At 36.5% G+C, this 58,293-nt stretch overlaps 4 protein-coding genes, 3 long non-coding RNA genes and 2 pseudogenes across 11 annotated transcripts; 8 read left to right on the top strand and 1 right to left on the bottom strand.

Annotated features, from left to right (window-relative positions):
* Window positions 1-1,390: 1,390 nt before the first annotated feature.
* LOC104707344 (uncharacterized) lies at window positions 1,391-2,834 on the top strand. Its single transcript, XM_010423671.3, has one exon. It carries the CDS (start codon window positions 1,672-1,674, stop codon window positions 2,347-2,349), a length of 678 nt encoding a protein of 225 aa, XP_010421973.1. The 5' UTR covers window positions 1,391-1,671; the 3' UTR covers window positions 2,350-2,834.
* A 3,156-nt stretch (window positions 2,835-5,990) lies between these two features.
* Window positions 5,991-7,186, bottom strand: LOC147940225 (uncharacterized). The gene is made up of 2 exons (XR_015563163.1): window positions 7,034-7,186; window positions 5,991-6,391 (listed from the first exon to the last, which is right to left on the bottom strand). It is a non-coding gene; the product is annotated as an uncharacterized LOC147940225 (long non-coding RNA).
* A 174-nt stretch (window positions 7,187-7,360) lies between these two features.
* LOC147940224 (uncharacterized) lies at window positions 7,361-9,583 on the top strand. Of its 2 annotated transcripts, none has more exons than XR_015563197.1 (3): window positions 7,361-7,500; window positions 8,842-8,956; window positions 9,196-9,583. It is a non-coding gene; the product is annotated as an uncharacterized LOC147940224 (long non-coding RNA). The 2 variants fall into 2 exon arrangements; XR_015563198.1 differs by having other exon boundaries at window positions 7,364-7,500; window positions 8,815-8,956.
* Window positions 9,584-17,042: 7,459 nt separating this feature from the next.
* LOC147940223 (uncharacterized) lies at window positions 17,043-18,062 on the top strand (annotated as a pseudogene).
* A 4,132-nt stretch (window positions 18,063-22,194) lies between these two features.
* LOC109124458 (ubiquitin carboxyl-terminal hydrolase 10) lies at window positions 22,195-27,225 on the top strand. 2 transcript variants are annotated; one of them, XR_015563812.1, is made up of 14 exons: window positions 22,195-22,659; window positions 22,862-23,059; window positions 23,196-23,340; window positions 23,465-23,524; window positions 23,628-23,726; window positions 23,931-24,305; window positions 24,398-24,538; window positions 24,673-24,843; window positions 24,934-25,191; window positions 25,290-25,444; window positions 25,570-26,121; window positions 26,215-26,485; window positions 26,676-26,914; window positions 27,002-27,225. XR_015563812.1 is itself a non-coding variant. In XM_010423670.2 (13 exons), the coding sequence occupies exons 1-13, from the start codon at window positions 22,508-22,510 to the stop codon at window positions 26,832-26,834; spliced, it is 2,736 nt and encodes a 911-aa protein (XP_010421972.2). In that variant the 5' UTR covers window positions 22,195-22,507; the 3' UTR covers window positions 26,835-27,225. The 2 variants fall into 2 exon arrangements, 1 of the variants encoding a protein (XP_010421972.2); XM_010423670.2 differs by having other exon boundaries at window positions 26,676-27,225.
* Window positions 27,226-28,113: 888 nt separating this feature from the next.
* Window positions 28,114-32,921, top strand: LOC104707341 (ubiquitin carboxyl-terminal hydrolase 10). Of its 3 annotated transcripts, none has more exons than XM_010423669.2 (13): window positions 28,114-28,470; window positions 28,625-28,827; window positions 28,926-29,070; window positions 29,216-29,275; window positions 29,390-29,488; window positions 29,688-30,062; window positions 30,155-30,295; window positions 30,442-30,612; window positions 30,748-31,005; window positions 31,099-31,253; window positions 31,346-31,879; window positions 31,973-32,243; window positions 32,361-32,921. In XM_010423669.2, the coding sequence occupies exons 3-13, from the start codon at window positions 28,957-28,959 to the stop codon at window positions 32,520-32,522; spliced, it is 2,340 nt and encodes a 779-aa protein (XP_010421971.2). In that variant the 5' UTR covers window positions 28,114-28,470; window positions 28,625-28,827; window positions 28,926-28,956; the 3' UTR covers window positions 32,523-32,921. The 3 variants fall into 3 exon arrangements, with proteins under 3 accessions (XP_010421971.2, XP_010421969.2, XP_010421970.2); XM_010423667.3 differs by having other exon boundaries at window positions 28,141-28,470; window positions 28,630-28,827; XM_010423668.2 differs by having other exon boundaries at window positions 28,141-28,470; window positions 28,576-28,827.
* Window positions 32,922-33,669: 748 nt separating this feature from the next.
* LOC109125953 (uncharacterized) lies at window positions 33,670-41,332 on the top strand. Its single transcript, XM_087461205.1, has 4 exons — window positions 33,670-34,125; window positions 34,193-34,342; window positions 34,628-35,387; window positions 40,692-41,332. The coding sequence occupies exons 1-4, from the start codon at window positions 33,670-33,672 to the stop codon at window positions 41,330-41,332; spliced, it is 2,007 nt and encodes a 668-aa protein (XP_087317331.1).
* Window positions 41,333-47,899: 6,567 nt separating this feature from the next.
* LOC147940222 (uncharacterized) lies at window positions 47,900-53,578 on the top strand (annotated as a pseudogene).
* A 786-nt stretch (window positions 53,579-54,364) lies between these two features.
* On the top strand, window positions 54,365-55,333 carry LOC147940221 (uncharacterized). Its single transcript, XR_015563193.1, has 3 exons — window positions 54,365-54,704; window positions 54,832-54,990; window positions 55,069-55,333. It is a non-coding gene; the product is annotated as an uncharacterized LOC147940221 (long non-coding RNA).
* Window positions 55,334-58,293: the final 2,960 nt, after the last annotated feature.

Raw genomic sequence — 58,293 nt, 5'->3', positions numbered from 1 at the left:
ATCGGGCTGAGCCAGCCCGATTGACACCCTATGTGCCACATATCATTGTCTTTCACTTCATAAACCCTTACCGAGATAATAATAAAAAAAACACGAAGACTCTAATTGTTTGTTCTTCTCCTTCACACTAAAAGACTGCTTTTGAATTCAGTTAGAGAGAATAAACAAAATAATCGTCACAAAGTTTTGCCTTCGATGAAACAAACATTAAGAGAAGAAAACAAACGACTCGTGCGGCAAGAGACATGGAAGAAGCATAGGTCAATTGTTAAAGAGGCAAAGCAATCTCACCAAATTCAACTTTGATTAATTCGAACAAGAATTTCAACAAAATCTACATATTGTGCAATCAAATTCTCCGGTTATATATCATGAACTTTTTGGAAGAAGAGGCGAGGTTAAAAATTAGGACAGGAAAGAAATTTGAAAAGATAGAATAGAAAGAGAGACGCATAGTGATGTGAAGAAGAAGGAAGAAGAGAAGAGAGACATAGAGATATCAATTCCTCATGTAAGCTCCTCCCTAACCATACAATTGTCGTCTTATATACAAAAGATTAAAAAAATTCACAAAAGAGCAACTTGGACATGACAAAGTTCATTAATTTCTTCTAGAATCGCATGTCCAATCGAGGTAAATATGTCATTTTTATTCAAGTTTTTTGGGTTGCTTCAAGAAAAAATATTAGTGTTTGTGTAAATTAACTCACCTCTTCTTTGGTGACTTAGTTCTTAAATGAAGATGATATTGAGCAAATTGCTGCTTTGGATTAGAACGTTTTCTTTTTCAAGGTTTAGTACAATACATGTTACTTACTACTACTTCCAGAACTCTATATGTGAAAATTATCATTTTTTATTTCCTTTTCGATCTTAGTAAATTTTAAAAGCTTCATCTTTGGTTTATGTCAGATTTATGAGACAAAAGTTAAAGTGCCTAAACTTAACGTACTCTAAGAGATCCATCAAGAACATTTAAAATGTATACATCAAAGAGTAATATGTCTTACTGTTCTAGAAGATTTGTGAGTGAGAAACAAATCAATAACTAATGGTTTGTAATCCCTAAACTTATTTGGTAATCAAATTTAAAATCTATTCACAAACTAAATTTATGAAATAAAAAACTCAATTATCATATGTTGATGTAAATAGTATTAATAAAAAATACTATTGAAATTATCAAAAACTTATGAATTGATTCCAAATAACATATATTAAATTATGAATCAAAGAAAACAAAACAGAAAAATATGACAAAAAAAAATAACGTTAAAAAAGCTAATCTCGCACTAGCGCGGGTACAACCTAGTTTCTTTTAATATCTATCTTTTAATCCCGGCCCATAGTTTGATAATAAAGCCCATTACCGATCGATGAACGCTATAGTGGAAAACAGTTCATCATCATCCCTCTTTTATCTTCCGTTGAATCTTCGTCTTCTTCGTTCAGAAATCGGAGCGAGAAGAACCATAGATTTACCTCAATTTAGGTTTATCTTCTACTGGGAATCTCCAAGCTCTTTCACGTAAATACTAGAAATCGTCGTTGAGAATAGACGAATTGGGGTTTTTTTTTCCTATAAAGCTTCGAACTTTAGGGCGATTTCTGGGTTGAAAGAATCAGAGAAATTTAGGGGTTTTTTTTTTAATTTTCCTGGGGATATTTGATATGAAGCCACACGAGGATTGGGTATCTGAATCATGGACTGTGGATTGTGTTTGTGGTGTGGATTTTGATGATGGTAAAGAGATGGTTGATTGTGATGAATGTGGTGTTTGGGTTCACACATGGTGTTCTCGTTATGTTAAAGGAGACGATTTGTTTGTTTGTCACAAGTGCAAGATCATGAACAACGATGACACGGAATTGTCCAAGTTACCACCGGTTACTAAATCAATTAGAATGGGGAATAATGTATCATCTACTCAGACTCAGAGTGAGACTGTTCCAATATTGAAGCCTTGTTCAGAGATACCAATTGAAGAAAGGGTTCATGTACAAGGAGTCCCTGGTGGTGATTTGGCTCTGTTTGAATGTGTTTCGTCTGTTTTTAGTCGTCAGCTTTGGAGTTGTTCTGGTTATGTGCCTAAGAAGTTTAGTTTTCAGTATAGGGAGTTTCCTTGTTGGGATGAGAAGGAGGATGGTAAGGGAAAGGATGCTAGGAATTGGGGTTGTAGAGACATTGAGATTAAACATTCTCATCAGAGTGATGTTGACAAAGAGAAGAGCTTGCTTCTTCGTTTGAGTACAAATAAGCGGAGAAAAGATTTGCCCGGAGCCTTTGAAGACCAAGCAAATAAGAAGGCTAAAGAGGAAGATGGTGATAAGAAAACAGTTGTTTTGTGAGCAGAACTTATCACTGTTCTTCCTTTACAAAAGCTATCCGAAGGCTTTTTGATTTGGATGTGTCTCACAGCCAACATTTCTTTTTTTTTTTTTTTTATAGAAGCTTAAGTTTATTTTTTGAATTACTAGTATTTCGACCCGCTATCAGAAGCTCACGCGGAAAAAGATCCACAGGGGAAAGTGTTTTTAGAGAACCCATTGATAGAGTGTACTTGCTATGAAGATTGGTTGGTGGTGATGCAGCCGGTAATGTTGCTGTTGAATGCTTCAGGGAAGAAAGAATTATGAGGTTCATACACGTAATGTGGGATAAGGAGCAGATATAAGCAACTAGTGATCCATCTGCTTTAATTTTGGATAATTATCATGTTGTCAATGTTTAGGTTTCTTCTAACTTTTTCACTGGTATTCTTAACCATACTAACAGTTGTAGGATACTCAACATCCAAATATATGCTATAAAAAAAAAGTGAATGTTCTATCTATTATCGATCTTTTGGAGTCCTACTGGTAATCATTAGAAGAACAAAAAGAAAGGAATAAAAAGAACAATACAAAATGGAATAAACAGTTTTTGAGGAATGAAAGGAAAATCTGTCAGAGAATGAACTAAATAGTAAATAGTAACCAAACAATAAAATATATTTTTAAATATAGTAAATATTAAATAAATCAAATTCAATATTAATACTAATACTACTTCTAATGTATATACAATGAATTTTTCATTTTTTTTTAAAATTGTAAATTAAATTTTAGATATGTCATATTAAATATTAATATTTAACATTAACTTACAATACAATTTTAAAGGTAATTTAATATTTTTTTAGTTTTTATTTACGATATAAACATGAGTCTTTTAAATTTATTTTACTATTCATATATGGTTTTCAAATAGCCTTAAGATTAGTTTAACATGAAATTCATATCAAAATTATTTTTTCTGTCAATACATTATGAAAATATGAAAATTATTATATTAGAAAATTGAATATTATTAATAAACTTATTTTTTATTTATTTTAAAATATAAAAACGAATTTTAATATTTGTTCTTTTTTCTGTTATATTTGTTCCTCATCAATTTTGGGGAGGAACACTTTTGTTCTATTGTTCTTTATTTTTTTTAGAATGTAGAGGAATGTAAAGGAAAAATTATTACTATCAAATGGTAAAAAAATTGTGGAATAGAGAAGAATATCACATTCCTCCTTGTTCTTTTCCTAAAATGTGGTCACCGATTGAAGCTTTGGTATAACTTTGTTTTGTAGGTAAAAATAACCAATAAAGAGCAAGTAAAGCCTTGTCAATCTTAGTCCTCGAAGGCTGCATGCACATACTTGACAACGTTGCACAAGGGATGCAAGATATGGGAAGTTGGGAGGATCCAAAAGCCACGCCTCGTCTCACCTGGCCTCTTTTCCATAGATGAAGTTGTACACCCTGAAAAATCCTCACCTTGATAAATTTCAAATAGATAAGAAACCTCTCACACGTTGAAAGGCATTGCACCTTAGCCAGCTTTATCATCTGAAATGGTTTTGACATGCACGTGGCAGTCTACACATGTTTATGTTCTATTGTTTTTCTATAACTTCGTGAGCTTTGGTTTGGAGTCTTTTGGTAGGCACATGTTTTCTTGGGCATTCTTTCTATTAACAGGCCCACTGTTCGAGCTATACTTACAATAGTTGGTATTGCTCATGAGATCGTAAGTTAATTGGGATTGGTTTAATGTCCTGGTAGATTTTATTTAAGATCACACCGATGTCAAAGCAATAGCTTTTTGGTGGAATGCACTTGATAACATGATGATGAGAAATGTTCAAACCCACCTCGTAATGATAAAGGTAACTAGGGGTACATGGACGAAGATATATAACATCTAAAAGCTAGGGTCAAGGCAAAGGTACTCTACCTTACATTGTAACTAGCTGGGCATTAGATAGAGCACGAGGGTAATGCATGTAAGACAGAAGCATTTCCATTTTTATGGGCTCCCCAAGTCTCCAACTTGCTCAAAATGAGGACTGGTACAGGTAACAAGTCACTCATTAGGCCACAAACTCCAATAAACATTTTATTAGTTTATATACTCATTATAATAGATCTTATGCTCAAACCTTAAAAAATTCAAATTTCAAATCCGAGACAGAAACTAATATATATCATATATGCACCATTATCTATAGAATTGTAAAAATTTACGGTATAAAACTTATAAACAAATAATAATAATAATAATAAAAACTAGTGTTTTGGCACTGTCAGCAATACATTCTATATTATAAAAACTAGGTTAGTATCCGCGCTATGCTGTGAGTTTGTTTTTATATGTTTTTTTTGTTATAATTTTTTTTTGTTTTGTACATTTAAAATCATAATTCATAGGATAATCATGGTAAAACATGTTTTTATAATTTTTTTTATAGATAAAACCCGCAATATGCCGCATAATCTAACTTTCAAATCCAAGAGTCTTCTGCACCAATGTTCTACCTTATTTTAAATCAAAATTTGTAAAACTTCTCGACTCCCTTAGCCTAATCATCAAAAGACTTCAATTTTATCTTAAACACAGTCTTTTCCACAGCTGACTCACTCGAACTACTACCACTATATTTTTGATTTGATACCGCCACGATCCCACCAGCACCAGGTTTCATAACAACAACGGTTCAGAGTTTTCTGATGGCGACAAGGATCAGATCTCGCCTACTGAGTCTAAACACACACTTTGTTGGTGGACTATGGGGCTAAGTTGGATCGTCGTTGACTCGTTAGATTTGCTGGGAGCTTCGTCTGATCTAAATCTTCCTTTGAGTTTTAGAACTAAAGAAATGAAATTTCTACATAGAAAAAGAGTGGAATATTAAGGTTCAATTTGACAGCCAAATCTGAAACATAGCATCAAGTATGAGAGACCCATAGCCTTTACTTGCTTCAAGCATGGTTTGATACTATTGTTCTTTTCTTTGGATGACATCCAATTAGGGTTTCGATGTTCTCTTTCTTTCCTATGGTGTTGAGTGTGTGTTGCTCGTCACCTTCCTCAGTTGCCATACGCAGGTTAATTTGGGTTCTTTTACTGTTTTTCTTGGACACCATTGTAATTGGGCTGAACCCGTAACAAAAAGTAGAAGGAATAATGTGGAATGGAGAAGGATTATTATTAGACAAAAATATTGAGTTGTATTAATCATTATAATTTGATTAACTAACTGTTTCAACTGATGTGTCAACTACTCCTTCAACTAAAGAGCTGAGGTGTCAACACTAGAAAGAAACACATCCAGTTTTTATTGTATTGATGCCCCAAGACGTGCATTATGAGACGTACACTATCAGTATACGATATATCGATGATGTAAGTTTTATTGAACAGAAGAAAAGAAGTAACCAGTTCTAGCGGCATCCATAATTCCACAAAAATGAAAGAACAAGCACTATATCATTTGGCATTGGAGTTTTCTCTCTTTAAAGAGAATGAATTAAGTTAATGCATCAATCTGCTGTGGCCAAATAAATGATAGAAGAAGAAGGAAAAAAACATACACACCATGCAAATCTGACCTTCAGCATAGATATAAGCACAAAACAAATCGTACAAGGCCTTTAATTTTGGAGGGCCAAGGAAATAAAATTAAGGATATATAGAAGGTTTGTAAGACTCATATTTATATAAAAATTAAAAACAAAATTAGGAAAAGGTAAAATAAAGCATAAAATTTTAAGGGTCAACAATTACATAATGAAATAAGTTAGGTCAAAACTTAAATTCTTAATCAACATTTGCAGTCAGATCAATAATTTAGCACTCATATTTGTCAGGCCTGGCCCTGAAGCCATGGGCAACGAAAACGGCAGTTGCATTGGGGACGACATGAAGCCTCTGTACCATTCCCTTTCCACTTCTCCCTACATTTAGACTCACATTCTTTGATGACACATTTCCCAGGTTTTTGATCAGGTAAAGGCCTTGAGCACCATATATTTTTCTTTTGTACTTTTGGTTTTACATCTCCAACCACTCCTGTTACTGTTATAATATAAAACATCAAATCTTAGTTTCTGTAATTAGAAATGGAGGAATAGTAAAAATAGTAAAAAAGAAATATAGCTTGACATAATTATCAAATCCATTGATTATTTTTTGAATAATACATATGTATTAAAAAAAATTATAATGAGGTACTTTTAAAATGTCACATAAATTTACCCAAAAACTACAAAATGCTGATATTTATTAAACAAAATATTTTTATAGGCTTGACATTATCTATGTGTCACGAGACCACAATTATTGATGATGAAAAGCAATGGAAATATGCTGAAACAATTTATATTAAAATATTTTTTTATGAAATAATAAGACAACATATATATTTATAAATGAAGGATTCAATTCAAACATATATTTGGGTTTCAGTTGTCTAGGTCTACCATAAAAATTTGTAGATGAATTATCTATGTCTAGCATAAAATATTTGTAGATGAATTTTCTATGTCTAGTATGAATTTTAAATAAAGAGCTAAACCGATACAATATAATTAGATGATGCAATTAAATTCCAAAAAACGTTTTATATACCATAGTTAAATTAGTTTTTTTAACATGTAAGGTATTCATATTTTTGTTCTCATAAAAAGAATATATGTTACATTTAAAATGATTACAAACCTATCACAAAAAGGAGGAAGAGAGCCAGAACGGTGAATGAGAATAAAAATTTTGTCTTCATTTTAGATTGATAATTTTTTTTTTTTTGACAGATGGTTTAAATTTTTGAAAAAAAAAAGAAAAACTCTGAAAATTTATTTTGTTTTAAAACTTAAAAAGAAAGAAGAAAGTATAATATATAAGAAATTGAGTGTATCACACATTACAAAAACTATATTAAGCTATCGATCTCCGTAAATTCCGATTTAGCTTTCCACTCATTTGATTTGTTAAAAGCCTTAGACTTGGTCGTCTTTTACAAAAACTTTTTTCTAATTAAGTAAAAATGATGAATTCCTAATATTCATATATAATTTAGAGTGTATACACTTAAAATGAAAAAAAAAAAATAGAAGGAAGCCATTGAAACAGATTTCTAAATAACGAAGTACTAGAGGATGATCCGAGCCATGCACAAGATTAATAAGGTTATTAACCAATATGATTCTTTTCAAATTCGTGTTTAGGAATATCAGATAGTTCTATCCATTACATATATATGTTTTGGGATTCAATAAACTGCAGTTAATGGAAATCAATTTTATTAATTGTGATTTAATTTAATAGTAAAGTTGACCGTAATTGGAATGTTGATTTACATGGTTTGTGATTTGAGAGTATGAAAAGAGAAAGGAAAATAAAAACATGGAAATTGGAAACTGAAATAGAACATACTAAAAACTCGTCGTGGGATTTTTTCTGTTTTTTATATTACTTTTAGATTATTTTTGTATGGTGTTGTTTGTAATTAAAAATCATTATTAATATATTTTTTGACAAATGTTCATTGGTTATTTTTTATGTTGTTCTGGCTTTTGTTATTATTTTTAGCTGGTTTTTTATTATTATTACTGTCATGTAATTGTAAAATATAATCAGTTTTATTTTTTTGTATTAGGATATATTGGAGGACCATTAGTACTGTTAGTTATTTTGTTTTGTTTTAATTAATTTTGGAGTTGATTTAATTTAATGACATCTACTCTGTTGATTTTTTTATGCTTTTTATTATTGGTAGAATAACGTAAAATACCTACTTGGATATAACTGTTTGTTTTTTTTTTATTGAAAAATTTCTCAAAATACCACTAAACATATTTTCTTAGTTTTTTTTCCAAAAATACCAGAAATTTTTTCTTTTCCAAAAATACCACAAGCATTAAAAATTATTTTTAAGGGCGTATATTTATTTAGGTTTGGGTTGACAAGTTTAGTTTTAGGGTATAGTTTTTAGGGGTGAGATTTACTATTTAGAATTTATGAATTAATTTTTAGTATAAAAAGATTATTTCAATTTTTTTGGTAATTTTAGAAAAACTATATTTTAGTGGTATTTTGGAAAAAAACTAAATTGTGGTATTTTTTGGAAAAAAAAATACCTATTTCAGTGGTATTTATGAGAATTGGCATTGTTTTTTTTATATAAGTAGATGTGAGTTTCATTGAGAGCATAAGACACCATGGTTTTCGGTTGACATAATCTTCTGCCACTGCATCAACTTGTAAGCACATAACGAAGAAGTTTCCTTATTTTGGATAACCTATCTGGATCAGTGATTGTAGAGCAGATTTCTTCTTCTGTTAATTGCAAAACCGCTGCTGCTTTTGCTTTATGCGTCCATATCTCAACATTTACTGGAAGTTTCGATCATTCTAATGCGAGAGAAACATTATGCTGTTTATCACTTCAGTTTGCTTTCAATTTCATTTTTTAATAATACAAAGGTGCCAAATAAATATAGGTAAATAGCTTAAGATTATGCATGTAGGAAAGAGGATGCCACGCATAGAGAGCTGTTGAATCTGCCAAAGCAACATAAAACACCACTGGTGGTAGTTGTTGTCTCTGTATCCCTTGCAAGAAAGTGTTTCACTACATGAAATGTACAATCAGAAACCTTACTCAATTCATCTTTTTTAAATGTCCTTCTATACTTTTCACTTTTCTTATCTCTCATAATGTGTCTCAATTGTTGATCCTGCACTTTTTACAACCACCTATGCAATTTCTCATGTTAGCTACTATATCTTTTTTTCAGTTTTGATGGTTGCGTAGTATAGGTCGTAGTCATACCGTACATGTAACTTACATCGTAATCTGTTTTTCATTCATCCTTTGGTAGCATCGTTGGAAAAAGATGGGAAGAAACTACATAGTATGCCTTAGCACATAACTTAGACAGGGGACTTCAGATTTCATGGTACAAACAAGAATGGAATACAAGGGAGCCATCAACTCAACAATTTGTTGCGCTATGAGTAAAGGATATTTGGCCTCTTAATTAATACTCACATTATAGCTTCAATGGTTAATCCCCACAGTTTCTAAGACGAGTATTAATTATTAACCATAGGACAAGATGTAACATAGATAAGCAAAATAAACATAGAAAGACACTAGACTATCATTATTGAGTATTTGTGCTCCTTTCTTGATAATCTAACTAGATTTGAACTCGCAGTACGCCGCGAAACAATTTTTTAAAAAATAATAATATTTTTTTTTGTTTTTATATTTAATTTGTTTTGTTTAATTAAATAATAATTTTGTTTGGATTGTCAATTATTAGAACAATAATAGGGGAAATAAATACATAAATATGTAATTTATAAGCTATTGTCAGATTAAGTCACAATTTTACCAATAATTTAACTGTTTTACAAAATTTTAGTTAAATTACCCTGATATAAAATGTCTAATATTCTTATATTAGTGGTATTGACCAAATAATTAAAGAAACATTTAACCCGTGTTTCAAAACTGAATTAATAATATTTTATATTTATACTAATGTTAATTCAAACCGTCATGTTAATAACATGTCCCGCTATATAACAACAAACCGTCATATTAGTGGTTTAACCCGTGTTTCAAAACCGTCATATTAGTGGTTTTGGTTGTGTATTGTGTTTCGTTTGTGAAGTTGATATTTATACATGGAAAATGTTTGATGAGCAAGGAGTTTACTATTCATAGTAATAAAAGAGAGATTTTAGTGTTTTCCTATTTGAGTTGATAACATTATTGTAGAATAATATTCAGTTTCTTAACACGATATATATTATATTAAATGTTTTTCTTGATGCTAAAGTTAAATATACCCGATTATTGAGTTTCTAAAGTTGGGTTCTCGTTTTTATGAACTTTATTAACGTTATAATAATTATTGCGATTATAATCATTTGTTACTCAAACTCGGCTGTGTCATTTAAATTTAATAGATAATACAGTCTCTAAAGATCTATTAAAATAGGTTTAGAGATTTTTATGGGATTAAAACATTAATGCGTAGAGCTGTTTTTGGAAAAATCGAAATGTATAGATGTTGTCAAGCTATTTATGACAATAAATGTATCAAATTAGTTCGATTTAAATAGTTCCATTAAATGAGTTTCCAGGAATTGTTATTTTAGGAAAATAGTTAGGGGTTAATGTTGTAAATAAAACAAATTAAATAACCAAAACTTCAAGGGCATAACAGAAAATTTACTTCAAAAATAATAATATAGATAACTTAAATCGTAGAACACCAAATATACTTCAAATCATAGAAACACCATGGGACAATTAATTAGTTTTATTTATTATAATGTTAGATTTTTTCGGTATTTAATTTAGTAGTAAAATTATTAATTTTTAATGTTTAGTGTTTTTTTTATATTTAAAAATATTATAATTTATATCAGTATAAACACTTAAAATTATAAAATATAACTGTTTGCATAATGTAAAATTAATGAGAATAATATTTGGTCTTTTTTTTTTTTGACAACAAAATATACGAGATTGGTTCAAACAAGCCAATCCGAAGGAACATTGTTTACATAATGGCTTCAATTGGTGACAACATTATGTGATATTCCTCTCTATTCCACAATTTTTTTACCATTTGATAGTAATAATTTTTCCTTTGCATTCCTCTACATTCTAAAAAAAATAAGGAACAATAGAACAAAAGTGTTCTTCTCCAAAATTGATGAGGAACAAATAGAACAGAAAAAAGAACAAATATTAAAATTCGTTTTTATATTTTAAAATAAATAAAAAATAAGTTTATTAATAATATTCAATTTTCTAATATAATAATTTTCATATTTTCATAATGTATTGACAGAAAAAATAATTTTGATATGAATTTCATGTTGAACTAATCTTAAGGCTATTTGAAAACCATATATGAATAGTAAAATAAATTTAAAAGACTCATGTTTATATCGTAAATAAAAACTACAAAAAAGATAAATTACCTTTAAAATTGTATTGTAGGTTAATGTTAAATATTAATATTTAATATGACATATCTAAAATTTAATTTACAATTTAAAAAAAAAATGAAAAATTCATTGTATATACATTAGAAGTAGTAGTAGTATTAATATTGAATTTGATTTATTTAATATTTACTATATTTAAAAATATATTTTTATTGTTTGATTACCATTTACTATTTAGTTCATTCACTGCAGATTTTCCTTTCATTCCCCAAAAACTGTTTATTCCATTCTGTATTGTTCTTTTTATTCCTTTTCTTTTTGTTCTTCTAATGGTTACCAGTAGGACCCAATATTTGGTCTTTATTAAAGAGAATACTATTATTGTTTGTATAATGTATAGTTTACTTAATTTAAAGTAAAAATAAGTGTATTTATTAATTTAAATTCAGTATTAGCTCAACTAAATCTACATTTTAGTTTTACAATCAAAATACGTAAAGCAAAAATTTCTACCGAAAGTCTATACAAACAAAATCTTTATAGTTGTAAAAAAGGTTTTAACGTTTCTTTTCAATGATTAAAAATAAAAAAAAAATAAAAATAAAAGAAGACAAAGTCTATCTTCTTCTCCGCCGTTTCATCCCCAACCCCAAGCATCCTCCATTAAACATGATTCACCTAGAGTCGAAAAAATAATTAAATATGATTTCATTACTATGCTTCTTTCTAATAAAATAATTGTTTGGTAATGAACCAAAGTGAAGAAAAAATACCTTTTAAAAGTGAGCGGTGTAAAATCAAAAAAATTTTGTTTACAGATGCATGGATAACACCCTGTGGTACAAAAACAAACCATATCAGAGAAGAAAATAGGAAAACAAAATAAGTAACAATATCAGTTTCAAGAATAAACAGAGAAGAAGTAACAAATAATCACATTGCCGTTTATTCTTGAAACATGAGTAACAATGAGTGAAGGATTTTCCCGTCACATGCACGGTTTCGCAAGGACGAATAGAGTTATGTAACTTTTGTTGTGCTTGTGTTTATCGTTTTTGATGTGGTGAATAAGTATTTATGGTGTAGATGTGAGTTAGTGTAGATCTTGGTGAGCAAGTTGAAAATATATTCAATATCTCACAATTTTGGAATGGTTGAGTAGGATTTAGAAATATTTGATGGAATATGCTAATCATGAAGAATATGTGTAGGTTATATTCCGATATTAGTAGTAAATCTACGATTTCAATTTGTCATATTTGTATAAGTCAAAGATGTAGTTATGATATTCTAATTAATGTTTTGCTGAGGATTTGGAGCCAAAAAGATTGTGATTATTGGCCATATTGGTCGATTTTAGTAGTTTTAGTAATTGGATTTTTGTGCAATTTTCTAGGGATTAAGATTGCAAATATTTTTTTAAATAACTATAACTAAAAAGGCATAATCCAAAATGTACTTAAAAATATATATATAGATTATTGGTCATATTGGTCGATTTTAGTAGTTTTAGTAATTGGATTCTTGTGCAATTTTCTAGGGATTAAGATTGCAAATATTTTTTTAAATAACTATAACTAAAAGAGCATAATCCAAAATGTACTTAAAAATGTATATATAGATAAGGGATTAAAATAAGTTTGGAGATTTTAATCTTGTTTAAAAATTAAATGTGTAGAGTTTGTGTTTGGAAACATCGAAATGTATAGATTTTGTCAAGTATTTATGGAAACAAAATTAGATCGATTAATATAGTTCTATTAATTGAGTTTCCAGAAAATGTTATTTTAAGAAAATAGTTAGGGGTTAATGTTGTAAATAAAATTGATTAAATAAGTAAATCTTAAAGGGCATAAACCAAAATGTACTTCAAAAATGTTAATATAGATTATTTCGATTTGATGTTGATGCAATAGTTATGTAGCGGGAATTTGGAACATAAATGAGTACGCAAAGAGAAAGACATTTATTTGTCAGACTTTCAAAGAATAATAAAGAGAAAAGTCTCAATTCAAAAAAACAAACCTATTTATGGATTAAGGTTGATCAGTGTGTGTGATATGATACTTGAAGTATCATACTTCAATGTTGATTTCGAGTTTAAAAGATGATTCACGATTTCTTTAGCCAAAGAAAAAAAAACATCTATGCCTAGATATTTTTGGTCGTGGACTCGAATAGATCAACTCTCCGTCTCCCTAGAAACATATATAAGACATAAGATAATTACAAAGAAACAGAAAAATAGTGAAAGAAACAGAAACAATCTTATATTACACAGATTTATATATGGAGAAATGAGGCATTTAGCTAGAGCATCTGAAAGCTATAAATCATATAAAATAGGAAAACGTCATATTTTCCCAATAAAACTATCACATCGTATGAGATGCAGCTAAAACTTTGATCTCATCTCAAATATCCTTTTTTTTTGCCAAACAAAATATCCCAAAAATAATATCTCTCAATCTATATCTCCTCAGATGGAAAGTTCTTATTTACTTCTCCATATTTTTTTATTTAATCGATTTACAAGTTAAACCGCTAGAAAACCAGTCAAACCAGATATAAAACATAATTAAAAACCCGATTGACCTTACAAACCCGACCCGGTCTAAGAATTTTTATAACCTGATCAGAAATTGTCAAATCTAAGAACCCTAAAATCATCATTTTCTAAAATCATGAACATCCTCTCTTGCATTGCGGCAATATGTTTCAGGTGGGTACATAAGCTAATTTCCTACCAAACTCTCACTTATCCACCACTGGCGCCAAGAGAAGTCGTCGTGACTTCCACATCCCAGTAATCATTTGTGTTCTTAATTGATTTTGGAGTTGAATAAAATTTGTAATTCATCTCTAATCGGATTTGATGTGTTCTTGGTTCAGTGAACCATGATTCCAATCACCGGAACTTGAATAAACCCAACTAAGAGTTTTAGAGCTGTAATCGTCTATAAAAAGGACCACGTGAATCTCCATTATATACAGAAATTATGATTTATCTTTTATGTCAATTTGGTTGAATTGTTTATTTGATTTTTCTTGGATGCAGTGGATTTTCTGGGTTGGACGGACCATTCATCCGAGCAGCCTTCATTAGCATTCAAAAGCAGAAGATGAATTTTTTTTTTTGGGCTTTTAGAAGTTCACAGTTGCTTTATCTTTATTTGTATCGAACTTTAACACTTTTGAGATCTGGTCATATTTGTTTAAATGTATTTGTCTATTTCTTCTTTTCTCTGGGTTATTTGATGTGGATGATCTGGCTAAACGTTAATGGAAGTATGATATAGTGTTCGTCGAGATGGGGAAAAGAGATTTAAAAAAAAAAAGAATTGGTGATTTAATTATATAAACGGGTCGAAATCAGGTTGAAATCGGTTTACAACTTTTGTTAGTTGGTAAGACAACCAATAAACCAATTAAACCTATATTTAAGTGGAAATTGATGAGAATTATGGATTAAGGGAGATTTAGGAATAAAATTTTGGATTTGGAGAGATATAGGATGAGAGACATTTGTGCAGAGTTTAAGACGAGGTCAAAATTCTGTCTCTATCTAGTACGATGCGATAGTTTTGATGGGGAAATATGACGTTTTCCCTGTAAAATAAGCAACCAAGTTTGTGAGTTGTGACAGTAGTACTAAAATGTGTAAACACTAATAATTTTTTTTTTGTTAAAACTAAAAAGTATCTTTAACCTTTGAAATTTCATTTTACGAGTGATATCTTAGATATATATAATTAGCATAGACATAATTGATCCCAAATGTTAAAGATATAATCATATAATTTTAAGAATACAAATACAAACTAAACATGAGTTAAAATTTTAAATATGAATAACATAAACAAAAAATATAAATAATTGTAATAAAATCATCTATGTTTTCTATACTAAAATGTTGAATACAACATCACATGAGTCTCATAAAAATAAAATATACTAAAATATCAAATGTCAAATTTACCCGGGCTACGCCCGGATTCGCCCCTATATTAATTCAAGAGAAACTCTAGAGACAAGAATGAGACTTGATCACTTCTAAATTTTAGTGATAAATGATATAAATGCTAAATTAGAAGTTTAAAGGATCATAAGGTTTTGAACAGAGAAAAGAAAAAGTTTTGAACAGAAAAAAAAAAAAAAAGAGGAATCATTAAGATTAGAAAAGAGTTAGATAAGTAAAGAAAGATGTTTGATTTGTTGCATTTAGGTCCTTTTTCATCATTTATATTGTAGAGTCCTAAGTTTTATGTAATGCATTAGGAGTACTATGATTCAAAATGGTTTGATTGGACTAGAAAGATATGAAAAAGGCAAAATGGAAGTATTGGCCAAACAAACAACCAACGAGCATCCATCAGTTGGCCACAATATGCTAGATCATGATTTTTTACCTAACTAGCAAGTCATCCCGCAAGCGCTGCTGGCCTGTTGCGGACCAGTGGCCAACGTCACGCAAAATAACCATTTTGTTGTAAATCACTATGGATGGATCTCCATAACCGGCCCATACAATGTCCAAGTCCACAAGGCCCATCGGCCTTCTTCTATTATTCTAAGTCGGTTTAGGAAACTATTGTATTAGGGCTTTGTCCTTTACTATATATATATATATATATGTATTTATTCGATTGAAATCAATAAGAAGAAGGAGAGAATATAACCTTCGAGTTTCTCTACTTTCACAACACGTTATCAGCACGAGTTTGCTCTAAGTTCAAACTGAGAAAAATCCCCTAACCCTAAAACTCTAAACCGCCGCCGCACATAAGTTCTTATTCGTTCAAGCTCGGCGATCGGTTCCTGTTCGTGATCAATCCGCGTTCGTGGTCAGATTCTGTTCGTGATCAAGTTTTGTTCGTGACTAGTCCGAGGTTCGTGATCAAGCTCAAGGTATATCCGAGGTCTTTAGCTCCCGGATCAATTCCAGTCAACCCCAAACGGTGTCAGGTAAATAAATCGAACTCATCGGACACATATATCAAACCTGATCTCTAAATTATATTAGAACCCTAAAATCTACAATTACACAATCAACAAATCAAAACCCTAAAACACTAAAACTTTAAAATTCGATTGCTACGAGGTTTTAGGATTGTTTAGATTGTTTGCAATTAAACCGATTGTGCCTTATCTAAGCCGATTGTTATTGATTGCTTGTTTAAAAACGACTGCATGAAATCTTAAAATCAAACCTTAAAATCGGAATTGTTCTATGTCTTGCATGAAACCTTAAAATTAAATCCTAAAATCGGAACCCTAAGAGAAATCTATCTCCCTAAAACTCTTGTCATTATCCTATTCAAAGAAAAAAGAAATCCTAACTAGAGAAAATATTTTTCCTAAAACTTTTGTCTTAATCCTAATTAGAAAACGAAATATTATCTAGAGAAAAGGAAAACTTGAAAACCTAAAATTATTTGCATATTTCCTCGTCCATGCTAGATTATATTTTTTTGTCTAGGATTGTTTCATGCATATATTAACTATATATTAAAAGACAAAAACTATATATTAAAAGACAAGAAATTATTTACTAAAATTGGCATGGTTCGGTCTTAAATACCGCATGGCCTAGACGAAATTAACTCTATGGTTCGGTCTTAAATACCGCATGGCCTAGACAAAATTAATTCCATGGTTCGGTCTTAAATACTGCATGGCATAATCCAAAACGATTGCATTGTTCAGTCTTAAATACTGCATGAAAATAATCGGGTGCATGTTTTGTATCTTATAGATGTCCAAGATCAACAATCTCCAATATACTGCACTTAATGTCTCTGGAGAAAATTATTTATAATGGGCATTGGACACTAAAATTACCCTGAAATCAAAGGACCTATGTGAGTGCATTGAGGATGATAATGATTGTACTGAAAAGAGTAGGTACAAGGCGATTTTGCTAATACGCCATCATCTTGCTGAGAGTCTCAAGAACCAGTACCTTACCATTGAGAATCCTCTTGACCTTTGGACAGAGTTGAAAAACAGATATGGACACCAAAAGACGGTGCTCCTACCAAATGCTCAATTTGATTTGAAAAATCTAAGAATCCAAGATTTTAAATCTGTGGATGAGTATAATTCAGAGCTATTTAAGATAGTCTCGATCTTGAAACTATGTGGTAAGGAGGTTACTGAGAAAGACTTGCTAGAGAAAACATTCTCAACCTTTCACACTAATAACATACTGCTTCAGCAACAATATCGTAAAAAGGGCTTTAAGACATATGCAAATCTAATCTCTTGTTTGCTACTTTCTGAGCAAAACAATGAGTTATTGCTAATGAACAGTGAAATGAGACCTCCTGGTTCTGCCCCATTACCAGAAGCCCATAAGGTTGATATGACCAAGAAAGAGCCTAAAGAAACTAAAGAGTCTAACTACGTTCAGAGAGACAAGTATCACAGCCGTGGCCGTGGTAGAGGACGTGGTGATTGTGGCAATTGCCAAGGAAACCACTATGATGGTTATGGCCGTGGGAACCGATCCGACTTCGATCGTGGTCGGGGTAGAGGCCGCCGAATTTTCAAACCGCAACACAAAAGAAAATCGGTTTGCCACCGATGTGGTATGGGGAACCATTGGGCTAAGACGTGCAAGACATCTAAGAACCTTATTGATATCTATCAAGAGAGTTTGAAAAAGAATCCAGAAGCTAACCTGGTTCATCTCGATGGTGAATGAGATTTTGACCATGAGAATGATGACCAATTGGATTATGAGACTTCGGATCGTCCAGGAGAGCTTAATTAAATTTAAAATTGTCTTGATTTAATTTCTATGTTTTATGCTTTGAATTTTATTGGATTATTATTTTTAATTATAATTTTGGTTTAAATTCAATTATTTTATTTTCTTCAATATATATATTTGTTTGTTTTATTCTTTATGTCTAAAACATAATTCTTGTCCATATCAAGAAATGGCTGAGGACAAGAACATACTTGTGGTGGATAGTGGATCAAGCCACACAATTTTGAAGGATAAGAGATATTTTGTTAATCTCAATTTGAAAAATGCCAATATTAGCACAATAACGGGTATAGCAAGTTTAATTGAAGGCTACGGCCAGGCCCATATACTTTTACCAAATGGCACACATCTTGAAATAAGTGATGCCTTATATTCACCCAGCTCAAAGAGGAGCCTATTGAGTTTCAAAGACATTCGTTTGAATGGTTTACATGTTGAAACTATGGGTGAAGGAAACCAAGAGTTCCTATATATTACTGAAATCACCCAAGGCCATAAGAAAGTCCTAGAGACTATACCCGCTTTATCCACTGGTCTTTACCATGCTAAAATTAATATGATAGAGGCTAATATGGCAATGAACAAGATGTTCAATGAACAATTCACTTTATGGCATGACCGACTTGGCCATCTAGGTTCTAACATGATGCGTAAGCTAATTATGAATTCAAATGGGCACACTCTTAAAGAGAGACGAGTTATCCCTAAAAATCTCACGTGTGTAGCATGTGCACAAGGGAAACTCATTATAAGGCCATCACCAGTCAAAGTAACTAAAGAGTTTTTCCACTTAAGACTATACGTCTAGATAATGATGGTGAATTTACATCCCAAGCGCTTAATGATTATTAATGTATGTCCATGGGGGTAAGTGTGGAACATCCCGTGGCACATGTACATACACAGAATGGATTAGCTGAATCCTTTATTAAACGTATTCAATTGATTGCTCGACCATTACTCATGAGGTCGAAGCTTCCTGTGTTGGCTTGGAGACACGCAGTATTACATGCATCAGAAATTATATGCAACAGGCCATCTAGTGAGCATAAATATTTGCCATCCCAATTACTAACGGGCCATGAGCCAGACATATCCCATCTAAAGACATTCGGGTGTGCCGTTTATGTACCTATTGCTCCACCACAGAGAACAAAGATGGGACCTCAAAGGAGGATGGGAATCTATGTTGGATATGATTCTCCCACCATTATTAAGTATCTAGAGCCAACTACAGGTGATTTATTTAAGGCCAGATACGCGGATTGTCAGTTTGCTGAATCCGATTTTCCTATGTTGGGTGGAGAGACAAACAAGCTGGTCAAAGAAATATCATGGAATCAAACATCTTTGAATTGGCAAGATCCTCGGACTCTAGCATGTGAGGCAGAGGTCCAAAAGATTATAGATTTACAAAAGCTAGCTAATCAATTGCCAGATTCCTTTGTTGACCTAAAGAGAGTTAGAAAATCGTACATACCAGCTTGTAATGCACCAGTACGTATTGATGTTCAAAAGGAACACAATCAAGTTGCTACAGAGTCTAAGGCACGTTTGAAACGTGGTATACCAATAGGTTCCAAAGATAAGAACCCTCGAAAATCTAAGAAAGGTGCAAATAAAACCAAGGTTAAAGAAACCATAGACATGGTCACGGCAAATAATAAGGTACCGAATGAGGTTTGGGACGCTGAACCTCAAGGTCCTGAAGGTATTGATAATAATGAGATCTCAATAAATTATATCATGTCTGGAATTCAATGGAACCAAAAAGATGTCGACATTGATGAAAGATTTGCATACAAGGTAGCACTTGAAATAAATGAGGATCATGAACCCACATCTATATTAGAGTGCACTCAAAAAAAAGATTGGTTAAAATGGAAAGAAGCCATTGACGTGGAGTTAAATTCATTAAAGAAAAGGCGTGTGTTTGGTCCGATCTTAAGGACACCATTCGATATAAAGCCAGTTGGACACAAACGGGTCTTTGTAAGGAAGAGAAATGAGAATAATGAAATCGTGAGATATAAGGCACGACTTGTAGCACAAGGATTCTCTCAAATACCAGGAATAGATTATGAGGAGACATACTCCCCTGTGATGGATGCAACGACTTTTAGATTTTTAATAAGTCTGGCAATAAGAGAATAACTTGACTTGCGGCTAATGGATGTAGTGACCGCATATTTATATGGTCCATTGGATAATGAAATTTATATGAGATTACGAGAGGGTATTGAGCTCAAAGATAAGAGTGGTTCTCGAAAACAATATTGCATAAGGCTAAACAAATCCCTTTATGGACTGAAACAAAGTGGGCGTATGTGGTACAATAGACTAAGTGAGTACCTAGCCAAAGAGGGCTATAAGAATGATCCCATCAGTCCATGTATTTTTATAAAGAAGTTTGCAAACAAAGGGTTTGTAATCATAGCAGTATATGTGGATGATTTGAATATCCTAGGAACCTCTGGGAAAATCGCCCAAACAGTTGAATATCTCAAGAAAGAGTTTGAAATGAAAGACCTAGGTAAAACTAAATTCTGTTTGGGATTGCAGTTTGAGTACATAAATGATAGAATCCTTGTGCATCAAATGACATATACTGAAAATGTACTCAAGAGATTTAATATGGACCACGCTCACCCATTGCCTAGCCTAATGGTTGTGAGAAGCCTAAATTTGGACAGTGATCCATTTGGTCCAAAGAAGGACGATGAAGAGATTCTCGGTCCGGAAGTGCCATACCTCAGTGCTACAGGAGCGTTAATGTTCTTGGCTAGCCACACTAGACCAGACATTTGTTTTACCGTGAACCTCCTAGCAAGATTTAGTTCTTGTCCGACCCAAAGGCACTGGAACGGTATCAAACATATATTGCGTTACCTACAAGGAACGTTGGATGTGGGTTTATTTTATACTAACTATAACAAAGAAGGTTTAGTTGGTATTGCTGATGCAGGTTATTTATCGGATTCACATAATGCAAGGTCTCAAACCGGCCATGTGTTTACGCACGGTGGTACAGCAATTTCATAGCGTTCAATGAAGCACACCATTGCGGCCACTTCATCTAATCATGCAGAGATTTTGGCTATGCATGAAGCCAGCCGTGAGTGTGTTTGGTTGAGGTCGATGACACAACACATCCGATCAGATTGTGGCATGGTCGATGACAAGGAAGCGACTATCATATATGAGGACAATACCGCTTGCATCGCATAGCTCAAGGTAGGATATATCAAGGGAGATCAGACGAAGCACATTTTACCTAAGTTCTTCTTCACACATGAACTACAAAAGGCCGGAGAAGTTCAAGTGGTGCAAGTTCCATCCTGCGACAATTCAGCCGACCTCTTCACCAAATCATTACTGACATCGACGTTCAAGAAGCTCATGCACCAGATTGGGATGTGGAGACTTAAGGACTTTTAGTGATGCTTGGAACAGGGGGAGTAATACGTGCTGTACTCTTTTTCCTTCACCATGGTTTTGTTCCAATGGGTTTCCCTGGTAAGGTTTTAATGAGGCAGCGTCCCCAAGCGTATTACGGTGATCTCTTAGCATTTGCACGGTTATGTCATCCAAGAGAGAGTGTTGTAAATCACTAAGGATGGATCTCCATAACCGGTCCATACAATGTCCAAGTCCACAAGGCCCATCGGCCTTCTTCTCTTATTCTAAGTCGGTTTAGGAAACTATTGTATTAGGGCTTTGTCCTTTACTATATATATGTACTTATTCTATTGAAATCAATAAGAAGAAGGAGAGAATACAACGTTCGAGTTTCTCTACTTTCACAACACATTTTTTTTTTCCTCATCCATTTTTAGTGATGTCACAAATTCTAAAGTGAATGAATTATAAGATAACCAATTCTAAAGAGAATGAAATATAACTATTAAAAAAAAATGTTCTAAACAATAACCCAACATAACCAGTATCACAAAATCAATTTAACACAATAATCAAACGGTTTTAACTTTTACTATTGCAACTGAACTAAAAACCGAAATAACTTTAATAATAACCGGACAGAATTTAACCGAATCGGTTTATTGTTTCTTATTTTGCAATTACCTAAGAAAAAAAATTGCAAAACCGAACCGAATCACGGTTTATTGTTTCCATTGTCCAAGTTTACAAGAAAAGAAAAGAATTTGCTACTTGTTTGGAAAATTTGGCAGTTGTTGTTAATTGGAAAACAAAACAACCATAAAATCGTGAATCCAATAAGAAGACCTCTCGTCTCTCTCTCTCTCTCTCTCTCTGACTCCTCCAATCTAGGGTTCCTTCAATTTCTTCTTCTTGTATCCTCCTCCGATTCTCTCTGTACTTGCCGTTGTTTGTTTCCTCTCACACAAATCCCCGTTGAATCCTGCGATTTCGTTTGAAATTTTGGTAGATCTTGGCATTGATCGGTTCATCATCTATTGAAAAAGATGACGATCCCTAATTCCGATTTCATGATTGAGAACGGAGTCTCTGATTTGCCGTTCACTCCCGAGGAAGAGAAACGTATCGTATCGGAGCTGACTACCGAATCGGAGAATAATTTGAAGGAAGGGAACTTATATTTCGTCATCTCTAAAAGGTTTTGTTATCGTCATCTCAAAGTAGTATCATGCATGAGAACGTTTATTATTGCTTCACAGATTTGACTGTTGTAATGCTTCTCTGTTCAAATCTAATGTTTAGATTTAGAACATTCTTGTGAATCTTGATCTATTGTTTTGATATTTTGATTGAATTCTATAGATTTCTAAGATTAGGTTAATGTGTTTGTGTTAGTGTAGGTGGCATACAAGCTGGCAGAAATATGTTGACCAATCGAGTCGAGAGTCCTTGGAAGCTTCGAGGCCTGGACCGATTGATAACAGTGATATTATCGAAAGTGAGGGCGACATTAATGATCCACAGCTTCGTAGATTGTTGGTTGAAGGAGAAGACTACGTTTTAGTTCCTCAAGAAGTTTGGAAGAGACTTGTTGATTGGTGAGCTTTTCTTATGTTATTATTTCCATCATTTGATTGAATTGTGTTTAAAGGGGAAGACTCTCTTTGGGACACTATAACTGTTGTGGATGAAATATGCTTTCAAGGGCGTAACTTGGTCTTATATCTCTTTCAGGTATAGCGGACGTCCTCCGATAGCAAGGAAGATGATCTGTCAAGGATTTTACAGTAAGAGTTATAGTGTAGAGGTTTACCCGCTCTGCCTTATGTTGACAGACGGACGAGATGAAAGTAGAACAGCAATACGGTTGGGAAAACAGGTATTAGGTGCCCCAATTTACTCTACTTTGGCTCTTAGTTTTGCTTATGAGCCAGAGATTCTTTGTGTATTCACTACTAAGCCCCACTTTTTCACTTTCTTTCATGGGTTGTTGGTGTTTCCAGGCCTCTGTTAGGGAACTTTATGAGAAGGTTTGTGCTGTGACAGGTGTTGCGCAAGAAAAGGTGTGTGTGTCTGAAGTGTTTCATTTCTATGTCTTTTATATTTTTTTACGCATTGTTCCAGACAGAGATGTGTTCTTTAATTCACGTTAATATGTATAAACAGGCACAAATCTGGGATTACTTCGATAAGAGGAAAAATGGGCTCTTGTATCCTTCATCTAACAGGAGCCTGGAAGAGTCAAGGCTTCAGATGGACCAAGATGTAAGTATTTAGAGAACTGTCTGTAATACTTATATTGACAAATCACCTTTATCAACTTGCACTACAATTTTTCTTAACTTGATTTTCGTCATTGTCTTAAATCTTTGGTGAGAGGAACTTGTTATAAAAAACCGAACGCTATTTATCTCACTTATTTTCAGTGTTCGTTTTTTTGTTCGACAATGACTGGTGCATCCCATGCAGATTCTTCTTGAAGTTGATGGGTCGTCTTCATCTCAAGCTGCTATGAGCTCGGCAGGAAATGAGTTAGCTCTGGTACCTCTGGAACCTTCAAGGTCGCGTGTTACAATTGCTGGGGGGCCTACCCTGCCGAATGGTCATTCCACCTCGTCCAAGTTTAGTCTCTTTCCGAGAATAACTTCAGAAGACGATGGCGGCGATTCTTTGAGTATTCTTGGAAAAGGAGAGAAGGGAGGATTAGCAGGATTGAGTAATCTGGGAAATACCTGCTTCATGAATAGCGCTCTTCAGTGTTTGGCTCACACTCCTCCAATTGTTGAATACTTCTTGCAAGATTACAGTGACGACATAAATAGAGATAATCCGTTGGGAATGTGTGTAAGTTCTTGATGCTTAAATATCTTCTCGATTTCCTCATGTGAAGGTACTCACGTACTTTTTGAATATAATTCTAACACTTAATTATCCAGGGTGAGCTTGCTATCGCATTTGGTGATTTGATGAAGAAATTATGGTCATCAGGAAGGAACGCAGTTGCACCACGCACTTTTAAGACAAAATTGGCTAGATTTGCTCCACAGTTTAGTGGTTACAATCAGCACGATTCTCAAGTTAGTAATTTTTCTTTAATATGTGTGATGGTGCATAATTAAGCAAATTTTTTGTTCCTGGCATTGCTTCCCTCTTTGCCAGAATATGTCATTTTGTTTTGCTTTGTATATGATGTATTAAATTGCTGTCTCAGGAACTGCTTGCTTTCTTATTGGATGGGCTGCATGAAGATTTAAATAAAGTAAAACGAAAACCTTACGTCGAACTTAAAGATTCTGACAGTCGTCCGGATGATGAAGTTGCTGAAGAGCTTTGGAATTATCATAAGGCCAGAAATGATTCTGTAATAGTTAACGTTTGTCAAGTAAGTATCTTTTCCTACTCACTTCTTCCATGAAATGTTCTGTATTTTATTTTCCCGACCATTTCTTATGATGTATTTAATTTCTTTTAGGGCCAATACAAGTCAACTCTGGTTTGTCCAGTTTGCGGGAAAATCTCCATCACTTTTGATCCCTTCATGTACTTGTCTTTACCTTTGCCATCAACACTTACGCGAGTAATGACAGTCACGGTGTTTTATTGCGACGGAAGTTGTCTTCCGATGCCATACACTGTAACGGTGCCAAAACAAGGGTCTTGTAGAGATCTCGTTACTGCATTAGGTACTGCTTGCTGCTTAGCGGATGATGAGAGCCTTTTACTTGCAGAGGTATGATTTTGGGCGTGTTCCTTTCTTGTATTAATATTTTTCTTTCATCCTGTTTTGGGGATGAATTCCCTGACGATTGTGTGGAATTGTCCTCTCAGGTCTATGATCACAAGATCTTTAGATATTTTGAGAACCCCCTGGAGTCACTGAGTGTGATAAAAGATGATGAGCATATTGTGGCGTATCGGTTGAATCAAATGCCGAAAGGATCAAGAAATGCAAAACTCGAAATTCTTCATGGAGGGCAGGACAGGTAAGCATGCTTCGTTTGATTTGTTACTTTATCGGTTGAATCAAATGCCGAAAGGATCAACAAAGAACTTTTCTTTTTCGTCTTGGGTTAAGCTTTTTATGGATCATATTCATTGGGTTCCACAGGGCTGTTCTGGAGAGTGTTAAAGGCAGAGACGCAAAGCTTTTTGGAACTCCTTTTGTGACTTATGTCAACAAAGAACCACTAAGTGGAACTGACATTGATGCAGTTATCTCTGTATTTCTGTCACCTCTGCAAAAGGTCCAAGCCCCATCTAATATTCATAAAGGAAATGACAATGGTCACCTTGCTGATGCTACTGCTGATGAAACATCCGGAAGTTTATCATCCCCAGATACTGAGATATCCCCAGATACCGAGATAGACGAAGCATCTGATCGAGAGTTATCCTTCAGGATATTCTTGACAGATGAACGTGGTTTGAACTTTAAACCACTTCAGTCTGAATCTTCTGTGAGCCCTGGTATCATTACAAGAGTTTTAGTCGAGTGGAATGAGGGTGAGCATGAAAAGTATGATTCCAACTACTTGAGTGACCTTCCGGAGGTTCATAAAACAAGTTTCTCGGCAAAGAAGAAAAAGCAAGAAGCCATATCTCTGTTTTCGTGTTTGGAGGCCTTTTTAGCAGAAGAACCTTTGGGACCGGATGACATGTGGTATAGCTCCTAGCCTAAACTCTGAAGTCACATAAATTGATAGAATAATTTGAAGATTTAGCTTTGATCATTTTTATCACTATTCTGAACCAGGTTTTGTCCGAGCTGCAAAGAACACAGACAAGCGAACAAAAAGCTAGACCTGTGGAAATTGCCTGATATTCTTGTGTTCCATTTAAAACGATTCACGTATAGCAGATATCTTAAGAACAAGCTTGATACGCTTGTGAATTTCCCAATTCATGATCTAGATTTGAGAGAGTATGTGAAAAACAAGAATGGCGAGTCATATGTATACGAGTTGTATGCCGTTAGTAATCATTACGGTGGACTTGGTGGTGGTCACTACACAGCCTACGCTAAGGTTGGTTTCTTGATTGGTCTCGCTATCTATATCTTTTGTTTTTACTTGTGCATATGCAGTTATGCAGCATAATTTTATTTTTATCATATAATAGACTATAATTTATATCCACACGACAGTTGGTCAACTGTGCTTGCTAGTAGTTCTTCTGATGAGTTCTTTATCTGATCATGTGTCATTGTTCCTGCAGTTGATCGACGACAACAAATGGTATCATTTCGACGACAGTCATGTTTCATCTGCAAATGAATCTGAAATAAAAACCTCAGCTGCATATGTTCTTTTCTACCGAAGAGTGAGAAGTGACACTGAGAAACAAACAGCTGGGATGTCAAGTGATATGGATTAGTCATGCGTATATTCTTATAATGGACAAAGCACGACGTTGATAGCATTTTTTTCAAAGTTGCATTTGACTCCCTCACTCAGGTGATGAAACCTCTATTCTTTCTTGATTTGAAATTGGCGGTTCGGTTGGAGTGTTCTGCTTCAGGTTTTATGATGTCATTATGGCAGATCTCTGTGGAAAGGTGGGATTTAGGTTCTTCGGAAGATTGTTTGATTAGTGAGTTTTTTTTAGTTGAAGCGGTAATTTTTGGGTAGTAAAAGTAATGAACAGCTTTCGAAGTGTAGAGATTTATGAAGTACCCTTTGTTGTGATGTTCAACACGGAAAATATTTTTTGTGAATTCTTATGACCTAATTCACTATCTGAAATATGAAGCCTCTTGAGACTAAAAGGCTTCCAATTAAATAAGGGATCTCTCCATAGCAATTGCAACCGGTAAGGGATAGGCTTTGAAGATTTTTAAGTTTGATTTTAAAATATAATAAAAACCAGTGAAATCACCTCATTAGATACTTACATCTATTCTCGCACGTGACACCCTCCCAAAAACAGCAATCAATGACTCTTGTTCGATGAACTTAACGATGTATACTATTAGCATTTGGGTTAACTCAACTTTAAATTCGGCATCCCCTTTGGTCGCACAGAAGCTAACTAAAATGGGCGCTTCTCAAGCCTAAGTCTCTTACCAAGCTCTTTAAGCATCAATATAACCTGTTTTTTTTTTTGTACACCAAATTAAAAAGAGCAAAGAACTACTCTTGTAAAGGGCTCACCACTTCCTTTAAACCACGGATGAGTGTAGCGGCTACACGGTAGCTTATCAGTCTCCTTGACTGCCTCTGGTTTGCTTATCATAGTATAAAAATAAAAGGGGAAAGACCAACCCATGAGTCCTGCCATCGAGGAGATACGTCACCGTTCTCACACATGCCATAATCCAACTCTCTACCCATACATAATCCGTTTAAGAGCCATGAAAATTCCCTTTACAACTGGGATTAGTTGTACACAGTGCATGAATCATCTCATGAAACAGTAACCAAACTTAACCAGTCAATTACTACAAAATCATTTTTAAAATCCAAAAAAATAAGTAAAACATTCGGGTTTAGTATTTATTTGCAACCCAACCCAACTAAAAGCCGTATTTTTTTTTTAACAATGATAACCGGACAGAGTTTTGAATCAAATCAAAACTGAACCGAATCACCTAATCACGGTTTAGTGTTTCCAAATTATACAAACCGAATTAATCACGGTTTAGTGTTTCCAAGTTACACGAACCTAAGCACCTAATCACGGTTTATCAAATCCAGGATCGAACCAAACAAAAGACCTTTCTCTGACTCTCTTTCTTATTCTTCTCCTCCAATTTAGGCTTTCCTTCAATTCCTTCCTTCTTCTATTAATCCTCTCCGATTCTCTAAGACTTCGTTTGAAATTGGTGGATCTTGGCATTGATCGCTTCATCTATTGAAAATATGACGATCCCTAATTCCGATTTCGTAATTGAGAACGGAGTCTGTGATATGCCGTTCACTCCTGACGAAGAGAAGCGTATCGTTTCGGAGCTGACTACCGAATCGGATAACAATTTGAAGGAAGAGAACTTATATTTCGTCATCTCTAAAAGGTTGTTCTCCTTACTTAGCTGATGATGATCTAAGTAGTATAACGTTGTGCTTCTTCGTTCAAATCTATATGTAGATTTTTTTTTGTTTTCTGTATCTGTGTTCAGGATCGTCTTGTGAGTGATGCTGAGTCGTGGTGGTTAATGGTTGTGTTAGTGTAGGTGGCATACAAGCTGGCAGAAATATGTTGACCAATCGAGTGGAGAGTCCTTAGAAGCTTCGAGGCCTGGACCGATTGATAACAGCGATATTATCGAAAGTGAGGGCGACATTAAGGATCCACAGCTTCGTAGATTTTTGGTGGAAGGAGAAGACTACGTTTTAGTTCCTCAAGAAGTTTGGAAGAGACTTGTTGATTGGTGAGCTTTTCTTATGTTATTATTTTGCTGCATAACTATTCCATTGATGAAATATGCTTTCACAGGCATAACCTTGGTTTTATTTATATCTCTTTCAGGTATAGTGGGGGTCCTCCAATAGCAAGGAAGATGATCTGTCAAGGATTTTTCAGTAAGAGTTATAGTGTAGAGGTTTACCCACTCTGCCTTATGTTGACAGACGGACGAGATGAAAGTAGAAATGCAATACGGTTGGGAAAACAGGTATAGATGCTCTCCATCACACTACTCAGGCTCTCAGTTTTGCCTCGACCTACTTGTTGTGTTTATGCATATCATAAGAGTCTTTGTGTATTCACTATTAGGCCCTACTTTGGTCACTTTCTTAAAAGGATTGTTTGTGTTACAGGCCTCTGTAAGGGAACTTTATGAGAAGGTTTGTGCTATGACAGGTGTTGCGCAAGAAAAGGTGTGTGTCTGAATTGTTTCTTTTCTGTGTCTTGTTTCTTTATTTTTTCTGATGACATACGCATTGTTTCATATGGAGATGTGTTCTCTAATTTACATTGATATGTATAAACAGGCTCAAATCTGGGATTACTTCGATAAGAGGAAAAACGGACTCTTGAATCCTTCATCTAACAAGAGCCTGGAAGAGTCGAGGCTTCAGATGGACCAAGATGTAAGTATCTAGAGAATTGTCTTGAAGAATCACCTATGTCAACTTGCACTACAATTTTTCTTAACTTGATTTTCGGTCATTGTCTTAGAGGAACTTGTTTGATAATGCATGCCTTTTGAGTCCTTTTATCATTGGAAAACAAACCCTATTTATCTCACTTGCTTTCATTGTTCCACAATGACTGGTGCATCCCATGCAGATTCTTCTTGAAGTTGATGGGTCGTCTTCATCTCAATCTGCTATGAGCTCGGCAGGAAATGAGTTAGCGTTGGTACCTCTGGAACCATCAAGGTCGCGTGTTACAATTGCTGGGGGGCCTACCTTATCAAATGGTCATTCCACCACGTCCAAGTTTAGTCTCTTTCCCAGAATATCTTCAGAAGACGATGGCGGCGATTCTTTGAGTATTCATAGAAAAGGAGAGAAGGGAGGATTAGCAGGATTGAGTAATCTGGGAAATACCTGCTTCATGAATAGCGCTCTTCAGTGTTTGGCTCACACTCCTCCAATTGTTGAATACTTCTTGCAAGATTATAGTGACGACATAAATAGAGATAATCCGTTGGGAATGTGTGTAAGTTCTTGATGCTTAAATATCTTCTCGATTTCCTCTTGTGAAGGTACTCACGTGCTTTCTGAATATAATTCTAACACTTAATTATCCAGGGTGAGCTTGCTATCGCATTTGGTGATTTGTTGAAGAAATTATGGTCATCAGGAAGGAACGCAGTTGCACCACGCACTTTTAAGACAAAATTGGCTAGATTTGCTCCACAGTTTAGTGGTTACAATCAGCACGATTCTCAAGTTAGTAATTTTTCTTTAATATGTGTGATGGTGCATAATTAAGCAAATTTTTTGTTCCTGACATTGTTGTGTTTTTGGCTTCCCTCGCTGCCAGAATATTTCATTTTGTTTTGCTTTGTGTATGATGTATTAAATTTTTGTCTCAGGAACTGCTTGCTTTCTTATTGGATGGGTTGCATGAAGATTTGAACAAGGTAAAACGAAAACCTTACATTGAACTTAAAGATTCTGACAGTCTTCCGGATGATGAAGTTGCTGAAGAGCTTTGGAATTATCATAAGGCCAGAAATGATTCTGTAATAGTTAACGTTTGTCAAGTAAGTATCTCTTACCGTTTTCCTAATCACTTTTTCCATTGAATGTTCATCTGGTTCTTGTTTTCATACAAGTACTACAGGTTTCTTTATTTTATTTTCCTGACCATTTCTTATGATGTATTTAATATATTTTAGGGCCAATACAAGTCAACTCTGGTTTGTCCAGTTTGCGGGAAAATCTCAATCACTTTTGATCCCTTCATGTACTTGTCTGTACCTTTGCCATCAACACTTACGCGACCTATGACAGTTACGGTGTTTTATTGGGATGGAAGTCGTCTTCCGATGCCATACACTGTAACAGTTCCTAAACATGGATCTTGTAGAGATCTCATTACTGCATTAGGTACTGCTTGCTGCTTAGCCGATAATGAGAGCCTTTTACTTGCAGAGGTATGATTTTGCTGGTTCCGTTCTGGTATCAATATATTTCATCCTGTTTTTTGGGGCTGAAATCCCTGACGATTGGTGGAATTGTCCTCTCAGGTATATGATCACAAGATCTTTAGATATTTTGAGAATCACCTGGAGTCACTAAGTGCGATAAAAGATGATGAACATATTGTGGCGTATCGGTTGAATCAAATGCCGAAAGGATCAACAAAAGCAAAACTTGAAATTCTTCATGGAGGGAAGGAAAGGTAAGCATGCTTGGTTTGATTTGTTACACAAGAACTCTTCTTTTTTTCCTTTTAGGTTAAGCTTTATGGATCATAATTATTGGGTTCCACAGGGCTGTTCAGGAGAGTGTTAGAGTCAGAGACGTGAAAGTGTTCGGAACTCCTTTTGTGACTTATGTCAACACAGAACCACTAAGTGGAACTGACATTGATGCAGTAATCTCTGGATTTCTGTCACCTCTGCACAGGGTGCATGCCCCATCTAATATTCAGAACGGAAATGACAACAGCCACTTTGCTGATGCTCCTGATGACGAAACATCCGGAAGTTTATCATCCCCAGATACCGAGAAAGACGAAGCATCTGATCGAGAGTTATCCTTCAGGATATTCTTGACAGATGAACGTGGTTTGAACTTTAAACCACTTAAGTCTGAATCTTCTGTGACCCCTGGTATCATTACAAGAGTTTTAGTCGAGTGGAATGAGGGTGAGCATGAAAAGTATGATTCCAACTACTTGACTGACCTTCCTGAGGTTCATAAAACAAGTTTCTCAGCAAAGAAGACAAGGCAAGAAGCTATATCCCTGTTTTCGTGTTTGGAGGCCTTTTTAGCAGAAGAACCTCTCGGACCGGATGACATGTGGTATAGCTCCTAGCCTAAACATTAAAGTCATATAAATTGATAGGATCATTTGAGGATTTAGCTTTGACCATCTATCTCACCATTATGAACCAGGTTTTGTCCGAGCTGTAAAGAACACAGACAAGCGAACAAAAAGCTAGACCTGTGGAAATTGCCAGATATTCTTGTGTTCCATTTAAAACGGTTCACGTATAGCAGATATCTCAAGAACAAGATTGATACGTTTGTGAATTTTCCAATTCAGGATCTAGACTTGAGGAAGTACGTGAAAAACAATAATGGCCAGTCATATGTATATGAATTATATGCCGTTAGTAATCATTACGGTGGACTTGGTGGTGGTCACTACACAGCCTATGCTAAGGTTGGTGACTTGATCAGCCTCAATATATATTTCGTTTGTTTTTTACTTGTACATATGTATAAATGCATCATAATCTGTATCATCATATCTGATCATATAGTTTCACTGTTCCTGCAGTTGATTGACGACAACAAATGGTATCATTTTGATGACAGTCATGTGTCATCTGTAAATGAATCTGAAATTAAAAACTCAGCTGCATATGTTCTTTTCTACCGAAGAGTAAGAAGTGAAACTGACACGCAAACAGCTGAGATGTCGAGTGATATGGATTTGTGATGCCTAAATTCTCATAATGGTCAAAGCACAACGTTGATGTATTTTCCGCAAAAATGCATTGGTCTTCCTCACTCTTACGTACGGTGAGGACACCTCTATTCTTTCTTGATTTGAAGTTGGCGGTTCGGTGGGAAGGTTCTGTTACAGGATTTATGATGTCATTATGGCAAATCTCTGTGGAAAGGTTGGATTTAGGTTCGGTAGATTGTTTAATTAGTGAGTTTTGTTAGGGGATGGGGTAAGTTTTCGGGTAGTAAATCAAGCGATAAACAGCTTTAGAGAATTGTGAAGTAGCCTTTCTTGTGTAGTTGTGTGTTCAACACCAAATATAATTTTTTGTCCTTCGGAAGTACGCATTGATGTTGAATTGAAGACATCAAAAGAAGTCTTTCTCTTTCACTGTGCTCTTTTAGCTTAAAAAAGTCTGTTTGGAAACATATGAATCGAAATTTTTAACAGTATTTTACAGTAACAATAATCTGTTCCGAATTAAATTAATAAATTATCGTACGTTTACTTTTTATTGTCAATGCACTCGTGAGCGTGCAATATCTTATCTAGTTAGCGTTAGAACAAAAAGACGACCCATGTGATGATGATCATTCAATGCTGATCGTTTAATGCTTTATCAAAGACAAAATAGATATAGTACCAGATTAGGATCCATGCTAAAGCACATGTTGAAATTTATTTTATTTATATTATAATTTTTATATAAAATCTAATTTATGTGGTTGTTTTTTAAAATTGTTGTTAATAAAACATTATGCAATAAAATCATATGTTAAATATGAGGACTTAAATTTTTTTAAGATTTTTTATTATTGTTATGCGGATTACCCTAATTTTTTGAAATTTATCAAATCAATCATAATAAACATTATTTCTGTTATTTTGATATATAGTTGCTAGTAAAATCGAAAATCACTTTTAATATGCAGAAGAGTGATTAATTTTTGAGATTTTATTGCCTATATATGGTTAATTAAATATTCTGTGGAGATTTACAACCCATATAACCTATAACCTATCAAATAATCAAATAATTAATTTTATAACCCATATTATATAGTTTACAAAAAAAAGTTATTATATAGGGGACATCTTTCGTACTATTTACTCAGATAATTTCTCTTAGAAAAACTTTATGGATTCGGAGTTATTTCAAAGTTTTGATGAGGATGTGCAGCTTCTCATATCACATGTTACTCAACAATTATTTCAAGGTCCTGATGGGGATTTGGAGCTCATATCACTCATTGCTCAAATAAATGATCTGGTAAGCTCATCGGTTTTAAATTCGCAGCGGGAATCAGAGCTTATGTCACTCATCACTCTAACAATCTCTGTTTTCAACTCTTTGGATTTGGATCCCAAGCCAAAGCCGCTGATGCAAAAACTCATATCGCTACTCTATGATTACTCTATGAATTCGAGTTCATGTTGGAGGCTTCAGTTTCAACTCAAGTCACTCTTTCGAAAAATCTTTTCTTTGGAGCCGGAACCAGATGTCTCATCTATCGGCAACTATATGGATTCGGAGTCGGAGCTCATATCACTCATTACTCAACTATTGTTTCTCGATTGGGAAAGGGACCTCAAGGCCATATATATTATTAGTTATTACTCAAATATTTTCTTTGGTCAGTTCAATACATTTGAATTGGCAGCCGAAACCGAACTCAGAGCTCATGTCACTCATTACTGAATTAATCTCTGCCTTCAACTCTATTATCGATTTGAATTCCCAGCCGGAGGCGTTGTCGGAGCTCATATTACGATTCTATGCTAACTATATGGAACAACATTCATCTATTGACGTAATGCTCGTGTTAAAGTTCAAGCCACTCGGTCATCAAATCTTGGCTCATGAAGATATCACGTAGACCATCAAGGCTTAACTTATTATTAGATTATTAGGTTTCCTTTTCATAATTAGATTAAGGCTATGGAATATTTACTTATTAAGGTTTAGGTCGATTGTACTAGAGTCTATAAAAGGACTTCTTATGCTAATGAGAATATCAAGCCCCAAGAATTAACCTTAATAGGGTTAAGAGGGAACTAAGCTTTCATATCATTCTTAATATCTCAAGCAATAAAAGAGGTTCATAACATTTTCTTGGTGCATGGCTTGCGATTTTGCTATGAATAATGCTTGTCTGAAGAAAGAGGTAGTCTTTTCTATAGACAAACCAAAGTGGCATGAGCATACTCTTTCTCTGTTTCCAAGACAAGCTTTCTTAACTTGTAACCTCTGCGGCATGGCTGATGCAAGATCTCCTATCTATATGTGTCCTCCTTGTGACTTCGTCCTCCATCAAAAGTGCATAAATATACCACGAGTAATAAGGATATCACGTCATTACCATCGTATCTCTTTTACCTATTGTTTTGAAAAAGGAGATTTTTTTTGTGGTGTTTGTCGCAGAAATATCGACAATAATTATGGGGGTTACTCTTGTATCAAGAAAGGTTGTTTGTATGCGGTTCATTCAAGATGTGCTACACAGAAAAATGTGTGGGATGGTAAAGAACTTGAGGGAGAGCCAGAAGAAGACACTGAAGAAGTTGAGCCGTTTGTGAGGATTAGCGATGGAATTATTCAGCATTTCAGCCATCAACATCATCATCTAAGGATCGATGAGAACACATCCAGAGATTATGATGAGAACAGGGGGTGTCAAGCATGCATCACACCAATTTATTTTGGTAACTTCTACTCATGCATGCAATGTGATTTCATTCTCCATGAAGAATGTGCAAATCTTTCTCGCAAAATAAATCACCCTACACATCCACATCCGCTCACTCTAGGATATGATAGTGTTGATCAGGACTTTACGACTCTATGTGCAGCGTGTCCCCATTATATGTTCTGAATATTTCTTATCTTATTAAGAATGAGTTTATACACATATATATAGTACAAGGAAAGTCTAGGGTTTAATAATATTTACAAGTAGATCCCTAAGTTCTATTGATATGTAGTTATCGCCTATACGCCCTCAAGATGGAGGGAGCTTGATCACGCTAATCTTGAAACAGGCTTCCTGGAACCTTGCGCGTGGTAGAGGTTTGGTAAGGGTATCAGCCAATTGGTCATGAGTAGAAACATGGGAAACACGGAGCTTGTTGGATTGTATTTGTGTGCGTACAAAATGGTAGTCTAGAGCGATGTGTTTCATTCTGGAATGAAAGACCGGATTTGCACAGAGATATGTAGCCCCAACATTATCACAATAGATGACAGGAGCAGATGGGAGGTTCAAGCGTAATTCAGAGTACAGGGAACACAACCACCGAAGTTCTGCAGCAGTGTTAGCAACCGCTCTATACTTAGCTTCAGTCGAGGATCGAGCAACACCAGACTGCTTTTTGGAGGACCAAGAGATGGGGTTGCGACCAAGGTAAATAACATAGCCATTGGTAGAGACATAATCATTAGTGTCACCCGCCCAATCCTCATCAGAAAAGCCATGAAGTTTAAGAGGAGACGTCGAGAAACAATGGAGAGAATTAGGAGAGGAGGCATGAAGATAGATACCATGAGTCGTAGTGCCAGCAAGATATCGAAGAACTCTTTTTGTGGCTTGCCAATGATCCTGCGTCTGGCGATGCATGAACTGAGAGAGGTGACTAATGGCGTAGGAGATATCAGGGCGAGTGAACGAAAGGTACTGAAGACTGCCCATAACAGATCGGTATTTAGATGGATCATCAAGGGGAGTAGGCCTGGGCGTTCGGATATCAGATCGGATTCAGTTCGGATTTTTTGGATTTTGGATTTTTTGGATATTGACTCTAACATCCATTCGGGTATTTATAAAATTCGGATCGGTTTCGGTTCGAATAATTCGGATTTCGGATCGGTTAGGATATGATTGTCGATAACCAAAATTAAACCAAAAGTTATTGGACAATGTTTTATTCGAATACCTTTTAATCTTATTGTACCCAAATAACCATACTAATGGAGTATTAAAACAAAATAAAAAAGATAAGAAATTAAGTAAATGACAAAGTTCTCATAAAACCATACAAATACATAAAACATATGAGGCATATCTATCGGAATATCAAACTATTTCTTATATGTTCGGTTATATTCGGATATCTATTGCATAATATCCAATATAATGAAAGCAAAAAACCAATCGGTTATTTCCTTAATATCGGTTTGGTTTTAATCCGCTTATTTCGGTTTGGATTTTTGGATTCGGGTTTTATGCCCAGGCCTAAAGGGGAGCACCACTTGTGAGGGTTAGTTTTGGTGTTGTAGGTAAAGGTGTAGAGACAGGTTTGGCGTCGGACATGTTGGTCTTGAGCAGGAGGTCATTGATGTATTTTCATTGCATGAGATGCATACCACGTTTGGACCGAGAGACTTCTATGCCAAGAAAGTAATGAAGATCAACAGGATCCTTGATGGAGAAACGATCAGCAAAGGCAGTGAGTACAACATCAACGGTGCGTGAGTGACTTCCAGTGACGATGATATCATCAACGTAGACAAGGACATATGTGAGGTGAGACCCGAAGCCATGAATAAACAGGGACGCATCTGCAAGAGAGTTAGTAAAACCAGAGTCAAGGAGATGTTGTTTAAGAGCCATATACCACGCACGAGGAGCTTTCTTAAGACCATATATAGGCTTGCATAATCGGCAGACGTAGTGTGGTCGATCCTTGTCAATAAATCCCGGCAGTTGAGACATGTAGACCTCTTCAGTGAGATCCCCTTGAAGAAACGCATTGTTGACATCTAGCTGTTTTATTACCCAGTTCTTCTTCACTGCAACATCAAGAACAGCCCAGATAGTTGTAGACTTGATCACATGACTAAAAGTGTCAGCTTAGTCTTGCCATATTGTTGATGAAATCCTTTAGCAACTAAGCGTGCCTTTAACCGATCAAGAGAACCATCAGAAAAATTTTGTAGTGAATACCCACTTACAACCGACGATATTCTGTTTGACATCAGGAGGCACCAGATACCATGTGTAATTGCCCATTACAGCGTCGTATTCCACTGAACATGCCCTTCCCCAAAACGGATCCTTGAGAGCTTGAACTATTGTTTTTGGTTCCGGGGATAAAGAGTTGCGAGTTGTGGCAAGGAAACCAAATTTCGGGTTGGGTTTGGTAATATTATTTTTGGAACGAGTTTTCATTTTTTGGTGATTTTGTGGTGGTTCGACATGTTGTATTTGGCTCTGTGGTCGGGTGGAAACGGCTTGGCGGGGAGGGGGGGGGGGTTTGTGATGGTTGGGTCTGAGTTGTGGGTTGCAACTCATTTTGTGGTCGAGCAGTGGGCTCAAGAGGACGAGGGTGAGTCTGAGTTGTGAGATTCAACTCATTTTCATGAGGAGCAGTAGGCTCCGAAGATATTGAGGGAGAAGAAGAAGACGGAGAGGAGGAGGAGGTGATAAAGATAGAAGACGATACCTGAGGGTGAGGAGATGATCGCGGGTGAGGATCTGTGGTGGGGGGTCCAAACTCGTTGTCGGCGAGGAGGTTGTCGGAGACGGGTGAACCAAAGGCGGAGAAGATGACTCAAGAGGCCTAGTAGTTGGACCTTGTCGAGCTTGAGATTGATCTTGGGCCTGAGGAGTAGGTAATGGGCCTAAAGAATTGTCCATATGTTTATCACGGCGTTGATACGTGAACAATATTGGAGGTCGCGAAGTACCAGCAACGTCATCCGTCGTTAATGTCGTCGGTGACAGTGGAGATGGTGGTGAAATCACTGGCGACGACGACACCGGAGGTAAGGAAGGAAGCCACAACAAGGGTAGTGAGCTCCGAGTTGATGTTGTCTCATCAGTGTGTGACGACATTGATTGACAAAACGGGAGTGTGTGTCCCACAAATTGGACGTGACGAGAGGTATAGATGCGACCTGACAGAATGTGAAGACAGTAGTATGTACTCTGCGTGAGTGAGTAACCAAGGAAGACACAACCAAAAGATCGAGCATCGAGTTTATGAGTTGTATAGGGTCTTAGCTATGGGAAACATAAACAACCAAAGACCCGAAGCTTCTCATAGTTGGGAGATGTCTGAAAGAGTTTCTGAAATGGTGATTGGTTGCCAAGAACAGGGGTGGGCATCCTGTTTATAAGATATACCGCGGTGGCAAACGCATATGGCCAGTGGACTGTAGGTAAGTTTGCCGTCGACATGAGTGTGAGACTGGTCTCCATAATGTGGCGATGTGAGATGAGTGACACCATGAGTAGAAAGGATTCACCCCCATTGTTAGAAAACAATGTCCCAATCCGTGTTTGAAATCGATTTTCAACGAGGGACTTGAAGGTAGAGAACACAGGTTTGACATCAGATTTGCGTTGGAGAGGATACAACCATGTGTATCGAGTGTAGTGGTCAACAAGAACAAGATAATATTTGTAGTTTTGAGTAGAGAGAATGGGAGAGGTCCAAACGTCGGAGAAAACATATTCAAGAGGGTGTGTGGAGATGATAGAAGATTGTGTAAAAGGTAATTTGTGACTTTTATTAATAAAACAATCCGAGCAAGATAAATGTTTGGAAGTAGAAGAAGCAACAGGAAGAGAAAAAGTAGAAATAATAGTGTTTAGAATTGGGGGAGAGGGGTGACCCAATCGTGAATGCCACGAGAGGAGACTTGTTCTTGGACCAGATGAAGATAACATGGCCATAGCCATCGGTTGTGTCAGCGACCACACATACAGTTCATTTTCAGTGTTGCCTTGGAGTAATGGGACTCCCGTAGTCAGATCTTTCACCTGAAAGAAGGTAGGAAAGAAATGAACAGACACTTGGTTAGCGTTACAAAGACGATACACAGAGATAAGATTCCGATGTTTATCAGGAACGCATAAGACTTTATCCAACTTTAAAGATCAAGCTTGAGTGGGAAGAAGCATGGAACCAGTATGAGTAATATGCATAGTAGAACCATCAGCGATGGTCAGGTCTTCACCACCATTGTAGGATTGGTGCAAGGAGAGATTGTTGAGGTCTGAAGTGATATGATGGGTGACACCAGAGTCGACAACAACAACCACATTGGCGCAGGGTTTCCAACGCGTGAACGGACTGGAGTTGCTCGAGGAACCAGACTTCATGGAGAGAAGTTGAGGACAACGTCGAGCGCTATGTCCTTGTGTGTGGCACAGTTGACACTTGCCCAAGTACGGTCTTGAAGACCGATTGTTGGTGTTGTTATTGTTGCTGGTGTAGGACTGCCAGTTGGGGGTTGTTGTTGTTGTTGGAGAAGCATTGTGGTTGAGATCGAAAGCGGTTGTTGTTGTTCGTGTTGTTGAAGTTGTTGTTTGGACGGTGTTGAACGATATTCGCAGACACAGGAAATGGAGTTGGAGTGGCAGCGATAGTCGGGGAAGAGACCTTACTCTCGATCTGGTCAACAACAGGTTTGAAGTCTTCCGGAAGACCTTCAAGGATCTTTTCAATTTGATCCTCATGATCCATAGGTTTACCAAGAGCAGCTAGTTCATCAAAACATATAACAAGGCCACGAACATATTCATCAATGGTTTTATTGCCCTTGGTCCATACCTTGAGTTGAGTGCGGATACCTTGTACATGGCCACAACTTGGTTTGGCAAAGGTAGAAGCAAGTGTTTCCCAGACTGCAACAGCAGTGGTGGCACGTGAGACCAAATGTTGAACAGAGGGAGACATAGCGCCAAGCAAAGCGCTAAATAGGAGACGATCTTGGCAATTCCAGACGGTGAAATCTGGATTTGGGACGGTGATAGTGCCAGTTGTGACTGGCGGCACAGTAGTAGATCCATCAAGGTATCCAACAAGTTCATAACCATCAACCAAAGCGTGGATCTGAAGACTCCACATCAAGTAGTTGGTATCGTTGAGTTTAGTGACATTGCTAGTGTTGACAATGAAGAGTGGAGTGGTTCAGTTCGTGATGACTTCACCTGTCGAGGGAGAGACATGATCAGAGGTAGACATGGTGGTGACGTTGTGTTTAGAAAAGTTTTAGGGTTATTTTGATCGTTTGCACTGATACCATATATGTTATGAATATTTCTTATCTTATTAAGAATGAGTTATAAACATATATATAGTACAAGGAAAGTCTAGGGTTTAATAATATTTACAAGTAGATCCCTAGGTTCTATTGATATGTACTTATCGCCTATACCCATTTGCGCATGACTGGATTCTTCTATGGGTGTAGTAACAAAGGAAGCACTTTCAACCTGCACGTCAAGTGTGCCACAGTTTCCGAGCCGTTAGTTCATGAAAGTCACAAGCATCCTTTATTTCTAACATCCAAACCAAAAGAGGAGCAAAGAATATGTTCGGTCTGCAAAGAAAAGCAAATAAATTTTTATTCGACAAATGAAACATTCAATTGCTTTGAGTGTGACTTTGCATTTTGTTTTGGATGTGCTACATTGCCTCAAAAGGTGAGGTATACGCATGATGAGCCTGTGCTGACTCTTTCTTATGGGCAGGAAATAAGTACAATGAAGAACTGGTGTGAAGTTTGCGAGGGAAAAATATATCCGGGGCAACGGTTTTACGTGTGTGATGAGTACTGTTGTGTTACCCTACACGTCGAATGTCTGCTTGGGCGGGACTTATACATGAAGCCTGGTTCATCTTGGAGGGTTTTAGAGGAACATGTCAGCATAGTACCCAACAATCATCATATGACTCGTCCTTTTTGTTTCTTTTGCAAAAAGCGCTGTCCACACAAGATAGTTTTGCAGATGTCTGGATCAGGATCAATATTTTGTTCCATAGTTTGTAGAGAAGGTTCACGCAAGAGAGAATGAGATGTATGCTGATAGACCGGTTGTAAGATATTTTATTAAATTCGCTGTATGTGTATTGATTTCTACATAAATCTTAGAAAGAAGTATGTTGCTTAGCGTCACTATTATTGATTCTTGAACTAGTTTCAGTTTTCTTGATTGATCTTAAAGTCTCGAGCACATTGATCAGGAAGCAAGATACTTGGTTGAGCAAAACCCTCATTATGTTTATATGTTCCTCAAGCCCTCTCCTTTCAGTCTATATATGGAGCTTTCGCTCTCGGTTTATTCATATTGGGTATGTTTCTTTGCTGTTCTTGATCCTTGTCAAGGACATCGTTGCTTTTGACATGGATGTTTATACAATTTGTAGATATTAGAATTCTAACTGTGCAACTTTTTTATTTGTATTTTATAATTTCATTGTTTATTTGTCCTGATTATCCTTTCTCGCATTCATTTTTGAGATCATATTCCTGTATTTCTGTTTGTTTATAGACTAACGTTCCGGTATGAAACAAGTAACTAATTATCAAACATGTTGACATAAATACTATATTCATTCCAGTTTTTTTAATTCCTTGTTTAGTTGGAATCGAGTTATAAAAAAGATTAAAGCTTAATTAAATTGAGATAATTAAGAATAGTTTTATAGAGGTCGGAAAATAACATTTTTTTTTAACAAATTAGTAAGCTCATTTAGGGTAAACATGAAATATGAAAATACTTATACATGTATCTAGACAACATCTACAATTAATTCTCTACCATCCATATAACCATAGACAATTAAAATAACTTATCTTTTTATTATAAAATCTAAAATATTCAAATAAGTTTCTACCATTAATATAATAGATATTTAGAAAAAAAAATTTGGATTTAAGATTATGATTACTCTCAATCATCTTTTTTTAACAGTTTTCAGTTGTATTGACTCATCATATCATATATAAAATGAACAAATTCTAGATTTTTTTTCTGCATTTATCGTGATTCAGATTTCCAAAAATGTACATGTATAACCAAAACAATCCAAAAAATTATGTTCAGCCTCATACATCTGTTAAAACTTTTAGACAACGGTTTAGACTTTAGACTCATATTATAGATAAAACCAAAATGAATCTAATGGTCAAGTTAGTGACATAAAACAAGCGCTTTGGGTAGTAACCCACCAGGTATTTTTATCTTTTACTATTTATTTTTCTTTCTAGTTTCTTTTGAATCTGTTTGACATTTTTTTTTGGATTAGTTTTAACATTGAGACGGTTTGAAGCGAGTCTGTGGGAGGGTGTCATATGTCTACTAATCTTGTTTACTTTGGTTGTTTTTCTTTTGTTGCTTTCTTTTGAGTCAGTCAATTTGTTTTATCGAGTCAAAAGTGTGTTTTATTGAGTCAAATTGCTAATTGAGAACTATGAGCTTTACTTAGGGAATTGCACCATTCTTGATTCATTGCCTTGAGACTATTTCGCATTGTTTAAGGATGACTTGGAAGTTTAGAAAAAAAATCATGACTTGATCACTTCTTATAATTCCTGTCACTTTGAAATTTGGATGATTTAAGCTTGACCTTATTTATTTGGACTTAATATGGACTTATATATCTCACTGAGAAGATTGGTAATCAAGTAATGGATCATACATTCAGAGTTTACTACACATTAGTTTTACCATTCTTAGTAAACTCTGAATGGCTAGACTCATTTTTAGTCTAGTACCACACCTTTAACCATATCCATGCTTCATACCACTTGCATTCTTATGTCATCATCATCATGTGCATTCATGTGCAAAAACTACGGAGTATAAATACCGACATAACTTTCCTCTAGTTAGGATTGTGGTTGTAGTTTATTTGGGTGGTTGATATTGAGTTGTGGTTGTATAGTTATGTTGATAAGCATGTATCGAGCTTTCATGATCAGTTCTTTTGATGCAGTTTTAGTGAGACGAGAACCGGTTCCACTCCCTCATTCTAAAAAAAAAAAACAAAAAAAAACAGAAAATAGGAAAGGAGAAATAATGGAACCTGAAAAGTCAATGTAGTATTGGTTATAAAAGCATTTAAGACACTTATATTTTGTTAGGGATTTTGCATTAGTTGGTTTGATAGAGTTAGAGGGAAGTTGTGTACCTCCAAGTTGGTCTGTGTCTCATTGTGATTTTGCATAATAACATGCATCCTTTTTCGTTACTGGAAACCTTTAAACACTTGAGCCACCCTGAAATTGCCCTACAACCTAGACCATAGCGTGTTCGATATCCCCTTTGTGAGAGTGCACACATTTACTAATGAATGTTAAAAGGTTAAGTTATATGACTCTGTAAAGCTTTGTGTTCTTGGGATTTAATGAAGTTGTTATGGTCATGGCGAAGTACGATTTAGTACGGTTTGATATGAGCTTTGTGGTAGTGGTTTCCAGGCAATTGTTTGAGAGCATGACCCCAGAAGGATATGTGAGTTCTCACGTTTTCAAACCTCTTTCTTTGGCAAAGATTTTGTTTTGGTTGAGGATAAACAAAGATCTAAGTCAGGGGGAGTTGATGTATTATGTTTTTGGTGTCTTTTTTCCTTCATTTAGTATTTGTTTTGAGTCATTTGTCGCATCTTTGTCCCCGTTTTGTGTCTTTTTGGTCTTTTCTTCAGTTGTGATTAGGTGTGGAGACGATGTGCTAGATTTGGAGTCTTTTGGTTGGATTCAAGCTTAACCGGAATAAAGAAGCAGGACATGACTTCTGGACATCTTCAAGTTGAACTGAATCATGAAGTCTAGACAAGTTTGGAGAAGTCTAGAGTGGTCTGGTGAAGTCTGTAGACAAGTATGGGAAAGTCTAGAGAAGTCTGATGAAGTTTGTAGACAAGTTTAGAGAAGTCTGGTGAAGTTTATGGACAAGTATGCTGAAGTCTAGAGAATTCTGGAGAAGTCTCGTGAAGTTTGTAGACAAGTCTGGTGAAGTCTGTAGACAAATCTGCTAAAATCTAGAGAACTCTAATGAAGTCTATTGTCGTCCTCCCTATGCTCCAGACACTTATTTCATTTTCCTAAATTTTTCTATTTTCACTTTTATTTTAATAAGGGTTTAAATATCCCAAAGACCTAATGAGCAACACATTCTATTTTTTTTTGAGATTTTTGCACCTTGAGACTTTTGTAAGCCATTTTTGGAGATAAGAGATCCATCATCTTTCACAATTTGGAGAAGATTTCTAAACTCTTTTCTCATTTTATTTCATCAATTTAATTATGTCTTCTTCATCTCTTTGTGTTGTTGCTTTCAATATGTGTGAGTAGTCACCAAATTGAGTTTTAGGGTTCTAAGTAGGGGATCAAATGATTTAATGATTTAATTGTTGCTTACGTATTCTATTTTCTTTGTGGTTCTTTAATTCATATGCTCTTAATGATAAAATAGGACTGATCACCTTGTTCTAGATTCTAGGTTTTTCTATGCATCAAAAGTGTTCGATAGAATGCCAGAACCAATATGAATTGAGCAATATTTCTCTAACATGCAAAAGTTGATGTTAGTAGATATTGTGAACTTAGTAAACTTGTTTGATAATGAAAATTTGATTAGGAGATTACAAATGAAAATTTAGTGATTAATACCTTGAAAGATGGTTAGTCAAATCTTGTGTTCATGTTCTAGAACGGTTGTTAACTATTGAATTTTTTTGTTTCATTTTCCCATCGATTATTGATCTCTGAAATACTCTATAGCCTAATGTTTTAATCTCATATGTCAATTGTTTAATTTCTTGCATTTTTATTTACAATTTCTGAAACCAAACAACAAACATTTGTTCGCTTTAGCTATTTATAAGTCTTGCAAATCTTTAGTGTACCATTGGTCCTTGTGGATTTGAACCTTGCATATACTGCCTCACGGTTAAGTGTATAGGGTAATTACTTTAGCAAACATGATTTATAGTTTGTTTTTGGTTAATATTTGGTTTATTTATGTTTGGTTTTGATTTTATACTACAATGCTGGTTCAGAAAGTTTTGCTTCAGATCTTTCTGTCCTATTTTCCACATATGGTTTACATTTATTCAGTTATACTAAGCACAAATGGCTCTTCATCTTTGGTAATTGTTTGCACAAATATTCAATTTTTTGTATTGACATTTTTGTTAGAATATAAGTTATTGTTATATATATGTAGTAAACCTAATTAGGTTAACAAAAGAAAGATTGAAGTTGAAACAGATTTTTACTTCTTATCTATTTGCTCATTTACTATTGTACATAAATTTATTCTTATCTATTTTCTCCAAAAATACAATGATTAGATTTATTTTCCAAAAAATACCACAAAACGAAAACTAAATATTCAACATAAAAAACTAAAAACTATATCATAAACACTAAGACCAATCCTCTAAAAACTATGCTCTAAATCTTAAATATTTATCCCAACCCTAAAAAAGTATATTCCAAACCCCTGAAATCAATTTTTATGTTTATAAGGCAAAACTTATTTGAAAAAAGAATAATAAAAAAAAATACGTGGGGTAAAATAATAAACCAAAACCTTTAATATGTGAACAAAAAAAAACCTATATAGTAAAATTTTATATCCTTTCTGTAACATCCGCGAACCGGAATCCCGGTTTAGGGATTGCATCGGTCGATGCACTATGTGTATCGGTCGATGCAAGGTCGTTTCTGGGCGCGCGAGTTTAAGCAAAACGCTGCGTTTTGGGTTAGGGAAAAACCCTTAAACTCGAGTTTCGTCTCATTAGGCGTGTTGAGCCGTTTTTGAGAGAAAAGAGAAGAGAGAAAAGGTTCTTGAGTATTCTTGAGTATTTTGGGAGATTTGAGACTGTTCCTGTAGAGATCTATAGTTGGGATCGTTGTAGGAGCTTCTTGGAAGTGTCTTCTTGCTTGTTTGAGGTTCAGATTCTTCTTGACAAAGGTAAGTGCATGACCATGGCTAATCTAAGCTGGAGATATCTTTGATTTGCTTGTTATGTGTTGTTAGGCTTGTTAGATTTATATTTGGGATTTTGGGAAGTTTTCTTGCGGCTTGGGATCGAGTTTTGTGGTTGTAGGAACGAAGATCCGGTGAGAAGCTTTGGGAGAAAACGATGCTCGGCATTGCATCGGTCGATGCAAACGCGAGGACGATGCATAAAATCTAGGGTTTTCGTGCTATGTCGAGCATGCGTCGATCGATGCAATGGGAGCATCGGTCGATGCAAGTTAACTTTGCATCGGTCGATTCAGATCTTGCGTAGGTCGACACAACCCTCAACTGGTGTCGGTCGATGCTGAGTCCTGGTTTGTTATTGTTGATTATTGGTTGTTTATTGATGGTTAGAGATGTCTCTATTGCTTGTGTGTATAGCCCAGTAGATGGGAGGATCGCCTTACTGAGTGTTTATAAAATACTCATGCATTGCAATTTGTGGTTGTGGTGCAAGTAAAGGCAAAGTGTGATCGTGGAATCAAGGCAATGAAGAGGAGAATGTTCTAGGGACTCGATTGGTTGCTATCTGGCATTGCTAGATTGCTAGAGTTGAGTCATTAGAAAAATTTCTAGGTTGCTGGTTCTATGTTCCTTGTTGGTTGGATATTGGATATTGTTATGTTTAATTATTGGATTATAATTGCTTATTTATTGGATATTGATATTGGTTATTTCTGCTGTTGTTTGTGATTGTGGTTAGGTCGCTAGTGGGTATGGGACCACTAGCTGTAGATTATTTATTATTATTATTATTTATTATTTAAAAAAAAAACAGGTCGGGTCGTTTCACTTTCAAAAGTAACATCACTTTTAGAAAGAGAAAAAATACTACATACAAAGTTAGAAAAAAAAAAGATTTCAAAACTTAAATCCTTAGGATTGTTTGAGAAGGGTTCTTATCTTTGTGATCTTTTTGATGATAAAGACTTGAAATATTGTATTTACAAAACTATAAAATCCTCAGAATTGTTTGAGAAGGGTTCTTATTTTAGTTTTGTTAATACAATATTTCAAGTCTTATCATCAAAAAGATCAAAAAAATAAGAACCCTACACATCAATGATCCTTTAACATTAAAATATGATATAAAATTTCGAATTAAATTTCACTACAAGAAAACATGGTTTTTACAACTACAAATGACGACTATATTTGTAGTCGCCATTTTTTGTGACTACGTAACGACTAATAGCCAACAATTTTACGACTACAAATATTTGGTCGTATATTACTCGTTTTTTTGCGACTACATATAGTATTCGGTGTTTTAGTCGTATTTTAGCGATTATTTAATGACTATATCGCATATCGGAACAAATAGTTGCTAAATAGTCACTAATTTAGTGACTAATATACGATTCATGGTAAAAGTCGCCAGTTTAGCGACTAATATGCGACTCATAGTGAAAAGTCGCCAAAAAGTCGCATATCAGTCACTATTTAAGAAAATTAAAATTTTCAAAATTTAACCTCAAACTCTTGAACTTAGATCTTAAACTTTAAAATGTTAAACTATAAAAAGAATTAGGAAATAAAAGCAAAGCAGCACGAGATGGGCGACTCTGGGGGCGATACTAGGGTTTTGAACGGAGGGGACCAGGATGCACGATGGAGGATATTGGAGTAAAGGCTCGACCTCCTGGGGATCCGCCGGATGCTCAAGGGTCGTGGGTGAAGAAAGTAGTTGGGAGTTCTGCGGGCGGTAGGTTGGTGCCTGATATTGTGGTGGATGCAACTTTTGTGGCGGAGAGAGTATCATTAGCTTTTCCAGATGGTGAGGATGGTGAGCCAGTGGTAACCATAGGAACAGAGGTGTTGGAGGCTATGAATGGTTTGTGGAAAAACTGTATAGTGGTGAAGGTGTTAGGGCGCCATTTTCCGATATTGGTTCTGAGTCGGAAGTTGAGAGCGTTGTGGAAACCGAGTGGTGCAATGACTGTCCTGGATCTACCACGACAGTTTTTCATGATTCGGTTTGGGAATGAGGAATATACATGGCAGCTTTGACTGGAGGACCGTGGAGGGTTTTCGGGAATTATCTTTTAGTTCAAGCATGGTCGCCAGGGTTTGATCCACTCAAAGATGATATTGACACGACTCCGGTGTGGGTGCGCTTTTCGAATCTTCCGTTGAATTTTTACCATAGTGAGATACTGGCAGCGATGGCTCGGGGATTGGGAAATCTGATTAAAGTGGATATTACTACTTTGAACTTCGAGAGGGCTCGTTTTGCTAGAGTTTGCGTGGAAGTTAACTTAAAGAAATCACTTAAGGGTACTATTATGGTGAATGGCGAAAGATACTTTGTGGCGTATGAGGGGTTGAATACAATCTGTTCGGGTTGTGGGTTGTATGGCCATCTTCTTCATACTTTCCCCCATAGGGTGCAGTCTCAGTAAGTGGTGCCCAGGGTGGCGATGATGGTTGCTCGGGAGGCGGTAAGGGAAGAAACGTCGGTGGTGGATGGTTTTGTTACCGTCAAGCAGCGTGGCCAGAAAGTGGATCCTCCACGGAAAAACCTTCCTTTGTCGGTGGTTGGAAGTCGGGGAAGCAATATTCGAGATTCAAGGAAGGAAAGAAATTCCTCGAATATTGCAATTTCCAACAGTTTTGGAAGGGTAGCAGTGGATCTGGCATCTCCGCATGAGAAGGAAGGGTTAACGCGAAATGGGGCGAATTAGGAAAACATTGATTTTTCGAATCAATCAGTTGGGGAAAAGAATTGCGTGAGCGGGAAGGAATTGGTGTTTGGTTCGAGTGCGAATTATCGTGATAGTGGACCTCGTAAGGAGAATGATGGCCCGAAAGGGGCCCATGGGAAGGGGTTCTCAAGAAATACAAATCGGCCCAAAAGCTTTAAGGTTTCAAAGCCTTTGCCGGGTTTAATCTTTGGTCCGATGGAAGATAATACGATGCTGACTTCGACTGGGAAACGCTTGCGGGTTGAGCCAGAGTCGGTTGGGAGGTCAGGCGATGCGTTTGCAAAAGAGCTATATGAGACAACGAATCCAGGTGCTGATAGTGGTTTGCCGCAGTATCCTACTGTGGATTCACCTGAGAAGCAAGGTTGTATGGAGATGGTGTTGCGGTGTGCATCGTCGGAGGAGGGTGGAGGTATTGGGTCTCAATAATGGCTCGCCCCAGTTTTTCCTATTTCTCTGTTGTCTCAAATGATTAATGCACTATTGTGGAATTGCCAGGGGGGGGGCAAATAAACCCAATTTTAGGCGATCAATTCGTTATGTGTTGAAGAGGTATTTTACGAATGTTCTAGCTATTTTCGAAACACATGCCGGAGGGGAGAGGGCAGGAAGGATATGTCGGGGTTTGGGTTTTGAGAATATGTTTCGTGTTGATGTTGTAGGGCAAAGCAGAGGGTTATGGTTGTTATGTCGGTCGGAGATTGGGGATTTGACTATTGTCGAATCCTCAGATCAGTTTATCCATGCTCTGGTGTTAAATGGAAGTGAAATGCTGAATCTCATCGTGGTGTACGCTGCTCCCACAGTAAGTAGAAGAAGTGGACTGTGGGATCGCTTACGAGATGTAGTTCGTTTGGCTACGGGACCGGTGGTGATCGGGGGGACTTCAAAACCATTGTACCTCTGGATGAGAAGACTGGAGGGAATGGCTTGTTGTCGCCGGACTCACTAGCTTTTGGCGAGTGGATCAATGACACCTCCTTGATAGATATGGGGTTCCGAGGGAATCATTATACCTGGAAGTGAGGCAGGGTTGAGAGATCGTTTGTGGCTAAGCGGCTTGATCGTGTGCTTTGTTGTGCTCACTCGAGGCTAAAATGGCATGAAGCGGTGGTCACTCACCTTCCGTTTCTAGCTTCTGATCACGTCCCGTTGTATCTACAGCTTACTCCGGGGGTTGTTGGCAATGCAAGGAGGCGACAATTTCGTTCGAAGCTGCCTGGCTCCATCATGAGGTTTTTAAGGATCTGTTGATGGCGTCCTGGCACAGGAACCTTAATACTCGTGATCCATTACAAAGGTTGAGGAAGACGTTGGGAGAGTGGAATAAAGCTGTGTTTGGAGATATCAACTTACGTAAGGAGAAGATAATGAAGGAGATTACAGAAGTGCAAGAATGTCTTGAGGTTATTTAAAAAGATGCTTTGTTGATGCGTGAGGATTCTTTGTTGAAGGAATTTGACGCTGTCTTGGAACAGGAGGAGGTGTTATGGCTGCAGAAATCAAGGGAGAAGTGGATAGTGCAGGGTGACCGGAATTACAGGTAGGTGGATTAGAAGGAGGAGAAATAGAATTGATATGCTGAAAGATGATACAGGTAGGTGGATTACAGAGAGGGAGGATCTGGAACAGCTTGCGATTGCATACTTTAGTAAACTATACAACCTGGATGATGTGGTGTAAACTGAAGTGCATCTACCGAGTGAGGGCTTCTTTAGCTTGTCGTGGGAGGAGAAGGTTACTTTAAACAAACCGTTTACGAATCTGGAAGTGGAGACAACTGTTAAGAGTTTGGGAAAGTTTAAAGCATCGGGACCGGATGGTTTTCAACCAGTATTCTATCATCATTGCTAGGAAATTGTTGGTGAGTCTGTGATTCAGTTTGTCTTGGAGTTTTTTCGTACAGGGGACCTACTTCCTGAGACAAATGATGCGCTTGTGGTTCTTATACCCAAGGTGGCACGTCCTGAAAGGATCACACAGTTTCGGCCTATAAGACTGTGTAATGTTTTGTTTAAGATCATTACTAAAACCATGGTGGGCAGGTTGAAGAGTGTAATTGCTAAATTAGTAGGGCCCGTGCAATCAAGCTTTATTCCAGGCAGACATAGCACGGATAATATTGTGGTTGTGCAAGAGGCTGTACATTCGATGAGGATGAAGAAGGGTCGCAAAGGGTGGATGCTCTTGAAGCTAGATTTGGAGAAAGCTTATGATAGAATAAGATGGGATTTCTTAGCAGAAACACTTAAGGCAGCCGGTTTAAATGACACATGGGTTGGGTGGATAATGAGTTGTGTTTCCGGACCGGATATGAGCTTACTTTGGAATGGTGAGAAGACTGAATCCTTTAAACCGCTGCGAGGGTTGAGGCAAGGTGATCCTCTCTCACCATATTTGTTTGTGTTATGTATGGAGCGGTTGTGCCACTTGATTGAGAAGGAGATTGCCCTCAAAAAGTGGAAACCGATCAGACTGTTGAATGGTGGTCCTTATCTCTCGCACATTTTGTTTGCGGATGATCTGATATTGTTCGCTGAAGCTTCTGTAACACAAGTTTGGGTGGTACGTAAGGTTTTGGAGCTATTCTGTTTGGCGTCGGGGCAGAAGGTGAGCTTAGAGAAGTCTAAAATATTTTTCTCAGATAATGTCTCTCGCGACTTGGGGCAACAAATCAGTGTGGAGAGTGGCATTCAATCTACAAAAATGTTGGGGAAGTATCTTGGTATGCCAGTTCTGCAGAAAAGGATCAATAAGGATACCTTTGGGGATGTTCTGGCTAAGGTGTCAACCCGTCTTGCAGGTTGGAAAAGTCAGATGTTAAGTTTCGCAGGCCGGCTTACGTTAACTAAGTCAGTACTTTCGTCAATCCCTATACACACAATGAGTGTGATTAAATTGCCGGTATCTACATTGGAGAAGTTGGATAGAGTATCTCGGGACTTCTTATGGGGTTCTACTCTGGATAGGCGTAAGGTGCATCTGGTAGCTTGGGATAAGGTTTGTTTACCTAAGCGAGAGGGTGGATTGGGCGTTAAAACAGCGTGTGAGATGAACAAAGCTATGATCGCTAAGATAGGGTGGCGATTACTTCATGACACGACTAGTCTGTGGGCTAAGGTGGTAAGAGCTAAGTACAGAGTTGACACCATCCGAGAGCCTCACTGGATTTTGCCGAAGAGCCACTGGTCGTCTACCAGGAGGAGTGTGTGTGTGGGGTTGCGGGAAGTAATCTTGAAGCGACTCAGTTGGGCAGTTGGAGATGGTAGACAGATACGTTTCTGGACGAATAGGTGGGTCATCAATCGTTCGTTTCTTGAGGCAAGTACAGGTAATTTGCATGTTGGAAATGCGGACGTTGTGGCTGGTGATCTCTGGTCAGATGGAGTGGGGTGGGATTGGTCCCGGATAACACCTCTTTTGGAAGAGGATCGTCGGCTTGAACTATCTGCAGTAGTCCTTGACAAGGTGACGGGTGCAAAGGATTGTATGGTGTGGGGGGAGACCGTTGATGGTCGGTTTTCCGTTAAATCTGCTTATGCGTTGTTAACAAGGAGAGGGGTGCTAGAGCAAGATATGGGGACGTTTTATGATCGGATTTGGAGAGCTGCTGTGCCGGAGAGGGTGAGAATTTTTCTTTGGCTTGTTGCACGGCAGGTGATTATGACGAATGCAGAGAGATCTCGGCGACATCTGACTGATTCAGCGGTGTGATCAGTGTGCAAAGGGGGGGGGGTCGAGACTATTATCCATGTTCTTCGGGATTGTCCAGCCATGGCGGGGTTGGCAGCGAGTTGTCCCAACGCGAAAACGGAGGTTATTTTTTTCTCAGACATTACTTGAATGGCTGTTTGCGAATCTTGGTGGTGGGGGTAGTATTGAGGATTTGCACTCTTCTGTGTTGTTTTCTCTGGCTGTCTGATGGGCTTGGAAGTGGTGTTGCGGTAACGTGTTTGGGGAAAACAAGGTATGGCGAGACAGAGTGAAGTTTATCAAGGAGGCTGCAAGAGAGGCTGTTGAAGCTCGACGGGTGAGTGAGGGAGTCTGTAGGGAGCGACGGGAGATCCAAGTAAAGTGGATGGTTCTGCCGGAAGGGTGGTGTAAGCTAAATACTGATGGTGCTTCTCGTGGTAATCCAGGATTAGCGGCTGCCGGTGGGATTATATGGGATGCGAACGGGGGATGGTCTGGCGGTTTTGCTTTACATATTGGAAGATGTTCAGCTCCTTTGGCGGAATTATGGGGTGTATACTACGGACTTCTTATTGCTTGGGAGCATAGGATCAAGCAGGTTGAGTTGGAGGTTGATTCAGAGATGGTGGTGGGGTTTCTTCAGACAGGGATCAGAGAGACTCATCCGCTGTCCTTCCTGGTGCAGTTGTGCCATGACTTGTTATCAAGGGACTGGATAGTCCGTGTGAAACATGTGTATAGGGAAGCTAATTGTCTTGCCGATGGATTAGTGAACTATGCTTTTACTTTGGCTTTAGGTTTTCATTCCTTTAGTTCGGTTCCGAGTGATGTTGCATCTTTGTTGCACCATGACGTTTTGGGTCCTGCGTGTCCCGCAGTGTTTCTGTTGTAACCGGGTCAAGTTTCTTTAATTAATAAAATCGGGGAGAGCTCTCCCCGCTGCCTTACCAAAAAAAAAAAACTTTAAATCTTAAACTTTCAATTCTTAATCTTAGAAATTAATTCATAAACCATAAAACCAAAACTTAACCACTATGATATATGTACATAAAACCAAGCTTTAATACTTATAAGAAAGTCTAGTTAATATAATACATCCAAAAAATGAAATCTAACACTGATAAAAAATTTATAGTTTTCTAAATCTTATTTTTTTTTTATCAAAACTTAACCCTAAATCTTAAACTTGTTCATCAAACCCTATACATTGAACCCTAAATCTTCAAAATTTAAACTTTTATAATTTTTATATAGAAATTAAAGCATAAACCATTCAACCAAGATATAACCATTATATATGTATAAAAGCAATGTGTAAAACTATTTATTATTTACTTATAATTCAATATTTCCAAAACTATTTACTTATAATTTATTTGATATAGTCATTTTAAAACCTAAAACCAATCATTTTTAAAATTAAAATCAAATATAATATTTTTCTACATCTAAAACCCCAATTATAAAGTTTTGATGCAATTAATTATTCTTTAAATAATGAAGCGTTTTCATTGGATGATATGTAAACACAAGGATTAACCCTATCAACCGTTGATTGATTTAATCCAACGGACAAAATACCTTCTTTCTTTTTCTCCCCGTCTCTTCGTCGTTTTCCCTCTCCTTGGCCGATGAGACTTTCTCTTCTTCTCGTCTCCTTCCTTTTTTTTTTTTTTTTATTTTTTTTATTTTTTTTTTTATTTTTATGTGTGGTGATTCTCTTTTGTCTCCTCCTCTTGTTGCTTCAATCAATTTCATCTTCATTTGTGTTGTTGTTTTCATCCTCTGAAGTTGTTAGATCTGGTACCATAGCACTTTCTCGTGGATCTCAGATCTTAGGTCTCAACCTCATCGTTTCATTGATACAAGGTAGATTTGCTTCTTTCTTCTTCTTATTCTTCTCAATTTGGATCTATAAATTAAAGTCATTCTTATAATTCTTCTCTACGAGGGTGGTGGTTTTCTTTCCTCTAAAGCTCGTTGTCTCTCCATAATGATGGCGCTGCTTACCCTTCGCGGTAAGTTGAATGTTCTTTCTTAGAGATTTTGGATTCAATTAAACCCAGTTTCTATGTGTATCTACAATCGAATTGGATTAGGATTAGCCATTGATGATTATGTTTTCTCCTTGTATTTTTTTTCCAGTGATGTTATCAAGGGAACAAAACTATCTAAGACGAGCTGGGTGTCTTCTAGGATTTTATGAAAGAGTTTCAATGTTAGGGTGAAGAGTTCGATCTTGATTGACCTATTGATATATTTGTGTGTATTTCTCAAGCTACTGAGGATATTCGACATGGCAAGGTTTGTGATATATAGAAGTGATGGTGTTAGCTTTTGCTGCCTTTGAAGGAGAGTATCTTATTTTTTTTGGGTTTCCAGATGGTAATTGTTGTAGATGATGAGGACAGAAAAACGATTGAGATTTGATAATGGTGGCATCGTTGGTAACACCTGAAGCTATGGGCTTTTGTGGTTACGCACGAGACTGGAATTGTGTGTGTGAGCATGAAAAGTGAAGCTAAGATTTCAAGCACAAATCAAGCTGAGATTCAAGACTGCTACAGATAAGGATGTGATATGTTAAGGTCATTTCAAATGGCTTAAAAGATGGAATACAAGGCAATCCAGACTTGAGTGTGTGCTTCAAGCCATTAATTATGTAGTTGTTCATCTACTCTTTTTTTTAAGAGTATGATGAATTCTTATTATTAATTATGTTTATAATTTTATTTTCTAATACAATTTTTTTTAAATCACGATTTTATAAAAATAAATATACTATTTTATTTTTAGTATCAATTTACTCCAAACAAATATTATTCATAATTTAAATATATTTCAAATAATTAATAAAATATAAATATTATTATTAAAATAATATATATAATTTGTATAAATGATGTATAAATAAAAAATCCTAAATAAATACGATTATAGTTGTTAAATAGTCATCAATTAGTTACCAAATTTGACAACTACATTACGACTACTCATAAACTACTTATGTTCACATTTTATTAATCGTAAAATTGTCATTAAATAGTCATAAATATTTACGACTAGGTGAAGTACAGAAGTGCCAAGTCAATAAATTAAAACTGTAGAGTCCAAAGTTACAGCAGCATTGGTCTCAGTATTCTTGAGAAAATCAAGAACGAAAACATAAAAGTAAGTCAGAAATATTATTAGAGAGGAAGTTTTAGGCGATTAGTGCGCCGTAACCCTAATCGCCGCCTTCTGCTGGCCTCTCGCCGGCAAATGAGAATTTTGCAATGGTCAAGTAGAAAAGGAAGCCCCCTCCGTCTTGCCCCCGTGTGCATCCAAGTTTGTCCGTGTCTTAACTCAGGCAGTAATGACCTCTTCACCCCCGCGATGGAGATCTCATCCTCTCTAATTAGTCCGCCGGTCGATTCTTCCCATTCAGTCGAGGATAAGGGAGCGCTTCCCTCATCCCCTGATACGAGAATTGAGTCTTCCAAGGATGCTTCTGGCACAACTCTTCAGATCCCGTATACCCAGGTCGATACTCAGGGTTCTCTCTTCGAGCGTCCTGCGATGGGCTCCCCTTCAATGACGACTTCAAACTCAGTTCATGTTCTCCTTTCCGATGCGGAAGCATTGAACATCTCAACTCAGGGATCACCAGACGACTCCGTTCACCTTAATCCTTCCTTCGGGGGACTTGAAGAAGGGGTTCCAAAAAATCCTTCCAAAGCTAAGCTTCCCTGGGCTACCACGTTTAAGGCATCTCTTCGAAATTTAACTCAAATGGATCCTCCGACCTTCCTAGAAGACAGAACCCCAGTGGTGGTTGCTCCACTGTCTGTTTTGCTGAATACTGTAGAAATGTGGAAGGGTCACCTAATTAACCAATTCCACGGACTGTGTCCTCCAGCTGGTAAGATATACGCAGACCTAAATCCGATTTGGGGTCGTTTCAGTGACATCACGGTTCATATCATCTCTGAGACGGCTGCGGTCATTTACATTCCCACAATAAACACTCGACAGTGGGTAGTGGACATCAGTTTCTGGAAAGCTGGTAACTGTTCTTGTACAGTGTACCCTTGGTCTTCAGAAGGTCCCCTTGAGCTAGAAGAGCTTCACACAGCGCCAACATGGGCAATTCTCAAGAACGTTCCTCCCCAGCTATACTCTCTCCAAGGAATCAGCGTCATAGCTAGTGCTATTGGGAAATCTCTCCATACTGAGAAATCTCGTCTAGATCCGATAAACATAGGGGGAACTAAAGTAAAGGTGGTTATCAACCTAGGCTCTCCTCTTCCATCAACGATGGTGGTGAGGGACGTTCAGGGTAATTCCACCCGTGTGGCAGTTGAATATCCCCGACCTCCTCTGAAGTGTCTTAATTGTGGTAGATATGGGCATTTATTAAGTAGATGCTCCAAGCCATTAATGAAACGACTCCCATTCAAAAAGGATGTTCCTGTCGGCTCCAAAGAAGTAACTCACACTTCTGTTATCCTGCCTTCGGATCCAGTAGCCTCCAAGGAGTCTACCTAGTCACCTTCAGGGAAAGAGTGCGCAAAGGTTGTCAGAAAGAGTAGAAGGCGCTTCAGATCGAAGAAGCGTTCTAGAAGTACTCCACCCTCGATCAGTATACGTAATGGACTTCTGAAGGAGATTTCTAACTCCTCCTTCATAACAGATCCTAAGGGCAAAAGTCAATGGGTGGCAAAACAGGATATCAAGGTCTCTGGTAAAGCTTCTGCCATGATTCCTGATTCGATTCCTACTCATCTCAAAGCTCCTAACATTACTAATTCTCCGAGTCTCGACACTGAGGAAGGCAGCAGAGGAGAGGCCTCTAAGAAGCCTGAGAAGGGGATAGATCTGAACTTTCCCATCCCTCCAGGTTGGGATACAATATCCTCTAAGGTCAAGAAGAAACACTTAAAAATATGGCACAGTTCAGTTAGCTCTAAAAATCCAAGGGTTCCTGCTCCTGTTCGGGGAGGAGCTTCGAGCGGATTCACACATTTTTGAAAGCCTCGGTTTTCACCCCCCCTTTTTGTTATTATGGCGACATTCTGCTGGAATGTAAGAGGCTTCAAATCACCTTTTGGTAGTTAGTTTTCTAGAAACTCGTGTGGCAGAAGCTAGTATTAAACTTCCAACTCTCACCAATTCCTTTGCGGCGGCGTTTCTATATGGGAAGCACACAGATTTGGAGAGACGACACCTTTGGGCTGATATTTCAGATTTGGCCTCTTCTACTCCTCTAAACCACACTCCATGGGGTCTAATGGGAGACCTCAATCAAATACTCTCCGCAAATGAGCACTATTCGGTGAACCAGTCTGTGATGCCTTTGAGAGGGATGGAGGATTTGCAGAACTGTCTTAGAGACAGTGACTTGGTAGACCTGCCTTCGAGGAGAGTATTCTTTACTTGATCAAATCACCAGAAGAACAACCCGATTATCAGGAAGCTGGACAGGGCATTGGTCAATGAAGAGTGGATCTCGACATTTCCTAGCACAATAGCTACCTTTGATTCTCCGGGAGACTCAGATCATTCCCCTTGCATCCTGAATATTATAAACCAACCAGTAATAGCAAAGACAAGCTTCAAGTATTTTTC

This window comes from Camelina sativa, chromosome 8 (genome assembly GCF_030686135.1).
Source record: "Camelina sativa cultivar CO46 ecotype springtype chromosome 8, ASM3068613v1".
NCBI classification, from domain to species: Eukaryota; Viridiplantae; Streptophyta; class Magnoliopsida; order Brassicales; family Brassicaceae; genus Camelina; species Camelina sativa.
Note: the sequence above shows the minus strand (reverse complement) of the source record. Positions and strands in the feature narration are given on the sequence as shown.

Bases quoted from the DNA above. Each gene is read 5' to 3' on its own strand.
- LOC104707341 (XM_010423667.3), top strand. From the start codon at position 28,319: ATGACGATCCCTAATTCCGATTTCGTAATTGAGAACGGAGTCTGTGAT. The intron at 29,276-29,389 runs GTGTGTGTCTGA...ATGTATAAACAG, and splicing joins CAGGTGTTGCGCAAGAAAAG to GCTCAAATCTGGGATTACTT. The intron at 30,296-30,441 runs GTTAGTAATTTT...TTTTTGTCTCAG, and splicing joins ACAATCAGCACGATTCTCAA to GAACTGCTTGCTTTCTTATT.
- LOC109124458 (XM_010423670.2), top strand. From the start codon at position 22,508: ATGACGATCCCTAATTCCGATTTCATGATTGAGAACGGAGTCTCTGAT. The intron at 26,122-26,214 runs GTATAGCTCCTA...ATTCTGAACCAG, and splicing joins TTGGGACCGGATGACATGTG to GTTTTGTCCGAGCTGCAAAG. The intron at 26,486-26,675 runs GTTGGTTTCTTG...TTGTTCCTGCAG, and splicing joins ACTACACAGCCTACGCTAAG to TTGATCGACGACAACAAATG.
- LOC109125953 (XM_087461205.1), top strand. From the start codon at position 33,670: ATGGATTCGGAGTTATTTCAAAGTTTTGATGAGGATGTGCAGCTTCTC. The intron at 34,126-34,192 runs GCCATATATATT...TTGAATTGGCAG, and splicing joins ATTGGGAAAGGGACCTCAAG to CCGAAACCGAACTCAGAGCT. The intron at 35,388-40,691 runs CCCATTATATGT...TTATCGCCTATA, and splicing joins GACTCTATGTGCAGCGTGTC to CCCATTTGCGCATGACTGGA.
- LOC104707344 (XM_010423671.3), top strand. From the start codon at position 1,672: ATGAAGCCACACGAGGATTGGGTATCTGAATCATGGACTGTGGATTGT.